At 47.1% G+C, this 59,835-nt stretch overlaps 2 long non-coding RNA genes across 2 annotated transcripts; one reads left to right on the top strand and one right to left on the bottom strand.

Annotated features, from left to right (window-relative positions):
• Positions 1-28,655: 28,655 nt before the first annotated feature.
• LOC125345032 lies at positions 28,656-48,688 on the bottom strand. Its single transcript, XR_007209692.1, has 3 exons — positions 48,675-48,688; positions 44,994-45,020; positions 28,656-28,762 (listed from the first exon to the last, which is right to left on the bottom strand). It is a non-coding gene; the product is annotated as an uncharacterized LOC125345032 (long non-coding RNA).
• LOC125345033 lies at positions 44,305-58,622 on the top strand. The gene is made up of 3 exons (XR_007209693.1): positions 44,305-44,373; positions 48,789-48,795; positions 58,568-58,622. It is a non-coding gene; the product is annotated as an uncharacterized LOC125345033 (long non-coding RNA).
• The last annotated feature ends 1,213 nt before the right edge of the window (positions 58,623-59,835 follow it).

The raw sequence follows: 59,835 nt of genomic DNA, 5'->3' as shown, positions 1-59,835 counted from the left end.
ACAGATACACCGAAGCCTGGGTATAAGATAGTTTAATTTGTAGTGCTGCTAATTAATAATTAGTACAATATCAGTAAGATATTGTAAACTAGGAGTAATTCATATTACTTTGGTATTACCCGATTGAAATAGAATAAGGTCCTAATCTAGGCCTGGTAGATGAGTCTAGGGGAGGGAGTTACTGGGTGGAAGGGTAGAAAGGGTGGAGGGGAAAGGCCAAGGGAGAAAGGATACCAGGAAACAGGCTTAGTATTGGAAGCTGCTTGCATCTGGGTCTTCACATTGCAGCATGAGCCTTGTTCATTCTGCCTGACACACAGCCAAACCTACTCTTTGTTCTTGGCTGACTAGTTATGAACTGTGTGTAGCCATGCACACAGAAAGGACTCAGGACAAGGTACTGCTACTTTGCTCAATAACTACCATGTCACTCAATACCCTTTTACAGATTTAGACCATAAGCTTCACAGAGGCCAAGACTCCTCCTCGGGTCAGGAGCATCCTGGAGAAGAGACGCAAATAGAAGCCCAGGAGAAACCCTCAGGTCTGGCAAAAAGCCGTGTGCCACACGGTATTACCAGAGAGGCCACAGAGCAAGGAGGCCCAGCCACACTGGCTTGCTATTTGGAACATCTCCAGTTGGGTCCAGACTTTTCTCTCCACCTATTTATTGTGCTGAATGGCAGAGATACAGACCTATCTGGAAGGAAGGCGTTGGGTTTCTAAGAACTGCAGTGTATTTGGTGGCAACTAGGTTCATTGCAGCACAACTCGTCATCGCTGAAACATGGAACCAACCTAGATGCCCCTCAGTAGATGAGTGGATCCGGAAATTGTGGTACATATACACAATGGCATTGTATGCCTCCATCAGAAGGAACGACACTACCATTCGTAAGGAAATGGAAGGACTTGGAAAAAATCATTCTAATGGAAGTGACCCAGACCCAAAAAATCATGGACTCTAAGGTCGCCTTCATAGGGAATAGCAAGTACATAATAGGCCAGGCATGATAGAAGACCAAAATACCAGAATAGCTACACCCATAGGGATATATTAGAAGATGCCAAGTGAAATGAACCCCACGTTACGGAAACAAGAGTTATACCACTTTTTTCATTACTCTCAGCATGCCATGTGAACTCGTAGTATCCTTCCTTTTTTTTTCTCTCTTTTTCCTTGTCTGTTTGTTTGACTCAGTGGTTTGTCTAGTTTTGTTTCCCTTGCTGTGGCTGTACCCTTTCAACCACTGTACTACATCCAAGTACCCTGGATATTGTCTATATGGGTAATAAAACGGTGGAAGGGAGAGGCAATTCCAAAATCGAGAAACAAAGAATAAAAGGACAAACCCTTCAACATGCAACACTTAGAAGCCATTTGAGATGTGTGGACTGTGGATCAAAGCCAGCCTGGGAAACCTGTGAGACTCTTATCTCCAAAAAGAAGAGGTAAATCAAAAGAAGAAGTAACAGAAGAGACAAATAAAAAGCCTTAGAAGCAGAGCTGTGGCTCAAGCAGTAAAGCATACGCCTTGAGCAAAAGGCTACAGGTCAGTGCCAAGGCACTGAGTTCAAGCCCCAGTACTGGCAGAAAGTGAGAGATGGGTAGAGGGAGGGAAGGGAGGGAAGAAGGATGGAAGGAAGGAAGAAAGGAAGGAAGGAAGGAACAAAGGATGGAAGGAAGGAAGGAAGGAAGGAAGGAGGGAAGGAAACTGAGCAAATAGAAGCTTGTGAAAAGATCATTTCCCAAACTCCAGGGCCTGCACCCCAGCATGCCCCCGAAGCGCCAAGATCCCAGACACCCGTGTAAGGACCCTGGGGAGAGGGGCTTCCTGTTGCTCCCCACTCTACACGTTGAAGCTTAACGAAACGCCAGGAGCAGCAGAAACATCACATGCACATGATTTCAGCAAAATTTGTTTAAAACACCAATAAATAATCACGAAGGCAACAGAGGGGAGGGGAGGGGACGGGAGGGGAGCTGAGCAGAGCAGAGGAGAGCAGAGAGGAAGGAGTGAGGAGATGAGGTATGTAGACAGCCAGTCACCATTTCTTGGGTGTCCCAACTCGGATCCCCAAGATACCACTGAAGTGGCCCCTACCTGGCTCAGAGCTGGGGCCCTACCTGGCAGGGGAGCTCGGGTAGCTTTGGAGGGTCACAGACACCAAACTGGACAGTGCGTCCACCCCCACGGAGGACAGACACGCCTTGGGTTGACACCTCAATCCCAGCTTTGTTCCAACTCCAGAACTGGCTCAGAAACCTGGAAAAAGGACACCTGCTATTCAGCAAAAGTTGGGGTGCTGGTGGGTCTTCCCTTTCTGGAGTTGGAGCTTGGGCCTCCCTTCAGCCATGGCATGCATGTCTTCCCCAAGTTCAAAGGCACATGAAGTGGGCATGCATGCTCTGGGAGACTACCGCAAAAAGAGACGCACAGGAAAGGGGCTGTTGCTCCAGTCAGAGACACGTGGCCACAATCCTCCATTATATCCAGTTGGGTCCAGACCTTTTCAATCCACCTGTTTATTGCGCTGAATGGCAGAGATACCATCCTATCTGGAAAAAAAGGCGTTGGGCTGATAAGAACTGCAGTGGGTTTGATGGCAACTATGTTCATCATAGCACGAACTGTCATCCCTAAAATATGGAACCAACCTAGATGCCTTTCAGTAGATGAGTGGATCCGGAAAATGTGGTACATATAAAGAATGGATTTGTATGCCTCCATCAAAAGGAACGACTCTGCACCATTTGTAAGGAAATGGAAGCACTTGGAAAAAAATCACACTAAGTGAAGTGACCCCGACCCAAAGAAACTGCTGTGGATGTACCCTTGCTACCAGTGTATTACGTCTGAGTACCCTGGATATTGTCTATGTGGGTAATAAAATGGGGTAAGGGAGAGGGAATACCAAAATTGAGAGACAAGGAACAAAAGGACAAACCATTCTAAATGCAGCACCTAGAAACCATTTGGTGTCAACCAACTGCACAACTCTTGGGGGACAGGGGAGGGGGAGGGGGAAATGAGGGAGAAGTTAACAAGTAGGACAAGAAATATACTCACTGCATTTCCTATGAATCTGTAATCCCTCTGTATCACACTTTGACAATAAAGGGAAACACAAAGAATTGCAGTGGAAGCAAAGTCCTTATACAGACTGCCCTTGCACCTGAGCAAGGCGGCCGGGGGCTCCTAGCGCCCCCTGGTGGTCACCACCATCAGGTACTCTGCCCTGCTGCCTAGGCCTAGAAGAATTCAGCCATGAACTGAGCCAACTCTACCAGCCAGTAGGGTTCAAAAGCAGACTTTAACCTGAATCATAGCTGGGATTTCCCTTGTCTCCATGCCCGGAGGGACAGAGTTCTTATACCCATCACCTAGAACACATGACCCAGTCCTCACTTCTCAAGTTTTGCTGACCACCACCTCACCTCCCAGCGGCTCCTATCCTCACCCAGGATTTCCATCTGTCGCCTGACCAGGCCTCATATCTGCCAGTGGTGTCACCAGGCAGCAGGGGTCCGCAGGGCTCCCGTGCCCTTCCCCCTCAGCCTGTGCAAAGGGGTTACAGAGAAGCTGATTATGGACACAGAGAAATATGTTATACCCTGAGTGTAGGCAGGAGATAGACTGAGCATCCTAGAGGAATGACTTCCGACCCATGCACATTTTTGGTTCAACTCTTTGCCAGGGACTCTGGTGGAGACCCGGGTGCCTCTGAAAGCACAGGACCAGGGTGACCGGGTGGCTGCCTGCTGTCCAGTCTGTTAGGCTCTAGCGGGGAAATCACTGTGGCATGCTGCCACCTGGTGGCAGCTTCATGTTGCAGCTGTGGAAGGTGAACCTGTAGCAAGTCTGGGTCTTGTCTGGGGACATGCGGCAGAGAGGGAGATGTTCACAACAGAGCAAAGCTCGGCCCAGGAGTGGAGACAGGAGCTTCATAGAGAAGTGCTAGAAGAAAGGGAATTCCAGACACCAAGAGACCACGTGGAGTGCTGGGAGCTTCCTGGGGACCTGAACCCCTGAAGAGCCATGGTGTAGGTAAACTCCTAGCATCCTCAGGACATGTGTTTATGTGGGAGTTATGTCATCCTGATTTTTCCCATAAGGAGTTGAGGCTCCAACAGGCCTCATCCACCTCATCAGACCCCTGGATAGCCCGGCTCCGTGATATATGGGGTTCTGCACACATTGCTCCCGGATTGCACACTTTTGCTTCAGGGAGACCTGTTAAGTGGGTTCCAAGGGAACATGGCAGGCTGAGGACACTAACTCGACAGGAAGCCTAAACCCAGCCTCTGCTCACCACCATTCCTTAGCCTTGGAATAAATCCAGCACCCATTTATGCTAAAAGTCCTGGAAAAACTGGGATTCCAGAGAACACTCCTGAATATAATAAAGGCAGTCTATGACAAATCAAAAGCAAGCATAATTCTAAATGGTGAAAAACTGAAGCCATTTCCTTTAAAATTGGGAGCAAGACAGGGATGTCCACTCTCCCCCTTCTCTTCAACATAGTGCTAGAATTCCTAGCCACAGCAATTAGGCAAGAAGAAAATATAAACGGGATCCAAATAGGAAAAGATGAAGTTAAACTTTCTCTCTTCGCAGACGACATGATCCTATACCTAAAGGGCCCCATAGACTCTACTCCCAAGCTACTAGAGCTGATCCAAAACTTTGGCAAAGTTGCAGGATATAAAATAAACCCTCAAAAATCAATGGCATTTCTATATGCTAATGACCCAAACGCCAAGGCTGAAGTCAGGAAAGCAACTCCTGTTGCAATAGCCTCAAAAAACATAAAATACATAGGAATAACCTTAACCAAAGAAGTGAAAGACCTCTATAATGAGAATGTTAAAAACGTGAAAAATGACATTAAGGCAGAACTAAGGAAATGGAAACACCACCCATGCTCCTGGATTGGGAGGATTAATATAATCAAAATAGCAATGATGCCAAAGGGTATCTACAAATTCAATGCAATACCCATTAATATCCCAACACCACTTTTTTTTAAATGAAATAGAGTAAGCAATCCAGAAATTCATATGCAACAATAAAAGATCTGAATAGCAAAACAATTCTAACCAGAAAGAACAGTGCTGGAGGAATTACAATACCAAACTTCAAGTTGTATTATAAAGCTATACTAATAAAAACAGCTTGGCATTGGTACTGGAACAGGCCTGAAGACCAATGGAACAAAATTGAAGACCCAGAAATGAACTCACAGACTATGCCTACTTAATCTTTGATAAAGGAGCTAAAAAAAATAGTCTGGAAGAAAGATAGCCTCTTTAACAAATGGTGCTGCCAGAACTGGTTCAACACCTGCAACAAACTAAAACTAGTTCCTTATATATCACCCTGCACCAAAATCAATTTCAAATGCACCAAAGACCTCGAAATTAAAACACATACCCTGAAAACACTAAAGGAAGGAGTAGGAGAAAGACACGGGCTTCTTAGCACAGGACGGAGCTTCCTCAACAAACACCCACATATGCGACAAATCAAAGAAAGGATGGACAAATGGGACTGCATCAAACGGCAGAGCTTCTGCAGGGCAAAGGACATAACTCGCAAGATAAACAGAAAGCCCACAGATTGGGAAAAGATCTTTACCAGCTATATAATGGACAAATGCTTCATATCTAAAATATATGCAGAACTAGACAAATTACATTCCTCCAAAACAAAACCGCAAAGAACCAATAGCCCTCTCAACAAGTGGGCTAAAGACTTCAAAAGGGACTTCTCTGATGAGGAAATGAGAATGACCAAGAGACATATGAAAAAGTGCTGTACATCACTGGCCATAAAAGAAATGCAAATCAAAACCACATTGAGATTCCATCTCACCCCAGTAAGAACGTCCTATAAACAGAAAACTAACAATAACAAATATTGAAAGGGATGTGGCAAAAAGGGAACCCTACTTCATTTTGGGTGGTAATGTAAACTGGTTCAGCCACTCTGGAAAGCAGTATGGAGATTCCTAGCAAGGCGAAACATAGAGCGCCCCTATGACCCAGCAGCCCCACGTTTGGACATCTACACAAAAGACCACAAACAAGAACACACTAAAGCCACCAGCACAACAATGATCATTGCAGCACAGTTTGTCATAGCTAGAATTTGGAACCAACCCAGAGGCCCCTCAGTAGACGAATGGATCAGGAAAATGTGGTACATATACACAGTGGAATTTTATGCCTCTATCAGAAAGAATGACATTGCCCCATTCTTAAGGAAATGGAAGGACTTGCAATAAAATTATATGAAGTGATGTGAGGCAGACCCAAAGAAACATGGAGTCTATTGTCTACCTCATAGGGAACAATTAGCACAGGTTTAGGCTAGTCACAGCAGAGGCTCACAAGAGCCCAATAGCTATGCCCTTATGAACACATAAGATGATGGTAAGTGAAAAGAACTCCATGTTATGGAAACGACTGTTATATTACTGTTGTCATTATATTCAACATGCAATGTGAAACCGTACCTTCTATTATTGATGATCCTCTTGTAACCCCTTCCTGTGGAGGTTGTACCTGCACTATCTCTGTATCTTATCTGAGTACATTGGAAACCGTGTATACTGGTATGAGAACTAGGAAACTGAAAGGGAATACCAAAATCAAGAGACATAGGGTAAAAAGACAAATGATTACAAATGCAATACTTGCAAAACTGTATAAATCTACTGGTATAAATCTACTTGGTATAAATCTACTGAACAACTCATGGGGAAAAAAGAAAGTGGGAGGGGGAAGGGGGAATGAGAGAGGAGGTAACAAACAGTTCAAGAAATGTATCCAATGCCCAACGTATGAAACTGTAACCTCCCTGTGTATCAGAATGACAATAAAAATTTTAAAAAAAGAAAAACACCATATGTTGGGGTCAGCTGCACCTTTAAGGGGCCACAGCTGACCTCAGCCTGTCCCTCCCCTTCCTGTCTTTAACCGGAAGAGAAGGAAGTCTGACATCACTTAAGGGACAGCTCCTTGGGACCAATCAGGGGCCCCTCTCTTGTGCCCGCCTTTAGGGTATATCTGGGGGGTTCCTCATTTGAATAACCAGAAGCCCTAATGGCTTTCTCCAGGGGCCCATGCGTCCATGTCATTCTTGGCGGCTTTGGGGCACCCTGCGACCACACGCCACCGAGGCTACCCGTGGCCATCGCTCCCTCGTGAGCGATCATGGACCACCCGGGAAGGGGCGGACAAGCCCCTTCCCCCCCCCCCAAGCGAGGGGAAGTCGAGAGAGAGATGAGGCTACCTGTGGCCATCGCTCCCACGTGAGAGCGATAAAGGGCCAACCCGGGAAGGGGCGGACAAGCCCCTTCCCCCCCCCAAGTGAGGGGAAGTCGAGAGAGCCCACAACCATACACGCCGGAACAATAAAATATCTCTGTTTTAATTCACTTTGATTCAGATCATTGTAAATATTCAACAATAAATACACTAGCAGGGTTTGAGAGTGGCAAACTAGCTGAAGTCATTGAAAATACAGCCAGACCCATCGACACTGGGCAGCGAAATAAACATGAGGAGAGAAAGCAAATTTTAAATCACCACAAACCAACCAAAGGAGACGGCAGAGAAAGAAGAGAAACTATTCAATGAACTTTGGCTTTGAAGGGGATTGTGCTGAAGGTGTGTGCCACGCCCACCCTAGCACACACGAAGGTTTAAAGCTCAGCCCTGCTCAGGGCCCTGGGCAGGGGGCAGCCAAGAGTGAGGAATCGTCCTGACCTTTACCCTGGAAAGAAAAGGAGGCATGGGAGCAGGCTGGCCACTTGGTCACAATGTTAAGCAGCCCCATGCATGGCAAGGGGTAACCTAGGCCCCCAAATCAGGGCCCAGGAGGACACAATGACCAGAGCTCTGGAGGGTGGCAGCGGGTCATGGAGAGCACGTAGCCAGCGTCCAGCCCTCCGCAGCTGCTCCCTGGCCCCTGGGCTCCTCCAGAAGAAGCTTTCCCATCCTGTGGACAGGCGACAGAAGGAGCTAGATACCATGCTCCTTGTTTCGGGGGACCTGGATCCAACGTCACCTCCCAGCAGATGAGAGGGTCCCCTCACAGGCAGGGATGCAACGCTTACTGATGCATTTCATTCCGGCCACACAGACTGGCTTTTATGGAGCAGAGCACCCGTTGCTACTGGGATGAGACCCAAGTGGTGCTTGGAAGAGGAGATGATGGCCTAGCTGCCAAAGGACTGTGGAAGGGCTGAGCTGGGTCCGGGGAGAGCCTGAGCCATGAGCCCCTGGGTGATTCAGAAAGAGCCCTGCCCTGCTTTGGATCAAGCGCTTTAATTCATGCTGTCTATCACCACTGGGTCTCAGAACAAGCTGTCGCCCGCCTGGACCCTGTTTCTAGTGTGTGAGATGGACAGTGGGCTTGTGGGCTGGGGGTATCTCACTGGAACATCCTCATGAAGAGGGACAGGAGGCAGCGGCGGACACCACACAAGCAATCCGGGCAGCATGGGCTCAGATGCAGCCACTGCCTACCTTCTGGGATCCATTCCCTCCTCAGTGCAACCAGGCCCCTGCTGCCCTCCCCTCCCAGACTCAGCCCTGCCTGAAGGGCTAGGGACAAGCAGAGCTCTCCAGCCGGAGTCTCGCCATGGAAGACCAGAGGTATGGTCCAGATCAAAGACCTCACCATGATTCGGCAGCTAGGAGTCTTCAGTCTGGGAAGACTGCAAAGCTGAAGCAGGTTTGTATTGGAGCAAACAGAAACCACTGGGCTCTGAATCTTTGAGAATCTAAAAAAAAGCTCTAACAACAGGACTCCGGTTCAGACTCAGGAGGAGCCAACCATGCTGATGAACATGGTCTATGGGCTGAAGCCATGCTGGGCCCCTGACCCAGGCCTCCTCCAAGCCCACCATCCTTCCTTGGGGCCTGCAAGGGGCGAAGTGGCGAAAGCAACCCCATCAATAAGTCCTTTTGCTGTCACTGGAGGTGGTGGCCACTGCCCAGTGCCTACCTCCCCCTCCTCTGGCCCAACCCCGAGGCACCCACCCACAGGAGGAGGCCTGCCTGTGAGGAGACAGACAAACAGAAAGGACGCCACCACCCATGCCTGTAACCGAAGCTATTCAGGAGGCTGAGAGCTGCGGACTGTGGTTCAAAGCCAGCCGGGGTAGTCTGGGAGACTCTTATCTCCAAAAAGAAGAGACAAATCAAAAGAAGAAGACATAGAAGAGACAACTAAAAAGCCAGAAGCAGATCTGTGGCTCAAATAGTAAAGCACTCGCCTTGAGCCAAAGGTTTTAAGATTCAGAAAGAAAATGAGAAGGATTTGAACAGTTTGTCTGAATGGATACTTACAGGTGAGGGGATTTAAAGATACTGAAGGTACTCCATGTCTTAGCCAGGGGATATTTGCTTCGATTGTTACAAAGTACAAGGGTTCCCAATATACTCTTCTGTTTAAATGACATTTCTGTGCTTTTCTTTTTTTTTTTTTTTTTTTATTTATTTATTTATTTTTTTTTTTTTAATTATCAATTGAACATAAATTTTTTTTTTTTTACAAGGTGCTGTGCAAAGAGGGTGCAGTTACATAGTAGGGCATTGTGTACATTTCTTGTGATATCTTACAACCTGTTTTCCCATCCCTTGTCTAGGTCAGGTAGACCCATATGCAGTATACAATGTATCAAGCACATATACAGTGTTCACAGACTTGGTCTCTACTGTCTCTCCATCTCCCTTTGTTAACAGTCATATATCAGGGAGATCATGCCCCTTTGTTTTCTGTGTTCTAGGCTTGTCTCACTCAACATTATTTGTTCGAGTTCTGACCATTTCCCTGCAAATAACAATATTTCACCATTCCTAATCGCTATGTAGTATTCCATTGTGTATAAGTACCATATTTTTTGGATCCATTCATCTGTGGAGGGGCATCTGGGTTGTTTCCAAATTTTGGCTATTGTGAATTGTGCTGCGATAAACATGGAAGTGCAAATGTTCTTTTGATATCTTGGGTTTTGCTGTTTAGGATAGATGCCTAGGAGTGGTATGGCTGGGTCATAGGGTAGGTCTATATTGAGCTTTTTGAGAAACCTCCATACTGTTCTCCAAAGTGGCTGTACTAATTTGCACTCCCACCAACAATGGAGAAGGGTTCCTCTTTCCCCACAGCCCCTCCAGCATTTGTTGTTTCCTGAGTTCAGAGTATAGGCCATTCTAACTGGGGTGAGGTGGTATCTCAGGGTTGTTTTTATTTGCATTTCCTTTACTAGCAGGGATGTTGAGCATTTCCTCATGTGTTTCTTTGCCATTTTTATATCTTCTCTTGTGAAGTCTCTCTTTAGCTCTTTTGCCCATTTCCTAATAGGTTTATTGGGCTTGGAGGGGCTTAGTTTTTTGAGTTCTCTGTAGATGACAGATATCAGGCCTTTGTCTGTTGCTGTGCTGGTAAATATCCTTTCCCATATCGTTGGCTGTCTTTCTATTTTGGTGGCTATGACCTTAGCTGTGCAGAAACTTTTTAATTTGTAGTAGTCCCATTTGTTGAGTCTTTCCCCTATTTGTTGTGCGCCTGGGACTCTATTCAGGAAGTTCCTTCCTGTGCCTATAAGTTCTAGTGTCTTTCCTACTCTGTCCTTCAGTAGTTTCAAGGATTCAGGTCTGATGTTGAGGTCCTTGATCCATTTTGAGTTGATCTTGGTGCATGGTGATAGGCTTGGGTCTACTTTGAGTTTTCTGCATATGGCTGCCCAGTTCTCCCAGCACCAGTAGTTGAAGAGGCTATGTTTATTCCATTGTATGTCTTTAGCTCCTTTGTCGAATATCAGTTGGCTGTAAGAGTGCGGTTTTATTTCTGGGTCTTCAATTCTAATCCACTGGTCTTCCGATCTGTTTTTATACCAATACCATGCTGTTTTTGTTATGATGGCCTTGTAGTAGAGCTTGAAGTCTGGTATGGTGATACCTCCTGCACTATGTTTTTTGCCTAGAATTGCTTTGGCTATTCTAGGTTTTTTGCTGTTCCATATGAACTTATGGATTGGTTTCTCTATTTCAGTGAAGAATGTGGCTGGGATTTTGATAGGTATTGCATTGAATTTGTATAACAATTTGGGCAGTATGGCCATTTTCACTATATTGATTCTGCCTACCCATGAGCATGGGAGGTCTTTCCATCTCCTTGTGTCTTCTTTGATTTCCCTTATTAGATTTTTGTAGTTTTCATTGAATAGGTCCGTCACGTCCTTGGTTAAGTTGATCCCTAGGTACTTTATTCTTTTTTTGGCTACTGTAAATGGAATCGTTTCCATAATTTCCTTTTCTGTTTGTCTATTGCTGGTGTACAGAAAAGCTGCTGACTTTTGTGGATTGATTTTGTATCCTGCTACTTTGCCATATTGGTTTATTAGATGTAGGAGTTTGGGTACTGAGTTTTTTGGGTCCTTGAGATATAAGATCATGTCGTCTGCGAATAGGGATAACTTGATTTCTTCCTTGCCGATGTGGATCCCTTTGATGTCCTCCTCTTGCCTTATTGCTATGGCTAGGGATTCCAGTACTATGTTGAACAGAAGTGGGGAGAGTGGGCATCCTTGTCTTGTTCCTGTGTTTAGGGGGAATGATTTAAGTTTCTCTCCATTTAATATGATATTAGCAGTTGGTCTGTTGTATATGGCTTTTATTGTTTTGAGGAATGTTCCATCTATTCCTGTTCTCTCCAAAGCTTTTAATAGGTATGGATGTTGTATTTTGTCAAAGGCTTTTTGGGCATCGACTGAGATAACAATGTGATTCTTGATTTTAGTTCTGTTTATGTGGTGAATTACATTGATTGATTTACGGATGTTGAACCATCCTTGTGACTGAGGGATGAAGCCTACTTGGTCATGATGTATGATATTCTTGATCACTTTCTGGATCCTGTTAGCTAATATTTTATTGAGGAGCTTTGCATCTGTGTTCATTAGTGATATTGGTCTGTAGTTCTCTTTTTTTGTTGGATCTTTGCCTGGTTTGGGGATGAGTATGATATTAGCTTCGTAGAATGAGTTCGGGATTTTTCCCTCCGTTTCTATTTCGCGGAAGAGTTTGAGGAGTATTGGAATTAGCTCCTCACTAAAGGTTTTGTAGAATTCATTGGTGAATCCATCTGGGCCTGGGCTTTTCTTAGTAGGGAGGTTCTTGATTACCTCCTGTATCTCACCGTAAGTTATTGGTTTATTTAGTTGATTTATTTCTTCTTGGTTCAGTTTGGGCAGTTTGTACTTCTCTAAGAATTGATCCATTTCTGTAAAATTATTGTTTTTTGTTGAGTAGAGGTTTTGGAAATAGCTCCTTATGATTGTTTGAATATCGTGTGTATTTGTTGTAATTTTTCCTGTGGAGTCCCTGATTTTACGTATATGAGTCTCTTCTCTTCTTTTTTTTGTGAGTCTTGCAAGGGGTCTGTCAATTTTGTTTATTTTCTCAAAGAACCAGCTTTTAGTCTTATTTATTTGTTGAATGGTCTTTCTATTTTCAATCAGATTTATCTCTTCTTTAATCTTTGTAATCTCTCCCCTCCTAGTCGTTTTAGATTCTGTCATTTCTTGTTTCTCCAGTTGTTTTAGTTTCATCGTGAGGGTATTCACCTGCTCTGCTTCCATTCTTTTAATGTGGGTACTGAGTGCAATGATCTTGCCCCTCAGTACTGCCTTAGCTGTGTCCCATAGGTTTCTTTGTGATGTGTTTTCTTTGTCATTGTGGCTTATGAATTCGTTGATTTCATCTTTAATTTGATCTGTGGCCCAAGTGTTGGATAGCAGCGTGGGGTTTAGCCTCCAAGAGTGTGTATAGGCTCTGTGGTATCCTTTGTTGTTGAGGGTTACCTTTAATCCACTGTGATCAGATATAATACATGGGATGATGTCAATTCTTTTGTATTTGCTGAGGTTCTTTGTGTGGGCTATGACGTGGTCTATTTTGGAATATGATCCATGGGCTGCTGAAAAGAAGGTGTATTGGGTCTCTGTAGGGTGGAAGGTTCTATATAGGTCTGTTAGATCCATTTGGGCAATGGTGTTATTTAGGTCCTCAGCTCCCTTACTAATCCTCTGGGTGTTGGATCTGTCTCTTGGAGAGAGAGGAGTATTAAAGTCACCCACTATGATTGTGTTTGCATCTATCTTGCTCTGTAATTCTGTGAGAATTTGCTTGACATATGTCGGGCCTCTTTTGTTCGGTGAGTATACATTTATCACCGTGATGTCTTGATTCTGGATTTTTCCTTGTATCAATATGTAGTGTCCTTCTTTGTCTTTTTGAGTGGACTTTAAAGAGAAATCCAGCTTGTCTGAGATCAGGATGGCTACACCTGCCGTTTTGGTGGGTGCATTTGCTTGGTAGATCTTGCTCCATCCTTTCATTCGAAGCCTGTTTTTGTCCCTTGCTGTAAGGTGGGTCTCTTGTAGACAACAGATGTCAACTTTTTGCTTGCGGATCCATTCTGCCAGTCTGCTCCTCTTGATCGGGGAGTTTAAGCCATTTATATTTAAAGAGATCAAGGATAAGGGTGTTTTTTCTCCTTCCTCATGAAGAGGGACAGGAGGCAGCGGCGGACACCACACAAGCAATCCGGGCAGCATGGGCTCAGATGCAGCCACTGCCTACCTTCTGGGATCCATTCCCTCCTCAGTGCAACCAGGCCCCTGCTGCTCTCCCCTCCCAGACTCAGCCCTGCCTGAAGGGCTAGGGACAAGCAGAGCTCTCCAGCCGGAGTCTCGCCATGGAAGACCAGAGGTATGGTCCAGATCAAAGACCTCACCATGATTCGGCAGCTAGGAGTCTTCAGTCTGGGAAGACTGCAAAGCTGAAGCAGGTTTGTATTGGAGCAAACAGAAACCACTGGGCTCTGAATCTTTGAGAATCTAAAAAAAAGCTCTAACAACAGGACTCCGGTTCAGACTCAGGAGGAGCCAACCATGCTGATGAACATGGTCTATGGGCTGAAGCCATGCTGGGCCCCTGACCCAGGCCTCCTCCAAGCCCACCATCCTTCCTTGGGGCCTGCAAGGGGCGAAGTGGCGAAAGCAACCCCATCAATAAGTCCTTTTGCTGTCACTGGAGGTGGTGGCCACTGCCCAGTGCCTACCTCCCCCTCCTCTGGCCCAACCCCGAGGCACCCACCCACAGGAGGAGGCCTGCCTGTGAGGAGACAGACAAACAGAAAGGACGCCACCACCCATGCCTGTAACCGAAGCTATTCAGGAGGCTGAGAGCTGCGGACTGTGGTTCAAAGCCAGCCTGGGTAGTCTGGGAGACTCTTATCTCCAAAAAGAAGAGACAAATCAAAAGAAGAAGACATAGAAGAGACAACTAAAAAGCCAGAAGCAGATCTGTGGCTCAAATAGTAAAGCACTCGCCTTGAGCCAAAGGTTTTAAGATTCAGAAAGAAAATGAGAAGGATTTGAACAGTTTGTCTGAATGGATACTTACAGGTGAGGGGATTTAAAGATACTGAAGGTACTCCATGTCTTAGCCAGGGGATATTTGCTTCGATTGTTACAAAGTACAAGGGTTCCCAATATACTCTTCTGTTTAAATGACATTTCTGTGCTTTTCTGTATATGTTTAAAACAAGAAACAGGAAGATGATGAGTACTATCCGAGTCTTCCTGTCTCCTGATAACTTGTTTCCAGGTCTCTTGAATTCCCTGATTAAAGTGTGCATATAACATTCATCTAAATTAATTCAAAAAGAGAATTTGGTTACTTAAAATGGTATCTTAATAAATATTAAACTGTAATATTTCTGTACATCAGTTTGATAATAAAAATTAAAAAAAATATTAAGTAGCACTATCACTTTCATATATATGATAATAGTACACTAAAGGGAAGTTATTTAAATAAGCATGTCCAGTAGTTTAAAAAAAAAAAAACTACAATAAGAACCCCATAGAGTCTAAGCCCAAGTTACTTGAGCTGATCCAAACCTTTGGCAATGTAGCAGCATACAAAATAAACCCTCAGAAATCAATAGCTTTTCTATAAAACCTGGAAAGAAACTCCTTTTGCAATTGCCTCAAAAAGCTTTTTACTCACATACCTAACAATTTTGCTATGTTGGATAGTGGCATATATGATCAGAGATTCCCTAAACAATGATCCAAACTCAAGAAGTGCCCACACATGACAGGATGGAGGACAATGCAGAACCACATTGGGGAATTACAACCCATCCACCCAGCCTGTGTACTACCACCCCGGAAGGAACAAGCCTGCATTAGAACACACCCTAACAGCAGGGGGTGGGAGGTCAGTGTCTGAGGGCCCACACCTGTGAGCCCAGCCTACAGGAGGCAGAGACAGCAGGTTCCCAAGCTCAAGGCCAAACTGGACCTCCCCTAAGACCCTGTATCTGAAACCCAGCAAGCAAACAAATCTGTTCCCCAGAAGGCCAGCAGGCCCACAACCCCTCAAAGAAACCAGAGAAGGGAAGGAAAGGGAGGAATAATGCACACGCCTGTATAAACATACAGACATGTAAAATATGTGTGCAAACATAAATATTGATTTATATATGTGTATACTTAGATATATGTGCGCATGTGTGTATATATATACATGCATACACGGAGGAGAAATGGTCCCCAGCCCTGGAGTTTGGGGAGTAAATACAAAAGTGTGCCTAGGGCTATGGGGAGAGGAGGAAATGAAGGGCCAGAGAGGGAGGATATGGTCCTCAGGGTTGACACAAAGTGAGGGTTGGTGGAGAGGGCCATGGCACCGAGGCTGGGACCCCAGGTCAAGGGAAGGGTGAGGGCTATCTGGACCCAGGAGGTCGGGACAAGAAGGGCAGAGCAGGCAGAGGGCCGTGGAGTTGGGGGGAGGACCCTGTGGAAGGCCAGGCCTGTGGTCAGAACCCCTGGCAGGACCCGAGGGCACGGAGGGCGTGTGCCGTGGGGAGGGGTTTAGAGGCGGAGCTGTCAGGAGGGGGGTCAGGCAGAGGCCTATATAAGGCGGGAAGCTGGCCGGCCGGATTGCTTTGGAAGGCGACCACGGAAGGAAGCAGACCAAGAGCAGGAAGCGGAGGCCAGCCTCGCAGCAGCGACACACCAACCGACCGATCAACCGACCGACCGACCAGAGGAGGAGTGCCCAGAGCACGGCGAGTGACCTACAGCACCCAGGAAGCCAGGTGAGTGGCCCGCGCATCTCTGAGGACGTGGACGGTGTGGGCATCGGCATACAGTCCCATCCCAGATGAAGCCAATTCCCAGCCCGAAATGGAGCTGAATTGCATAGCCATCTCTGGCCAGGAGGCCGCCCCGCCCAGAAGGGAGGAGCCTCCCCCAGGCAAGCAACTGTCAGCTGGGTAAACCAGGCCAGGGTTGGCCCGCCCTGCCGAGTCCACAGCCTATTCAGAGCCAGGCGTTAAATTTTTTAACCTTTTTTTTTTTTTTTTTTTTTTAATTTTTTGCAATTTGGAAATGTGGTTGGGTTTTAAATGTCCATTTTTACCTCTTTTTTTCTTTTCAAGTTTTTGTGTTTGTGGTTGTTGTTCGATTTTCTGGCGTTTATTTTTAAATGATTTTTCTCTGTTTTGTGCATTTGTCTTCCAGTATTTTTTCTTTATTTCTCTCTTCACATTCTCTTTCTTTAAAAATTACTTTCTTATGAATAAGAACTCCACTCTTTTCTGCTAATTCTCCATTTTCTCTAATTTTAACCTTGTTCTTTCTACTGATTCTACTGTCACCACATTTCCGCATCACTGACACTATACTAAAATTATCAACCTCCCCATACATTTTACTCTATTCTCTTTACTACCTCTAACTTACCCTCCTGACTTACTTCCAGGACCTCCAGATTCCATTGACCCCTGGTTATTGGATAGAAGGTATCCCTGCTCAATCTGAGTGAATCAAAGGGCTTCAAAGACAAAGCCAACCCATCCAAAAAGAACTTAATATAAGATCAAAAATTACTCATAGGGTTGTAACAGTAAATAAGTAACTACTGAATACACGGCTCAGGATTGGTTGTTATATCAAAGTTGTATTCTTTAGGAACACCAAATCTAATTGTATATATGGGTATACAAGGTATCTGTATATAATTGTGAACTTCTACGATATATACAACAGTGCTTGGTAAGGTCTGCTTTGGGTCTTAAACAGTGCTCACATGTGCTTGTAGATTGGCATTCCCAGTCCAAATGGGCAGAAGAAACACAAGAAAGATGGCAAACAATGGAGTCTCATCTCCCACTCAAAACAAACAGGAAGCAGAGCAGTCAATCAAAGACATAGAAGAGAACCCTCAAAATGATCTACAAAGTCTACTGATAAAAATTATAACTGAAAAGTTTGAATCTCTTCATTCATCTATACTAGAGCGTGAGGATTCAAAGCAAAAATTAATGGAGAATTTCATGGCCTCCACAAATAGAAAGATAAATGAACTAAAAGAGTCAAAAGAAAAGATAGTCACCCAGCTAAAAGATTTGAGAGACAGCACTCAAAAAAAAGTTAATGAAGTTAATGAAGTAAAGAAGTCCATGCAGGACCTAAGAGCAAGGACATGGAAATCAGCAGGAAAGACCAGTCAGAAGGAAAAGAGATTCAAAATCAAGTAGCTAGCCTACAGTCCCGACTAACTGAAGCAAAGGATTGAATCTCAGGAGCTGAAGATTCCCTAGAATCTATGGAGAAAGATAAAAAATCAATACAACTCTATTCCAATGAAGAAGGACATGGGAAAACCCAGCCAACATCAGAACACACCCTAACTAGGGGGTCTGGGAGGGAAGGGGAAAAGATCAGTGTTGATGGCCCACACCTGTGGGCTCAGCCTAGGGCAGGCAGAGACAACAGGTTCCCCTGGTCAAGGCCAATCTCACCTTCCCCAGAGACCCTGGCTCTAGCAATTCTTAACTGGCACTGTTTAATCTCAAGGCCAATCTGAACTTCCCCCAGAGACCTTGGCTCTAGCAATTCTTGACTATCACTGTTTAATATCTAGACATTCCACCTTGGTTCAGGGAAATACTGCCAAGTATCCTCTCCATAACAACCTTTGTGAGAGCTCAGTTTCCAATCAATTTTAAGCCATCTATCTATCTATCTATCTATCTATCTATCTATCTATCTATCTATCTATCTATCTATCAATCTATCTCTAGTCACTTGTTCTGATATTTTCAAACTATGCAGGTATTTCTGTTATTAATACCATCATCTCTTTACTTCCTCTGTGATAATTCGAAAAAAACCTCTTGTTTCAAGTCTGCCAACAGTGTTATATTTTCTTCCTTTGGTGTCATTCTCTTCTGAGCCTTCTTTGTACCTTCATGTGTGTCGTATCATGTCTTTTTATCACCCTAGATCTCAGTTCACCTTCGCAATACACGGAGGCATCCCTGAGAAATGCCAAATCTTCTCTTTATCTTATTCTCAATCAGTTTGTCTACCTGTAGGAAAAAGAAAACTGGACATTAACTTGGAATTTCATTTCCACATCATGATAAGAACAATAAATGCCAGGCCTCATCTATGACCTGCACACACACCCCTGCTCTGTACTTTCATTGACCACACGTAGCACACATTGCCATATCTCTCATTCCCTCTGAATGGTGTATTATTCACTACAGTCCATTTGTGGTTCAGTGTAGGTGCACTTCCACTTCCGTCTTTAGTAGTTAAAAGAATGCTGATGGTATTGGTGCTGAAGAAGACCCTCATGGTTTAATAGTTCTCTTTTCCTCCAGTTTTGGGTGTTGATTTAGAATGCATGTTTTTTCACGAGTCAAACTGGGCACTGGTAATTTGTATCCAAGTCAGTAGCTACTTTTAAATGTATACCTTTTTGAGAAGCACTTGGTTTTTAATCATTTGAAAATTCGTGGTACTCATGAGTTACAAGGTAATTAAATTTTATAGTATAATTGTTCGGTTGTAGGTATTTTGACTAACGTATATACATATGTAAGCAACAGAACCTAAGGCCCCGCTTCTATGGCTGTTTTCTGAATACGTTTCCTTATAGTGAATTGGACTGAGTATTTGTTTTGCTGGTGAAAGGTTCCCTCATTTTCTTAACATAGGATGATCTCTATGGGGCAGTTCAAAATATCATGGCTAACCACTGGGTGTCTGTCCCCAGCCACAGGGCAGTGGGAGTGGTCGCTTGGTGATGGTGAGGGCCTTCGTCTGCTCCTCTGTGGCATCCTACTGGGGCCTCCTCTCCTGACTTCTTCCTTGGCTTTGCACCCAGCAGTCTATTCTGGTTGTCTATAGTTATGCAACATGCCTCCCCGAACACTCTGGAACTCAGAGCAACCATTCTAATTGACCCAGGACACAAGCGTGCAACCAAGTAGGTCCTGACACGGTGGCACAGATCTGTTCCACAGGATGTAGGCTGGGGCCACTCAGCTGGGGCTCTTCCAACATGGCGCACTCACAAGGCTGACAAGGTGTGTTGGCCTTGGTTTCTGTCCACATGGGCATCTCCATGGGACTCCTTAAGCTTCCTATGCACCAGGGAGATGGGAACTGGAAGCTTCCAGACTCCTAAGTCCTGGCATTTGTGGCCCAGTTACTGCTACCATTTTGTATTGGCCATTGAGTTGCAGTGTTTGACCAGATTCAAGGAGGGTGGACGCCCTTCACCACGGTGATGTCGACCAGGCTGGGGCAGGCTGTCTTTAATCCTCATCTTGTCTCAGAGGACATGACCAGAGCCAGATTCTTGTGCTTTTGTGGCAGGTCTTGCTCCCTTCCACATGTGTGCTGGACCAAGAAATGTCAGAGACAATAGAGAAGTCTGAGAGTCAGTAGAGGAGCCCTAGATTGTTGAGGCTCGGAGCCAGGTGGTAGTAAGGGGCAACTGCCTTCTTTGTGGTAGCTGTTGGGCTGTTATGTGGCATTATGCAGCATTGTGATAATAGCTGACAGATACACCGAAGCCTGGGTATAAGATAGTTTAATTTGTAGTGCTGCTAATTAATAATTAGTACAATATCAGTAAGATATTGTAAACTAGGAGTAATTCATATTACTTTGGTATTACCCGATTGAAATAGAATAAGGTCCTAATCTAGGCCTGGTAGATGAGTCTAGGGGAGGGAGTTACTGGGTGGAAGGGTAGAAAGGGTGGAGGGGAAAGGCCAAGGGAGAAAGGATACCAGGAAACAGGCTTAGTATTGGAAGCTGCTTGCATCTGGGTCTTCACATTGCAGCATGAGCCTTGTTCATTCTGCCTGACACACAGCCAAACCTACTCTTTGTTCTTGGCTGACTAGTTATGAACTGTGTGTAGCCATGCACACAGAAAGGACTCAGGACAAGGTACTGCTACTTTGCTCAATAACTACCATGTCACTCAATACCCTTTTACAGATTTAGACCATAAGCTTCACAGAGGCCAAGACTCCTCCTCGGGTCAGGAGCATCCTGGAGAAGAGACGCAAATAGAAGCCCAGGAGAAACCCTCAGGTCTGGCAAAAAGCCGTGTGCCACACGGTATTACCAGAGAGGCCACAGAGCAAGGAGGCCCAGCCACACTGGCTTGCTATTTGGAACATCTCCAGTTGGGTCCAGACCTTTTCTCTCCACCTATTTATTGTGCTGAATGGCAGAGATACAGACCTATCTGGAAGGAAGGCGTTGGGTTTCTAAGAACTGCAGTGTATTTGGTGGCAACTAGGTTCATTGCAGCACAACTCGTCATCGCTGAAACATGGAACCAACCTAGATGCCCCTCAGTAGATGAGTGGATCCGGAAATTGTGGTACATATACACAATGGCATTGTATGCCTCCATCAGAAGGAACGACACTACCATTCGTAAGGAAATGGAAAGACTTGGAAAAAATCATTCTAATGGAAGTGACCCAGACCCAAAAAATCATGGACTCTATGGTCGCCTTCATAGGGAATAGCAAGTACATAATAGGCCAGGCATGATAGAAGACCAAAATACCAGAATAGCTACACCCATAGGGATATATTAGAAGATGCCAAGTGAAATGAACCCCACGTTAAGGAAACAAGAGTTATACCACTTTTTCATTACTCTCAGCATGCCATGTGAACTCGTAGTATCCATCCTTTTTTTTTTCTCTCTTTTTCCTTGTCTGTTTGTTTGACTCAGTGGTTTGTCTAGTTCTGTTTCCCTTGCTGTGGCTGTACCCTTTCAACCACTGTACTACATCCAAGTACCCTGGATATTGTCTATATGGGTAATAAAACGGTGGAAGGGAGAGGCAATTCCAAAATCGAGAAACAAAGAATAAAAGGACAAACCCTTCAACATGCAACACTTAGAAGCCATTTGAGATGTGTGGACTGTGGATCAAAGCCAGCCTGGGAAACCTGTGAGACTCTTATCTCCAAAAAGAAGAGGTAAATCAAAAGAAGAAGTAACAGAAGAGACAAATAAAAAGCCTTAGAAGCAGAGCTGTGGCTCAAGCAGTAAAGCATACGCCTTGAGCAAAAGGCTACAGGTCAGTGCCAAGGCACTGAGTTCAAGCCCCAGTACTGGCAGAAAGTGAGAGATGGGTAGAGGGAGGGAAAGGAGGGAAGAAGGATGGAAGGAAGGAAGAAAGGAAGGAAGGAAGGAACAAAGGATGGAAGGAAGGAAGGAAGGAAGGAAGGAAGGAAGGAAGGAAGGAGGGAAGGAAACTGAGCAAATAGAAGCTTGTGAAAAGATCATTTCCCAAACTCCAGGGCCTGCACCCCAGCATGCCCCCGAAGCGCCAAGATCCCAGACACCCGTGTAAGGACCCTGGGGAGAGGGGCTTCCTGTTGCTCCCCACTCTACACGTTGAAGCTTAACGAAACGCCAGGAGCAGCAGAAACATCACATGCACATGATTTCAGCAAAATTTGTTTAAAACACCAATAAATAATCACGAAGGCAACAGAGGGGAGGGGAGGGGACGGGAGGGGAGCTGAGCAGAGCAGAGGAGAGCAGAGAGGAAGGAGTGAGGAGATGAGGTATGTAGACAGCCAGTCACCATTTCTGGGGTGTCCCAACTCGGATCCCCAAGATACCACTGAAGTGGCCCCTACCTGGCTCAGAGCTGGGGCCCTACCTGGCAGGGGAGCTCGGGTAGCTTTGGAGGGTCACAGACACCAAACTGGACAGTGCGTCCACCCCCACGGAGGACAGACACGCCTTGGGTTGACACCTCAATCCCAGTTTTGTTCCAACTCCAGAACTGGCTCAGAAATCTGGAAAAAGGACACCTGCTATTCAGCAAAAGTTGGGGTGCTGGTGGGTCTTCCCTTTCTGGAGTTGGAGCTTGGGCCTCCCTTCAGCCATGGCATGCATGTCTTCCCCAAGTTCAAAGGCACATGAAGTGGGCATGCATGCTCTGGGAGACTACCGCAAAAAGAGACGCACAGGAAAGGGGCTGTTGCTCCAGTCAGAGACACGTGGCCACAATCCTCCATTATATCCAGTTGGGTCCAGACCTTTTCAATCCACCTGTTTATTGCGCTGAATGGCAGAGATACCATCCTATCTGGAAAAAAAGGTGTTGGGCTGGTAAGAACTGCAGTGGGTTTGGTGGCAACTATGTTCATCACAGCACGAACTGTCATCCCTAAAACATGGAACCAACCTAGATGCCTTTCAGTAGATGAGTGGATCCGGAAAATGTGGTACATATAAATAATGGATTTGTATGCCTCCATCAAAAGGAACGACTCTGCACCATTTGTAAGGAAATGGAAGCACTTGGAAAAAAATCACACTAAGTGAAGTGACCCAGACCCAAAGAAACATAAACCCTATGGTGTCCCTCATAGGGAATAGCTAGTACAAGAATAGGCCAGTCATGATAGAAGACCAAAATACCCAAATATCTACACCCATAGGACCATATAAGAAGATGCCAAGTGACATGAACCCCACGTTAGGGACACAAGAGTTATACCACTGTTGTAATTATTCTCAACATGCCATGTCAACTCATACTACTTTTTTTTCCCTGTTTCCTTGTCTGTTTGTTTTACTGAGTGGATTGTCTAGTTTTTTTTTTCTCTTGCTGTGGATGTACCCTTGCTACTAGTGTATTACGTCTGATTACCCTGGATATTGTCTATGTGGGTAATAAAATGGGGTAAGGGAGAGGGAATACCAAAATTGAGAGACAAGGAACAAAAGGACAAACCATTCTAAATGCAGCACCTAGAAACCATTTGGTGTCAACCAACTGCACAACTCTTGGGGGACAGGGGAGGGGGAGGGGGAAATGAGGGAGAAGTTAACAAGTAGGACAAGAAATATACTCACTGCATTTCCTATGAATCTGTAATCCCTCTGTATCACACTTTGACAATAAAGGGAAACACAAAGAATTGCAGTGGAAGCAAAGTCCTTATACAGACTGCCCTTGCACCTGAGCAAGGCGGCCGGGGGCTCCTAGCGCCCCCTGGTGGTCACCACCATCAGGTACTCTGCCCTGCTGCCTAGGCCTAGAAGAATTCAGCCATGAACTGAGCCAACTCTACCAGCCAGTAGGGTTCAAAAGCAGACTTTAACCTGAATCATAGCTGGGATTTCCCTTGTCTCCATGCCCGGAGGGACAGAGTTCTTATACCCATCACCTAGAACACATGACCCAGTCCTCACTTCTCAAGTTTTGCTGACCACCAACTCACCTCCCAGCGGCTCCTATCCTCACCCAGGATTTCCATCTGTCGCCTGACCAGGCCTCATATCTGCCAGTGGTGTCACCAGGCAGCAGGGGTCCGCAGGGCTCCCGTGCCCTTCCCCCTCGGCCTGAGCAAAGGGGTTACAGAGAAGCTGATTATGGACACAGAGAAATATGTTATACCCTGAGTGTAGGCAGGAGATAGACTGAGCATCCTAGAGGAATGACTTCCGACCCATGCACATTTTTGGTTCAACTCTTTGCCAGGGACTCTGGTGGAGACCCGGGTGCCTCTGAAAGCACAGGACCAGGGTGACCGGGTGGCTGCCTGCTGTCCAGTCTGTTAGGCTCTAGCGGGGAAATCACTGTGGCATGCTGCCACCTGGTGGCAGCTTCATGTTGCAGCTGTGGAAGGTGAACCTGTAGCAAGTCTGGGTCTTGTCTGGGGACATGCGGCAGAGAGGGAGATGTTCACAACAGAGCAAAGCTCGGCCCAGGAGTGGAGACAGGAGCTTCATAGAGAAGTGCTAGAAGAAAGGGAATTCCAGACACCAAGAGACCACGTGGAGTGCTGGGAGCTTCCTGGGGACCTGAACCCCTGAAGAGCCATGGTGTAGGTAAACTCCTAGCATCCTCAGGACATGTGTTTATGTGGGAGTTATGTCATCCTGATTTTTCCCATAAGGAGTTGAGGCTCCAACAGGCCTCATCCACCTCATCAGACCCCTGGATAGCCCGGCTCCGTGATATATGGGGTTCTGCACACATTGCTCCCGGATTGCACACTTTTGCTTCAGGGAGACCTGTTAAGTGGGTTCCAAGGGAACATGGCAGGCTGAGGACACTAACTCGACAGGAAGCCTAAACCCAGCCTCTGCTCACCACCATTCCTTAGCCTTGGAATAAATCCAGCACCCATTTATGCTAAAAGTCCTGGAAAAACTGGGATTCCAGAGAACACTCCTGAATATAATAAAGGCAGTCTATGACAAATCAAAAGCAAGCATAATTCTAAATGGTGAAAAACTGAAGCCATTTCCTTTAAAATTGGGAGCAAGACAGGGATGTCCACTCTCCCCCTTCTCTTCAACATAGTGCTAGAATTCCTAGCCACAGCAATTAGGCAAGAAGAAAATATAAACGGGATCCAAATAGGAAAAGATGAAGTTAAACTTTCTCTCTTCGCAGACGACATGATCCTATACCTAAAGGGCCCCATATACTCTACTCCCAAGCTACTAGAGCTGATCCAAAACTTTGGCAAAGTTGCAGGATATAAAATAAACCCTCAAAAATCAATGGCATTTCTATATGCTAATGACCCAAACGCCAAGGCTGAAGTCAGGAAAGCAACTCCTGTTGCAATAGCCTCAAAAAACATAAAATACATAGGAATAACCTTAACCAAAGAAGTGAAAGACCTCTATAATGAGAATGTTAAAAACGTGAAAAATGACATTAAGGCAGAACTAAGGAAATGGAAACACCACCCATGCTCCTGGATTGGGAGGATTAATATAATCAAAATAGCAATGATGCCAAAGGGTATCTACAAATTCAATGCAATACCCATTAATATCCCAACACCACTTTTTTAAAAATGAAATAGAGTAAGCAATCCAGAAATTCATATGCAACAATAAAAGATCTGAATAGCAAAACAATTCTAACCAGAAAGAACAGTGCTGGAGGAATTACAATACCAAACTTCAAGTTGTATTATAAAGCTATACTAATAAAAACAGCTTGGCATTGGTACTGGAACAGGCCTGAAGACCAATGGAACAAAATTGAAGACCCAGAAATGAACTCACAGACTATGCCTACTTAATCTTTGATAAAGGAGCTAAAAAAAATAGTCTGGAAGAAAGATAGCCTCTTTAACAAATGGTGCTGCCAGAACTGGTTCAACACCTGCAACAAACTAAAACTAGATCCTTATATATCACCCTGCACCAAAATCAATTTCAAATGCACCAAAGACCTCGAAATTAAAACACATACCCTGAAAACACTAAAGGAAGGAGTAGGAGAAAGACACGGGCTTCTTAGCACAGGACGGAGCTTCCTCAACAAACACCCACATATGCGACAAATCAAAGAAAGGATGGACAAATGGGACTGCATCAAACGGCAGAGCTTCTGCAGGGCAAAGGACATAACTCGCAAGATAAACAGAAAGCCCACAGATTGGGAAAAGATCTTTACCAGCTATATAATGGACAAATGATTCATATCTAAAATATATGCAGAACTAGACAAATTACATTCCTCCAAAACAAAACCGCAAAGAACCAATAGCCCTCTCAACAAGTGGGCTAAAGACTTCAAAAGGGACTTCTCTGATGAGGAAATGAGAATGACCAAGAGACATATGAAAAAGTGCTGTACATCACTGGCCATAAAAGAAATGCAAATCAAAACCACATTGAGATTCCATCTCACCCCAGTAAGAACGTCCTATAAACAGAAAACTAACAATAACAAATATTGAAAGGGATGTGGCAAAAAGGGAACCCTACTTCATTTTGGGTGGTAATGTAAACTGGTTCAGCCACTCTGGAAAGCAGTATGGAGATTCCTAGCAAGGCGAAACATAGAGCGCCCCTATGACCCAGCAGCCCCACGTTTGGACATCTACACAAAAGACCACAAACAAGAACACACTAAAGCCACCAGCACAACAATGATCATTGCAGCACAGTTTGTCATAGCTAGAATTTGGAACCAACCCAGAGGCCCCTCAGTAGACGAATGGATCAGGAAAATGTGGTACATATACACAGTGGAATTTTATGCCTCTATCAGAAAGAATGACATTGCCCCATTCTTAAGGAAATGGAAGGACTTGCAATAAAATTATATGAAGTGATGTGAGGCAGACCCAAAGAAACATGGAGTCTATTGTCTACCTCATAGGGAACAATTAGCACAGGTTTAGGCTAGTCACAGCAGAGGCTCACAAGAGCCCAATAGCTATGCCCTTATGAACACATAAGATGATGGTAAGTGAAAAGAACTCCATGTTATGGAAACGACTGTTATATTACTGTTGTCATTATATTCAACATGCAATGTGAAACCGTACCTTCTATTATTGATGATCCTCTTGTAACCCCTTCCTGTGGAGGTTGTACCTGCACTATCTCTGTATCTTATCTGAGTACATTGGAAACCGTGTATACTGGTATGAGAACTAGGAAACTGAAAGGGAATACCAAAATCAAGAGACATAGGGTAAAAAGACAAATGATTACAAATGCAATACTTGCAAAACTGTATAAATCTACTGGTATAAATCTACTTGGTATAAATCTACTGAACAACTCATGGGGAAAAAAGAAAGTGGGAGGGGGAAGGGGGAATGAGAGAGGAGGTAACAAACAGTTCAAGAAATGTATCCAATGCCCAACGTATGAAACTGTAACCTCCCTGTGTATCAGAATGACAATAAAAATTTTAAAAAAAGAAAAACACCATATGTTGGGGTCAGCTGCACCTTTAAGGGGCCACAGCTGACCTCAGCCTGTCCCTCCCCTTCCTGTCTTTAACCGGAAGAGAAGGAAGTCTGACATCACTTAAGGGACAGCTCCTTGGGACCAATCAGGGGCCCCTCTCTTGTGCCCGCCTTTAGGGTATATCTGGGGGGTTCCTCATTTGAATAACCAGAAGCCCTAATGGCTTTCTCCAGGGGCCCATGCGTCCATGTCATTCTTGGCGGCTTTGGGGCACCCTGCGACCACACGCCACCGAGGCTACCCGTGGCCATCGCTCCCTCGTGAGCGATCATGGACCACCCGGGAAGGGGCGGACAAGCCCCTTCCCCCCCCCCCAAGCGAGGGGAAGTCGAGAGAGAGATGAGGCTACCTGTGGCCATCGCTCCCACGTGAGAGCGATAAAGGGCCAACCCGGGAAGGGGCGGACAAGCCCCTTCCCCCCCCCAAGTGAGGGGAAGTCGAGAGAGCCCACAACCATACACGCCGGAACAATAAAATATCTCTGTTTTAATTCACTTTGATTCAGATCATTGTAAATATTCAACAATAAATACACTAGCAGGGTTTGAGAGTGGCAAACTAGCTGAAGTCATTGAAAATACAGCCAGACCCATCGACACTGGGCAGCGAAATAAACATGAGGAGAGAAAGCAAATTTTAAATCACCACAAACCAACCAAAGGAGACGGCAGAGAAAGAAGAGAAACTATTCAATGAACTTTGGCTTTGAAGGGGATTGTGCTGAAGGTGTGTGCCACGCCCACCCTAGCACACACGAAGGTTTAAAGCTCAGCCCTGCTCAGGGCCCTGGGCAGGGGGCAGCCAAGAGTGAGGAATCGTCCTGACCTTTACCCTGGAAAGAAAAGGAGGCATGGGAGCAGGCTGGCCACTTGGTCACAATGTTAAGCAGCCCCATGCATGGCAAGGGGTAACCTAGGCCCCCAAATCAGGGCCCAGGAGGACACAATGACCAGAGCTCTGGAGGGTGGCAGCGGGTCATGGAGAGCACGTAGCCAGCGTCCAGCCCTCCGCAGCTGCTCCCTGGCCCCTGGGCTCCTCCAGAAGAAGCTTTCCCATCCTGTGGACAGGCGACAGAAGGAGCTAGATACCATGCTCCTTGTTTCGGGGGACCTGGATCCAACGTCACCTCCCAGCAGATGAGAGGGTCCCCTCACAGGCAGGGATGCAACGCTTACTGATGCATTTCATTCCGGCCACACAGACTGGCTTTTATGGAGCAGAGCACCCGTTGCTACTGGGATGAGACCCAAGTGGTGCTTGGAAGAGGAGATGATGGCCTAGCTGCCAAAGGACTGTGGAAGGGCTGAGCTGGGTCCGGGGAGAGCCTGAGCCATGAGCCCCTGGGTGATTCAGAAAGAGCCCTGCCCTGCTTTGGATCAAGCGCTTTAATTCATGCTGTCTATCACCACTGGGTCTCAGAACAAGCTGTCGCCCGCCTGGACCCTGTTTCTACTGTGTGAGATGGACAGTGGGCTTGTGGGCTGGGGGTATCTCACTGGAACATCCTCATGAAGAGGGACAGGAGGCAGCGGCGGACACCACACAAGCAATCCGGGCAGCATGGGCTCAGATGCAGCCACTGCCTACCTTCTGGGATCCATTCCCTCCTCAGTGCAACCAGGCCCCTGCTGCCCTCCCCTCCCAGACTCAGCCCTGCCTGAAGGGCTAGGGACAAGCAGAGCTCTCCAGCCGGAGTCTCGCCATGGAAGACCAGAGGTATGGTCCAGATCAAAGACCTCACCATGATTCGGCAGCTAGGAGTCTTCAGTCTGGGAAGACTGCAAAGCTGAAGCAGGTTTGTATTGGAGCAAACAGAAACCACTGGGCTCTGAATCTTTGAGAATCTAAAAAAAAGCTCTAACAACAGGACTCCGGTTCAGACTCAGGAGGAGCCAACCATGCTGATGAACATGGTCTATGGGCTGAAGCCATGCTGGGCCCCTGACCCAGGCCTCCTCCAAGCCCACCATCCTTCCTTGGGGCCTGCAAGGGGCGAAGTGGCGAAAGCAACCCCATCAATAAGTCCTTTTGCTGTCACTGGAGGTGGTGGCCACTGCCCAGTGCCTACCTCCCCCTCCTCTGGCCCAACCCCGAGGCACCCACCCACAGGAGGAGGCCTGCCTGTGAGGAGACAGACAAACAGAAAGGACGCCACCACCCATGCCTGTAACCGAAGCTATTCAGGAGGCTGAGAGCTGCGGACTGTGGTTCAAAGCCAGCCTGGGTAGTCTGGGAGACTCTTATCTCCAAAAAGAAGAGACAAATCAAAAGAAGAAGACATAGAAGAGACAACTAAAAAGCCAGAAGCAGATCTGTGGCTCAAATAGTAAAGCACTCGCCTTGAGCCAAAGGTTTTAAGATTCAGAAAGAAAATGAGAAGGATTTGAACAGTTTGTCTGAATGGATACTTACAGGTGAGGGGATTTAAAGATACTGAAGGTACTCCATGTCTTAGCCAGGGGATATTTGCTTCGATTGTTACAAAGTACAAGGGTTCCCAATATACTCTTCTGTTTAAATGACATTTCTGTGCTTTTCTGTATATGTTTAAAACAAGAAACAGGAAGATGATGAGTACTATCCGAGTCTTCCTGTCTCCTGATAACTTGTTTCCAGGTCTCTTGAATTCCCTGATTAAAGTGTGCATATAACATTCATCTAAATTAATTCAAAAAGAGAATTTGGTTACTTAAAATGGTATCTTAATAAATATTAAACTGTAATATTTCTGTACATCAGTTTGATAATAAAAATTAAAAAAAATATTAAGTAGCACTATCACTTTCATATATATGATAATAGTACACTAAAGGGAAGTTATTTAAATAAGCATGTCCGGTAGTTTAAAAAAAAAAAAAAAACTACAAGAAGAACCCCATAGAGTCTAAGCCCAAGTTACTTGAGCTGATCCAAACCTTTGGCAATGTAGCAGCATACAAAATAAACCCTCAGAAATCAATAGCTTTTCTATAAAACCTGGAAAGAAACTCCTTTTGCAATTGCCTCAAAAAGCTTTTTACTCACATACCTAACAATTTTGCTATGTTGGATAGTGGCATATATGATCAGAGATTCCCTAAACAATGATCCAAACTCAAGAAGTGCCCACACATGACAGGATGGAGGACAATGCAGAACCACATTGGGGAATTACAACCCATCCACCCAGCCTGTGTACTACCACCCCGGAAGGAACAAGCCTGCATTAGAACACACCCTAACAGCAGGGGGTGGGAGGTCAGTGTCTGAGGGCCCACACCTGTGAGCCCAGCCTACAGGAGGCAGAGACAGCAGGTTCCCAAGCTCAAGGCCAAACTGGACCTCCCCTAAGACCCTGTATCTGAAACCCAGCAAGCAAACAAATCTGTTCCCCAGAAGGCCAGCAGGCCCACAACCCCTCAAAGAAACCAGAGAAGGGAAGGAAAGGGAGGAATAATGCACACGCCTGTATAAACATACAGACATGTAAAATATGTGTGCAAACATAAATATTGATTTATATATGTGTATACTTAGATATATGTGCGCATGTGTGTATATATATACATGCATACACGGAGGAGAAATGGTCCCCAGCCCTGGAGTTTGGGGAGTAAATACAAAAGTGTGCCTAGGGCTATGGGGAGAGGAGGAAATGAAGGGCCAGAGAGGGAGGATATGGTCCTCAGGGTTGACACAAAGTGAGGGTTGGTGGAGAGGGCCATGGCACCGAGGCTGGGACCCCAGGTCAAGGGAAGGGTGAGGGCTATCTGGACCCAGGAGGTCGGGACAAGAAGGGCAGAGCAGGCAGAGGGCCGTGGAGTTGGGGGGAGGACCCTGTGGAAGGCCAGGCCTGTGGTCAGAACCCCTGGCAGGACCCGAGGGCACGGAGGGCGTGTGCCGTGGGGAGGGGTTTAGAGGCGGAGCTGTCAGGAGGGGGGGTCAGGCAGAGGCCTATATAAGGCGGGAAGCTGGCCGGCCGGATTGCTTTGGAAGGCGACCACGGAAGGAAGCAGACCAAGAGCAGGAAGCGGAGGCCAGCCTCGCAGCAGCGACACACCAACCGACCGATCAACCGACCGACCGACCAGAGGAGGAGTGCCCAGAGCACGGCGAGTGACCTACAGCACCCAGGAAGCCAGGTGAGTGGCCCGCGCATCTCTGAGGACGTGGACGGTGTGGGCATCGGCATGGGCGCGACCGAGTGGGCGTGCGGGGCCGTGCGGCAGCTCCAGCAGCGCCTGGGCTCCAGCACGGACGCGGACGAGCTCCGCCGCTCCTTGAGGCTGCTCTCCCGCCTGCCCATGACGCCGGAGATCCTGGCGGCCACGGGTGTCAGGGGGACGCTGGAGGCCTTGAGCAAGCACCAGCAGGTGGGCAGTGTGGCCAAGGAGCTGGCCGAGCGCTGGGAGATCTTGGCTGTGCCGAGCCACCCGTCAGAGGCTCGTAGCCAGGTCGCGGAGCAGGCTGTGGTTCCCGAGCCCACGGAGGAGGATCCGGGGCAGGGGGAGAGGAACGGGGCGCAGGAGCGCGAGATGTGGAAGGCATCCACCGCGGATCAGTGCTGTCCCAGCGGGGCGAGGGAACTGCAGGCGGGAAGCCAGGTGAGCGGCCCGGGCCTGTGTGCAGACCTGGACCTGGGTGGCGTCGGGACGCAGACGGCGGACTGGGTGTGGGGGGCCGGGGAGCAGCTCCAGGAGCGCCTGGCCTCCAGCACCGAAGGGGACGCACTGCGCAAGATCCTGAGGCTGCTGTCCGTCCTGCCCATCACGGCGGAGATCCTGGCCGCCACGGGACTCAGAAGGACAGTGAAGGCGTACAGAGCACACCCGCAGGTGGGCAGTTTGGCCAAGGAGATGGCGAAGCGCTGGAAGACCTTGGCTCTCCTGGGTGGAAACCCAGCGCTCGAGGCAGAGCTGATGGGCCGGGGCCCGGAGCGGGATGGGGCCCCAGCGCCCACCCAGGAAGTTCTGGAATCACGGGAACGGAAGCAGAAGCGGAAGAGGTGGAGCTTGGCAGGTGCGGATCCTTCTTCTCAGAGCAGGGCCGAGGAGCCTCTGGGCCCAGGATACCAGGCGGCGGAGGGGGCTTGGGGAGCCGCCAGGCAGCTCCAGGAGCGCCTGGCCCGTAGCAGGGACGCGGAGGAGATCCGGAAGACCCTGAGGCTGCTCTCTGTCCTGCCCTTCATGCCGGAGATCCTGGAGGCCACAGGAGTGAGGAGCACGGTTCAGGGGCTTAGGGAGCACCAGTTGGTGGGCAGCTTGGCCAAGGAGCTGGACCTGCGCTGGGAGACCGTGGCTCTGCTGGGCCGCCACCCAGGGCTGGTGCCAGTGCTCCTGGGGCAGGTCCCCAAGCGGGATGGCGCTTGGGAGCCCAGGCAGGATGGCCCTAGAGAGGGAGAGAGGGAGGCAGAAAAGGAGAGGAAGAGGAAGGATGAGGGGGACGGGGAAAGAGAGGAGGAGAAGGAAGGAGAAGAGGAAGAGGATGAGCCGGATCATTTCTCTCACTGCGGGACTCATGAGCCATTGGATCGAGGAACCCAGGTGAGTGGTCCCTGCATCTCTCCACACGTGTTCCAGTGTGGCATCATCACACAGGTGGACGAGTGGGTGTGGGGGGCCGTGGGGCAGCTCCAGGAGCGCCTGGCCTCCAGCACTGAAGAGGAGGAACTCTTTAAGTCCTTGATGCTGCTGTCCGTCCTGCCCATCACGGCGGAGATCCTCGCCGCCACGGGAGTCAGAAGGACAGTGAAGGCGTTCAGAGCACACCCGCAGGTGGGCAGTTTGGCCAAAGAGATGGCAAAGCGCTGGAAGAGCTTGGCTCTCCTGGGTGGAAACTCAGCACTCTGGACAGAGCTGATGGGCCAGGACCAGGAGCGGGATGGCGCTCCAGCACCCACTGAGGAAGTTCAGGAACCCAGGGAAAGGAAGCAGAAGCGGAAGAGGTGGAGCTTGGCAGGTGCGGATCCTTCCTCTCAGAGCGGGGCCAAGGAGCCGTGTGGCCCCGGAACCCGGGTTGTGGAGGGGGCTTGGGCAGCCGCCAGGCAGCTCCAGGAGCACCTGGCCCGCAGCGGGGACACGGAGGAGATCCGGAAGACCCTGAGGCTGCTCTCCATCCTACCCTTCATGCCGGAGATCCTGGAGACCACGGGAGTGAGGAGCACGGTTCAGGGGCTTAGGGAGCACCAGCGGGTGGGCAGCTTGGCCAAGGAGCTGGACCTGCGCTGGGAGACCGTGGCTCTGCTGGGCCGCCACCCAGGGCTCGTGCCAGCCCTCCTGGGGCAGGACCCCGAGCGGGATGGCGCTCGGGAGCCCAGGCAGGATGGCCCCATGCAGTCGGAGTGGGCTGAGTGGGAAGAGCTGATGAAGGAGGCAGGTGTGGTTCTGGAATCCCCGGAGAGGGTCCCGACGAGTAGCGAGGTCAAGGGAGACCAGGCAGGCAAGCTGGTTCTTGTTCAAGCTCCTGATCCCGCCCGAGAGGAGCCAACGGTGCCGCCCGAGGGCGACCCTCCGGATTTCCCCGGGGGGCCAGTCGAGTCAGGTGTGCTGCACAGACAGGGGCGGATTTCCCTTTTTCCACTCCCTCCGCATGGGGACTCTGTGCCCTGGGGAGAGCCGAGAGGGGAAGGAGAAGATGAGGAGGAAGAGCAAGGTGAAGAGGAGGAGGAAGAGGAAGGGGCAGCCTTCCCTTTCCACAGAGTGGCCCTGAGGACCCCGGTGTACTCGGGACCCAGGCCCCTCCCGCTTCTTCCCTCCACTGCCCAGGAGGTCTGCGCGCTTCCCCCGCACAGTTCCCTCGGTGGTGCCCGGACACCCCGCGTTCTGTTCGAGCTCGTGCCCGAGCCTCTTCCCGCAGCTCAGCACCCCAGTCCCGGGAACGGTCACAGCAGGACCGTGGCACCCGGCGGCACAGACAGGCTGTGGCAAGTCCGCTGCAGAAAGGAGTTTAAGGAGGCCACCCCGGCCCCGGGCGAGTCCTGGCAGGAGCTTTTCGTGCGGCTGCGCCAGGAGCGGGAGCAGCGTCTGCAGGCCGTGAGCGCCAGGATCCGGGCTGCCCAGGCCCAGGAGAGCAGGGGCCGCCGGACACAGATGCTCCTGCACCCGCTTCCCCAGAAGCGCCCTCGCCGCGGTGCCCAACCCCGGGCTTGCAGCGCAGGGCCAGCCCCGCACCAAGGAGGCGCCCAGCAAGGAAACCCAGCTGGAGGAGGATTAGAACAGGGTGCCTTGGGGGCCGGGGCTGCGGGTGCGGGCGGAGCTGCTGGAGGTGGGGAAGGAAGGTTTCATCCCCAAAGCCAGGCAGCAGCCTGCGCCCCCTCCGGCCCCACAACGGCGGCCCTCAGGCCCGTGGTCAGCACCGGAAAGCCCCCTGCTAAGAGAACTGCCCGGCTCATGGCCAACACCCTCCGCGATTACCTGAGATGCAAGAGCAGGTTCCCGGGGCGGTGACCCCGGAGGCCTGCAGCACCGGTGGGCTGTCCCAGGGACCCTGCCTGCCGGCTCTCCAGGGCCTCTCGGGGACACGGGCTCACAGTGAGTCCCCTCTAACCTTCCCCCCGGGGGCCTAACAACGCATGAGTGCCCCTCCATACTGAGCTCCACTTGGATGGCATTTACAATGCTATCTCCATTACTAAATGCACTACTCTGATGAAGGGGCATTTTTCTCTTCAATAACAATCTACAGACTTGGATGTTAGATAAATTGTCAGGCAGGGCTGCAGAAGGGTAAATATACAGGAATATGTGCGTACATAAATATAAGTACACATATGTTTATGACTATAAACACACACACATATATGGTTACACACACACACACACACACACACACACACACATATTTCATGTATTTATCTGGAGAAAACACAGAGCACTGCCATCAGCTGAACTGGTGCATCGGAGATCAGCGACTCCCTAAACAATGACCCAAGCCGGTATGTGCCAACTCTTCTCCAGTGAAGAAGGACATGGGAAAGAACCAGCCTGCACCGTAATACACCCTATCTGGGGGGAGGGGCCACAGAAGGGGGAGGAGGAGATCATTGTTGATGGGCCACACCTGTGGGCTCAACCTCCTCAAGAAAGAGACACCAGGTTCTTTGGCTCAAGCCTCATCCGACCTACCCGCGGATACCCTGGCTCAAGCAATTCTTCACTGGGGCTGTTTAATATCTAGACCTTCCACCTTGGTTCAGGGATATTCTGCCATGTAGCCTCTCCAGAGCAACCTTTCTGAGAGCTCACTTTCCACTCAATTGTAAGCCCTTCATCTACCCAACTCTACTCACTGTTTTGATAACTTTTCTAGTTTTGGTTTCTTAAGACATTTCCACACGTGCTACTTCTTATTTCTTTCCCTTGCCTTCTCTTATGAATTTAATGGCTTACTAGGCTGATATTTTCACACTGTGCAGGTATTTCTGTTATTAATATCATCATCGCTTTATTAGTTCTGTGATAATTCCCCAAATAGTCTTGTCTCAAGTCTGCCAAAAGTGTTATATTTTCTTCCTTTGCTGTCAGTCTTCTGAGCCTTCTTTGTACCTTCATGTGTTTAGTATTATGTCTTTGCATCACCCTAGATCTCAGTTCACCTTCGGAATACCTTTGGAATTTCCCCGAGAAATGCCAAATCTTCTCTTCATCTTATTCTCAATCAGTTTGTCTACCTGTAGGAAAAAGAAATCTGGACATTACCTTGGAATTTCATTTCCACATTCATGATAAAAACAATAAATACCAGGCCTCATCTATGACCTGCATACACACCCTATTGTGTACTTGCAGGGAGTACACGTAGCACACAATGCTGTTTCTCTCATCCCCTCTAAATGGTGTATTATTCACTGCAGTCCATTTGTGGTTCAGTGTAGGTGCACTTCCGCTTCTGTCTGGAGTAGATAAAAGAATGATGATGGTATTGAAGCTGAAGAAAACACTGGTGGGATAATAGTTCTCTTTTCCTCCTGTTTTGGGTGTTGCTTTAGAATGCATGTTTTTTCATGACCACATGTCGACAGTAGTCTTATAGGAACGTAAATACTTAGCTTTTGAGCTATTGTATTCCCCTGAGAGGTCAATTTTTGACCTTTATATGTTGAGTAATTGTTTGGTTTTAGTTACATGCTGTTGGGTCGCTGCCCCAATCCTGTGGGGAACACTATTTGACAAGCAGTTTTTGGTTTCACAGACTTGGTCTCTACTGTCTCTCCGTCTCCCTTTGTTAACAGTCATATATCAGGGAGATCATGCCCCTTTGTTTTCTGTGTTCTAGGCTTGTCTCGCTCAACATTATTTGTTCCAGTTCTGACCATTTCCATGCGAATAACAATATTTCACCATTCCTAATCGCTATGTAGTATTCCATTGTGTGTAAGTACCATATTTTTTGGATCCATTCATCTGTGGAGGGGCATCTGGGTTGTTTCCATATTTTGGCTATTGTGAATTGTGCCACGATAAACATGGAAGTACAAATGTCTTTTTGATATCTTGGGGTTTGCTGTTTAGGATAGATGCCTAGGGGTGGTATGTCTGGGTCATAGAGTAGGTCTATATTGAGCTTTTTGAGAAACCTCCATACTGTTCTCCAAAGTGGTTGTACTAATCTGCACTCCCACCAACAATGGAGAAGGGTTCCTCTTTCCCCACACCCCCTCCAGCATTTGTTGTTGCTTGAGTTCAGAGTATAGGCCATTCTAATTAGGGTGAGGTGGTATCTCAGGGTTGTTTTTCTTTGCATTTCCTTTACTAGCAGGGATGTTGAGCATTTCCTCATGTGTTTCTTTGCCATTTTTATAGCTTCTCTTGTGAGGTCTCTCTTTACCTCCTTTGCCCATTTCCTAATAGGTTTATTGGGCTTGGAGGGGCTTAGATTTTGAGTTCTCTGTAGATGACAGATATCAGGCCTTTGTCTGTTGCTCTGCTGGTAAATATCGTTTCCCATATCGTTGGTTGTCTTTCTATTTCGGTGGCTATTTCCTTATCTGTGCAGAAACTTTTTCATTTGTAGTAGTTCCATTTGTCAAGTCTTTCCCCTATTGGTTGTGCCCCTGGGACTCTATTCAGGAAGTTCCTTCCTGTGCCTATAAGTTCTAGCGTCTTTCCTACTCTGTCCTTCATTAGTTTCAAGGATTCAGGTCTGATATTGAGGTCGTTGATCCATTTTGAGTTGATCTTGGTGCATGGTGATAGGCTTGAGTCTACTTTGAGTTTTCTGCATATGGCTGCCCAGTTCTCCCAGCACCAGTAGTTGAAGAGGTGATGTTTATTCCATTGTATGTCCTTAGCTCCTTTGTCGAATATCAGCTGACTGTAAGAGTGTGGTTTTATTTCTGGATCTTCAATTCTAATCCATTGGTCTTCCGATCTGTTTTTATACCAATACCATGCTGTTTTTGTTATGATGGCCTTGTAGTAGAGCTTGAAGTGTGGTATTGTGATACCTCCTGCCCTGCTTTTTTTTGCCTAGAATTGCTTTGGCTATTCTAGGTTTTTTGCTGTTCCATATGAACTTATGGGTTGCTTTCTCTATTTCAGTGAAGAATGTAGCTGGGATCTTGATGGGGATTGCATTGAATTTGTATAACACTTTGGGCAATATGGCCATTTTCACTATATTGATTCTGCCTTCCATGAGCATAGGAGGTCTTTCCATCTCCTTGTGTCTTCTTTGATTTCCTTTATTAGATTTTTATAGTTTTCATTAAATAGGTCTGTCACATCCTTGGTTAAGTTGATCCCTAGGTACTTTATTCTTTTTTTGACTATTGTAAATAGAAATGTTTCCATAATTTCCTTTTCTGTTTGTATATTGCTGGTGTACAGAAAAGCTGCTGACTTTTGTGGATTGATTTTGTATCCTGTTATTTGCCAAATTGGTTTAATAGGTGAAGGAGTTTGGGGACTGAGTTTTTTGGGTCCTTCAGATAGAAGATCATGTCGTCTGCGAATAGGGATAACTTGATTTCTTCCTTGCCGATGTGGATCCGTTTGATGTCCTCCTCTTGCATTATTGCTATGGCTAGGGATTCCAGCACTATGTTGAAAAGAAGTGTGCATCCTTGTCTTGTTCCTGAGTTTAGGGGGAATGATTTAAGTTTCTCTCCATTTAATATGATATTAGCAGTTGGTCTGTTGTATATGGCTTTTATTGTTTTGAGGAATGTTCCATCTATTCCTGTTCTCTCCAAAGCTTTTAATAGGTATGGATGTTGTATTTTTTCAAAGGCTTTTTGGGCATCGACTAAGATAACAATGTAATTCTTAATTTTAGATCTGTTTTTGTGGTGAATTACGTTGATTGATTTACGGATGTTGACCCATCCTTGTGACTGTGGGATGAAGCCTATTCGGTCATGATGTATGATTTTCGTGATCAGTTTCTGGATCCTGTTAGCTAATATTTTATTGAGGAACTTTGCGTCTGTGTTCATTAGTGATATTGGTCTGTACTTGTCTTTTTTTGTTGGGTCTTTGCCTGGTTTGGGAATGAGTATGATATTAGCTTCGTAGAATGAGTTTGGGATTTCTCCCTCTGTTTCGATTTCACGGAAGACTTTGAGGAGTATTGGTATTAGCTCCTCACTAAAGGTTTTGAAGAATTCGTTGGTGAATCCATCTGGGCCTGGGCTTTTCTTTGCTGGGAGGTTCTTGATTACCTCCTGTATCTCACTGTAAGTTATTGGTTTATTTAGTTGATTTATTTCTTCTTGGTTCAGTTTGGGCAGTTTGTACTTCTCTAAGAATTAATCCATGTCTGTAAAATTATTGTTTTTTGCTGAGTAGAGCTTTTGGAAATAGCTCCTTATGATTGTTTGAATATCGTGTGTACTTGTTGTAATTTTTCCGGTGGAGTCTTTGATTTTACGTATATGAGTCTCTTCTTGTTTTTGTAAGTGTTGTGGGGGTCTGTCAATTTTGTTTATTTTTTCAAAGAACCAGCTTTTAGTCTTATTTGTTGAATGGTCTTTCTATATTCAATCAGATTTATCTCTTCTTTAATCTTTGTGATCTCTCCCCTCCTAGTCGTTTAGATTCTGTCATTTCATGTTTCTCCAGTTGTTTTAGTTTCATCGTGAGGTTATTCACCTGCTCTGCTTCCATTCTTTTAATGTGAGTGCTGAGGGCAATGATCTTGCCCCTCAGTACTGCCTTAGCTGTGTCCCATAGGTTTCTTTGTGATGTGTTTTCATTGTCATTGTGGCTTATGAATTCGTTGATTTCATCTTTAATTTGGTCTGTGGCCCAAGTGTTGGATAGCAGTGTGGGTATAGCCTCCAAGAGTGTGTATAGCCTCTGTGGTATCCTTTGTTGTTGAGGGTTACCTTTAATCCACTGTGATCAGATATAATACATGGGATGACGTCTATACTTTTGTATTTGCTGAGGTCCTTTGTGTGGGCTATGACGTGGTCTATTTTGGAATATGATCCATGGCCTCCTGAAAAGAAGGTGTATTGGGTCTCTGTAGGGTGGAAGATTCTGTATTGGTCTGTCACATCCATTTGGGATATGGTGTTACTTAGGTCCTCAGTTTCCATGCTAATCCTCTGGGTGTTGGATCTGTCTTGGAGAGAGTGGGGTATTAAGGTCACCCACTATGATTGTGTTTGCGTCTATCTTGTTCTGTAATTCTGTGAGAATTTGCTTGACATATGTCGGGCCTCTTTTGTTCGGTGAGTATACATTTATCACCGTGATGTCTTGATTCTGGATTTTTCCTTGTATTAATATGTAGTGTCCTTCTTTGTCTTTTTGACTTGATTTTAATGAAAAGTCCAGCTTGTCTGAGATCAGAATGGCTACACCTGCCGGTTTGGTAGGTGCGTTTGCTTGGTAGATCTTGCTCCATGCTTTCATTCGGAACCTGTTTTTTTCTCTTGCTGTAAGGTGGGTCTCTTGTAGGCAGCGATGTCAACTTTTTGTTTGGGGATCCATCCTGTCAGTCTGCTCCTCTCTATAGGAGAGTTTAAACCATTTATATTTAAAGAGATCAAGGATAAGGGTGTTCTTTCTCCTTCAATTTTCTTGTTGGGCTGTTTTTTCCTCTTTTTTTCTTTTTCTTGTCTTTAGTGAGCTGTTGTTTCTATTGGACTTTGACTATTGTATTTTCTTTCTGTTTCTGACTGTGTGTCTTGTACGATCTCTGTTGGGTGGGGCTCCCCTCTTAGAATTCGCTGTAGTGCTGGTTTTTTATTCACAGACTCCTTTAGCTCCTCTTTGGTGTGAAAAGATCTGGTTTTCCCTTCACATGTGAACTCCAATTTCGCTGGATATTTGATCCGAGGTTGCATATTTTTAGCCTGAAGTACTTGGATGGTGATTTTCCACTCACTTCGTACGTGGTAAGTTTGTGTGGATAGTTCAGCTGTTATTCGAATCCTCTTCCCATTGTAGAATTTGCTCAATAAGTACCATGTCACTCAATACCATTTTACAGATTTAGACCATAAGCTTCAGGGAGGCCAAGACTCCTCCTTGGGTCAGGAGCATCCTGGAGACGAGATGCAAATAGAAGCCCAGGAGAAACCCTCACGTCTGGCAAAAAGCCGTGTGCCACACGGTATTACCAGAGAGGCCAGAGAGCAAGGTGGCCCACCACACTGGCTTGCTATTTGGAACTTCTCCAGTTGGGTCCACAACTTTTCTCTCCACGTGTTTATTGTGCTGAATGGCAGAGATACAGACTTATCTGGATAGAAGGCGTTGGGCTTGTAAGAACTGCAGTGGATTTGGTGGCAAGTATGGTCATCACAGCACAACTCGTCATCGCTAAAACATGGAATCAACCTAGATGCCACTCAGTAGACGAGTGGATCCGGAAAATCTGGTACATATACATAATGGAATTCCATGCCTCTATCAGAAGGAATGACACTGCACCGTTTGTAAGGAAATGGGAGCACTTGGAAAAAATCATTCTAAATTAAGTGACCCAGACCCAAAGAAACATAAATCCTATGGTGTCCCTCATGGGGATTGGCTAGTACAGGAATAGGCCTGTCATGATTGAAGACCAGAATACCCAATATCTATACCCATAGGACCACATAAGACAATAGGAAGTGAAATGAACCCCACGCTATGGAAAGAAGAGTTTTACCTCTGCTGAAATTAGTCTCAAAACGCCATGTGAACTCGTAATACACTTTTTTTCTCTTTTTCCTTGTCTGTTTGTTTGACTGAGTGGCTTATCTAGTTTTGTTTCTCTTGCAGTCCCTTCCTGAGGCTGTACCCTCGCGACAACTGTACTACATACGAGTACCCTGGATAATGTGTGATATGCGTATTAGACCAGCGGAAGGTAGAGGGAATACCAAACTCAAGAGACCAAGAAGAAAAGGAAAACCATTCAAAATGCAACACTTAGAAACCATTTGGTGTAAACCAACTGCACAACTCTTGGGGGACAGGGAGAGGGAGAGGGGGAGGGGCAAATTAGGGAGGAGGTAACAAGTAGAACAAGAAATGTACTATCTGCCTATCCTATGAATCTGTTACCCCTCTGTATCACGCTTTGACAATAAAGATTAAAAAAAGAAATGCAATGTTGGCAAAGTCCTTTTATATACTGGTCTCGCACCTGAGCGTGTGGGGGTGGGGTTCCTAGCACCCCCTGGTGGTCACCATCACCAGGTACTCTGCACAGCTGCTTAGGCTTACAAGACTTCAGCCCTGAACTGAGCAGGCTCTACCAGCCAGTAGGGCTCAAGTGCAGACTTATCCTGAAGCATAGCTAGGAGTTCCCTTGTGTCCGTGCCCTGATGGACAGAGTTTTATACCCGTCACCTAGAACACAGGACCCAGTCCTCACTTCTCAAGTCTTGCCCACCTCACCTCCCAGCGGCTCCTATCCTGACCCAGGATTTCCATCTGTCACCTGACCAGGCCCCATGTCTGCCAGTGGTATCACCAGGCAGCAGGGGTCCTCACGGCTCCTGTCTCCTTCATCCTTGGCATGAGCAAAGGGGTTATGGAGAAGCTGATGATGGACACAGAGAAATCTGTTTATACCCTGAGTGTATGCAGGGGACAGACTGAGCATCCTAGAGGAATGACTTCCAACCCGGGCACTTTCCTGGTTCAACTCTTTGCCAGGGACTCTGGTGGAGACTCAGGTGCCACTGGAATCACAGGACCAGGGTGACCGGGTGGCCGCCTGCTGGCCAGTCTGGGATGCACTGGTGGGGAACGGACTGTGGCGTGCTGCCACCTCGTGGCGGCTTTTCGTTGCATCTGTGGAAGTTGAACCTGTAGCAAGTCTGGGTCTGGTCTGGGGGACATGCGGCTGAGAGGGAGATGTTCACAACAGAGCCAAGCTCAGCCCAGGAGTGGAGACAGGAGCTTCATAGACAAGTGCTAGAATAAAGGTTATTCTAGACACCAAGAGACCACGTGGAGTGCTGCTGGCTTCCTAGGCCTCTGCAGAGCCATGGCCTAGGCAAATTTCTAAAATCCTCAGGACACGGGTTCATGTGGGAGTTATGTCCACCTGACTCTTCCCATAAGGAGGTGAGGCTCTGACAGGCTTCAGCCAGCTCATCAGGTCCCTGCATAGCCTGGCTCTGTAATATATGGGGTTCTGCACACATTGCTCCCGTATTGCACACTGTTGCTGCAGGGAGATCCGATAAGCGGGTTCCAAGGGAACATGGCAGGCTGCCCACATTAACTCGACATGAAGCCAAAATCCCCCCTCTGCTCACCACCATTCCCTAGACTTGAGAATTCAAGTTCCTGCCCAAGGAGGTGGTGTGCAAAGTATAAAGCGCCACACACACTGCGAACATCTTGCACCAACGTTATCTTGGACATCGGTTTTGATTTGTGCCGATATTGGTGTTAGACCTCAGGACCTGGGTTCCATTCCTTGGCTTTTTCGCTCAAGGTTGGTGGTCTACCATTCTTGAGACACCACTCCATGTCTGTCTTCTTAGTGGTTAAGTGGAGATAGGGCCTCAAGGACTCTCCTTCCCAGGCCAATTTCAAGCGGAGACCCTCAGAGCTCAGCCATCTGAGAAGCAAGGATTACCTATATGAGCCACAGGTGCCTCGCCTTTTTTTATTTTTTATTTTTCAGTCAGTGATTCATGCCAACTTTGAAGCTGACGTGTGTCCTTCGCTGGTTACAGCAACCTGTGAGGAGTGGACTCTACCTCTGTACAACATGCTGTCTGGCCAACACAATGCTCAGGGCAGCGGAGCATCCTGAGGCTTTTGCTGGTGATTTCACCCTGCTCTGCCATGCATTGTGGTTCTCATTTGACCTGAAAGGCAGACAGTCCAGGAGACTGGCCTGTCTGCTCCTCCTGAGTCACCCGTGAGCACTTCATGGGGAGGGAGGGCGGAACCCTCACCCAGAGACTCCGGAGAGACGGAATCTCCAGCCATTTTGAGACCAAAAAATCGGCTGACTCCAAACATCCAGGGTAGAGCGAACCACCACTAGGGCCCCCGTCTAGAAAAACAACAACCACACCGGAAAAATAAAATAGCCCTGGTTTAATTCACTTTGATTTAGATCATTGTAAAATTCAACAATAAATAAGACATCAGGGGGCTCAGAGTGGCAAACTAGCTAAAGTCATTCAAAATACACCCAGCCCCTTCGACACTCGGCGGCAAAATAAACATGGGCAGAGAAAGCAAATTTTAATCACCACCAACCAACCAAAGGAGATGGCAGAGAAAGAAGAGAAATTGTTTAAATAACGTTGGCTTTGAAGGGGATTGTGATGAAGGTGTGCGCCACGCCCACCCTAGCACACACTATGGTTTAAAGCTCAGCCCTGGGCTGGGGATATAGCCTAGTGGCAAGAGTACCTGCCTCGGATACACGAGGCCCTAGGTTCAATTCCCCAGCACCACATATACAGAAAACGGCCAGAAGCGGCGCTGTGGCTCAGGTGGCGGAGTGCTAGCCTTGAGCGGGAAGAAGCCAGGGACAGTGCTCAGGCCCTGAGTCCAAGGCCCAGGACTGGCCAAAAAAACAAACAAACAAACAAACAGAAAAGCTCAGCCATGCTCAGGGCACTGGTCAGGGGGAGCCAAGAGTGAGGAATCATTGTGACCTTTACCCTGGAAGGGAAAGGAGGCTTGGGAGCAGACTGGCCGCTTGGTCACAGGATTAGGTGGCCCCATGCATCGCAAGGGGTCACCTAGGCCCCCAAATCAGAGGCCCAGGATGGAAACAATGACCTCCAGAGCTCTGGATGGTAGCACCTGGTCCCGGAGAGCATGTAGCCCGTGTCCAGACCGCCGCAGCAGCTCCCTGGCCCCTGGGCTCTCCAGGAGGAAGCTTTCCTGTCGTATGGCCAGGCAATGGAAGGCAATACTTCCCATGCTCCTTGTTTTGGGGGAACTGGATCCAACGTCACCTCCCAGCAGATGACAGCGTCCACTCTGAGCCAGGGTTGCAATGCTTACTGATGCATTTCATTCCAGCAACATAGACTGGCTTTTATGCAGCAGAGCACCCATTTCTAAAGTGATGAGACCCAGGTGGTGCTGGGGAGAGGAGATGATGGCCTAGCTGCCAGAGGACTGAGGACGGGCTGAGCTGGGTCTGAAGCGAGCCTGAGCCACGAGCCCTTGGGTGATTCAGACAGAGCCAACCCCTGCCTTGCTTTGGATCAAGCACTTTGATTCATGCTGTCTGTCACCACTGGCTCTCAGAATAAGCAGTCACCCGCCTGGACCGTGTTTCTAGCACGTGAGATGGACAGTGGTCTTGTGGGATGGGGGCATCTCACTGGAACATCCTCGTGAGGAGGGACAGGAGGCAGCGGCGGACACCACACAAGCAATCCGGCAGCACGGGCTCAGATGCAGCCACCGCCTCCCCTCTGGGATCCATTCTCTCCTCGGTGCAACCCGGCCCCTGCCTCCCGTCCTGCCCAGTCTTGGCCCTGGCAGAAGGGCTCGGGGTGTGCAGAGCTCCCCAGCGGGCTCTGGCTGGGGAAGTCCAGTGGTATGGTCCAGATCAAAGACCTCACCATGATTCGGCAACTAGGATTCTTCAATCTGGGAAGTCTGCAAATCTGAAGCAGGTTTGTATTGGAGCAAACAGAAACCACTGGGCTCTGAATCTTTGAGAATCTAAAAAAAACTCTAACAACAGTGCTCTGGTTCAGACCAGGAGGAGACAACGACCCTGGTGAACATGGTCTATGGCCTAAAGCCACGGGTGGCCCCTGACCCATGCCTTCTCCAAGCCTGCCATCCTTCCCTTGGACCTGCAGGGGAGGAAGTGGCGAAAGCAACCCCAAAAACGTGCTTCTGCTGTCAGTGGAGGTGGTGGCCACTGCCCAGTGCCTACCTCCCCTCCTCCAGCCCAGCCCAGAGGCCCCCAGCCCACAGGAGGAGGCCTGCCTGTGGGGAGACAGAAAAACAGAAAGGACGCTGCAACTCATGCTTGTAATGGAAGCTACTCAGGAGGGTGAGATCAGCGGACTGTGCCAGCCTGGGAAGTCTGTGAGACTCTTCTCTCCAAAAAAGAAGAGACAAGTAGAAAGAAGAAGAAATAGGACAGACAAATAAAAATCCCGAAGCAGAGCTGTGGCTCAAGTACTAAAGCACTCGCCTTGGGCAAAGGCTACTGGTCAATGCCTAGGCCCTGAATTTAAGCCTCAGTAGTAGCCGAATGTGAGAGATGGGTAGAGGGAGGAAAGGAAGGGAAGAAGAAAAGAAGGAAGGAAGGAATGAAGGAAGGAAGGAAGGAAGGAAGGAAGGAAGGAAGGAAGGAAGGAGGAAGGAAGGAAGGAAGGAAGGAAGTGGTTGGACGAAGGAAAAAGGAAGGAAGGAAGAAAGGAAGGAAGGAAGGAAGGAAGGAAGGAAGGAAGGAAGGAAGGAAGGAAGGAGGAAGGATACTGAGAAGCACAAGCTTGTGAAAAGATCATTTCCCAAACTCCAGGGCCTGCACCCCAGCATGCCCCACAAGCTCCAAGTCCCCAGACATCTGTGTAAGGACCCTGGGGAGAGAGGCTTCCTCTTTGCTCCCCACTCCACACATTAAAGCTTAATGAAACGCCAGTAGCAGCAGAACCATCGCACGCACATGATTTCAGCTGAATTTGTTTAAAATACCAATAAATAATCAGGAAGGCACCAGAGGGGAGGGGAGCAGAGCAGACAGGAAGGAATGAGGAGATGTAGTGAGGTATGTAGACAGCCAGTCACCATTTCCTGGTTGTTCCCACTCTGACCCCAGTATACCATGAGGTGGCCCCTACCTGGCCTAGAGCTAGGGCCCTAGCAGGCACGGGTGCTTGTGTAGCTTTGAAGGGTCACACACAGCAAACTCAACACCAAACAGGGGCCTTCTCAGAAGATGGCGTAGGAGCAGCAGAGCCCTCCGACATCGCAATTTTACCACTCCAGAGACATTTTCAGTGTTAGAAGACAGCCCAGTAAGTAATAACATTGCAGGGATTCTGGTCAGGACGAAAACATCGACTTTGCTGGCCTGAAAACACAGATTTGAACTCCATGCCACATTCTGCTGCCATGCCAGTGCTGGTGCCTGCACAGTGCCCCACACCGTCCGCACCTAAAGCACACAGCAGCGACCAGGAGGAATGCATCCAGCTGGCAGCAGCAAATCACAGGCTGAGCATGGACAGCCTGAAATGCAGAGGAAGCGTGAGTAACACACAAAAGACATTCTAACACGTGCCCAAGAGCAGCTTCTGGAAGACAGCCCTTCCCCCACTGCCAGAACAAAGCGTCATATTTGACACTGGCATAGGGTCAGACCAGACTGGAACTAAAGCAGGCCTGGGGAAAGCGAGGACAAAGGGGCCATCTTTGAAAAGGGCAAGAGGGACTGACCAGTGAGAGCCAGCTCCGCCCAGGAGAATGAACCCTGCCCAGACCAGGGCTCACACACTCAGGTGAACTCAGCCAGATGTGCCCTGCCCTCCAGAATTCCTAAATTAAAACCAAAAGCGGGGAGCAGCTGCTGTCACAATGAACAACCAAATGGGAAAACAAATGTTTCCCGAGACAGAAAAACAGTCCCATCCCAGATGAAGCCAATTCCCAGCCCGAAATGGAGCTGAATTGCATAGCCATCTCTGGCCAGGAGGCCGCCCCGCCCAGAAGGGAGGAGCCTCCCCCAGGCAAGCAACTGTCAGCTGGGTAAACCAGGCCAGGGTTGGCCCGCCCTGCTGAGTCCACAGCCTATTCAGAGCCAGGCGTTAAATTTTTTAACCTTTTTTTTTTTTTTTTTAATTTTTTGCAATTTGGAAATGTGGTTGGGTTTTAACTTTCCATTTTTACCTCTTTTTTTCTTTTCAAGTTTTTGTGTTTGTGGTTGTTGTTCGATTTTCTGGCGTTTATTTTTAAATGATTTTTCTCTGTTTTGTGCATTTGTCTTCCAGTATTTTTTCTTTATTTCTCTCTTCACATTCTCTTTCTTTAAAAATTACTTTCTTATGAATAACACCTCCACTCTTTTCTGCTAATTCTCCATTTTCTCTAATTTTAACCTTGTTCTTTCTACTGATTCTACTGTCACCACATTTCCGCGTCACTGACACTAAACTAAAATTATCAACCTCCCCATACATTTTACTCTATTCTCTTTACTACCTCTAACTTACCCTCCTGACTTACTTCCAGGACCTCCAGATTCCATTGACCCCTGGTTATTGGATAGAAGGTATCCCTGCTCAATCTGAGTGAATCAAAGGGCTTCAAAGACAAAGCCAACCCATCCAAAAAGAACTTAATATAAGATCAAAAATTACTCATAGGGTTGTAACAGTAAATAAGTAACTACTGAATACACGGCTCAGGATTGGTTGTTATATCAAAGTTGTATTCTTTAGGAACACCAAATCTAATTGTATATATGGGTATACAAGGTATCTGTATATAATTGTGAACTTCTACGATATATACAACAGTGCTTGGTAAGGTCTGCTTTGGGTCTTAAACAGTGCTCACATGTGCTTGTAGATTGGCATTCCCAGTCCAAATGGGCAGAAGAAACACAAGAAAGATGGCAAACAATGGAGTCTCATCTCCCACTCAAAACAAACAGGAAGCAGAGCAGTCAATCAAAGACATAGAAGAGAACCCTCAAAATGATCTACAAAGTCTACTGATAAAAATTATAACTGAAAAGTTTGAATCTCTTCATTCATCTATACTAGAGCGTGAGGATTCAAAGCAAAAATTAATGGAGAATTTCATGGCCTCCACAAATAGAAAGATAAATGAACTAAAAGAGTCAAAAGAAAAGATAGTCACCCAGCTAAAAGATTTGAGAGACAGCACTCAAAAAAAAGTTAATGAAGTTAATGAAGTAAAGAAGTCCATGCAGGACCTAAGAGCAAGGACATGGAAATCAGCAGGAAAGACCAGTCAGAAGGAAAAGAGATTCAAAATCAAGTAGCTAGCCTACAGTCCCGACTAACTGAAGCAAAGGATTGAATCTCAGGAGCTGAAGATTCCCTAGAATCTATGGAGAAAGATAAAAAATCAATACAACTCTATTCCAATGAAGAAGGACATGGGAAAACCCAGCCAACATCAGAACACACCCTAACTAGGGGGTCTGGGAGGGAAGGGGAAAAGATCAGTGTTGATGGCCCACACCTGTGGGCTCAGCCTAGGGCAGGCAGAGACAACAGGTTCCCCTGGTCAAGGCCAATCTCACCTTCCCCAGAGACCCTGGCTCTAGCAATTCTTAACTGGCACTGTTTAATCTCAAGGCCAATCTGAACTTCCCCCAGAGACCTTGGCTCTAGCAATTCTTGACTATCACTGTTTAATATCTAGACCTTCCACCTTGGTTCAGGGAAATACTGCCAAGTATCCTCTCCATAACAACCTTTGTGAGAGCTCAGTTTCCAATCAATTTTAAGCCATCTATCTATCTATCTATCTATCTATCTATCTATCTATCTATCTAATCTATCTCTAGTCACTTGTTCTGATATTTTCAAACTATGCAGGTATTTCTGTTATTAATACCATCATCTCTTTACTTCCTCTGTGATAATTCGAAAAAAACCTCTTGTTTCAAGTCTGCCAACAGTGTTATATTTTCTTCCTTTGGTGTCATTCTCTTCTGAGCCTTCTTTGTACCTTCATGTGTGTCGTATCATGTCTTTTTATCACCCTAGATCTCAGTTCACCTTCGCAATACACGGAGGCATCCCTGAGAAATGCCAAATCTTCTCTTTATCTTATTCTCAATCAGTTTGTCTACCTGTAGAAAAAAGAAAACTGGACATTAACTTGGAATTTCATTTCCACATCATGATAAGAACAATAAATGCCAGGCCTCATCTATGACCTGCACACACACCCCTGCTCTGTACTTTCATTGACCACACGTAGCACACATTGCCATATCTCTCATTCCCTCTGAATGGTGTATTATTCACTACAGTCCTTTTGTGGTTCAGTGTAGGTGCACTTCCACTTCCGTCTTTAGTAGTTAAAAGAATGCTGATGGTATTGGTGCTGAAGAAGACCCTCATGGGATAATAGTTCTCTTTTCCTCCAGTTTTGGGTGTTGATTTAGAATGCATGTTTTTTCAAGAGTCAAACTGGGCACTGGTAATTTGTATCCAAGTCAGTAGCTACTTTTAAATGTATACCTTTTTGAGAAGCACTTGGTTTTTAATCATTTGAAAATTCGTGGTACTCATGAGTTACAAGGTAATTAAATTTTATAGTATAATTGTTCGGTTGTAGGTATTTTGACTAACGTATATACATATGTAAGCAACAGAACCTAAGGCCCCGCTTCTATGGCTGTTTTCTGAATACGTTTCCTTATAGTGAATTGGACTGAGTATTTGTTTTGCTGGTGAAAGGTTCCCTCATTTTCTTAACATAGGATGATCTCTATGGGGCAGTTCAAAATATCATGGCTAACCACTGGGTGTCTGTCCCCAGCCACAGGGCAGTGGGAGTGGTCGCTTGGTGATGGTGAGGGCCTTCGTCTGCTCCTCTGTGGCATCCTACTGGGGCCTCCTCTCCTGACTTCTTCCTTGGCTTTGCACCCAGCAGTCTATTCTGGTTGTCTATAGTTATGCAACATGCCTCCCCGAACACTCTGGAACTCAGAGCAACCATTCTAATTGACCCAGGACACAAGCGTGCAACCAAGTAGGTCCTGACACGGTGGCACAGATCTGTTCCACAGGATGTAGGCTGGGGCCACTCAGCTGGGGCTCTTCCAACATGGCGCACTCACAAGGCTGACAAGGTGTGTTGGCCTTGGTTTCTGTCCACATGGGCATCTCCATGGGACTCCTTAAGCTTCCTATGCACCAGGGAGATGGGAACTGGAAGCTTCCAGACTCCTAAGTCCTGGCATTTGTGGCCCAGTTACTGCTACCATTTTGTATTGGCCATTGAGTTCCAGTGTTTGACCAGATTCAAGGAGGGTGGACGCCCTTCACCACGGTGATGTCGACCAGGCTGGGGCAGGCTGTCTTTAATCCTCATCTTGTCTCAGAGGACATGACCAGAGCCAGATTCTTGTGCTTTTGTGGCAGGTCTTGCTCCCTTCCACATGTGTGCTGGACCAAGAAATGTCAGAGACAATAGAGAAGTCTGAGAGTCAGTAGAGGAGCCCTAGATTGTTGAGGCTCGGAGCCAGGTGGTAGTAAGGGGCAACTGCCTTCTTTGTGGTAGCTGTTGGGCTGTTATGTGGCATTATGCAGCATTGTGATAATAGCTGACAGATACACCGAAGCCTGGGTAGAAGATAGTTTAATTTGTAGTGCTGCTAATTAATAATTAGTACAATATCAGTAAGATATTGTAAACTAGGAGTAATTCATATTACTTTGGTATTACCCGATTGAAATAGAATAAGGTCCTAATCTAGGCCTGGTAGATGAGTCTAGGGGAGGGAGTTACTGGGTGGAAGGGTAGAAAGGGTGGAGGGGAAAGGCCAAGGGAGAAAGGATACCAGGAAACAGGCTTAGTATTGGAAGCTGCTTGCATCTGGGTCTTCACATTGCAGCATGAGCCTTGTTCATTCTGCCTGACACACAGCCAAACCTACTCTTTGTTCTTGGCTGACTAGTTATGAACTGTGTGTAGCCATGCACACAGAAAGGACTCAGGACAAGGTACTGCTACTTTGCTCAATAACTACCATGTCACTCAATACCCTTTTACAGATTTAGACCATAAGCTTCACAGAGGCCAAGACTCCTCCTCGGGTCAGGAGCATCCTGGAGAAGAGACGCAAATAGAAGCCCAGGAGAAACCCTCAGGTCTGGCAAAAAGCCGTGTGCCACACGGTATTACCAGAGAGGCCACAGAGCAAGGAGGCCCAGCCACACTGGCTTGCTATTTGGAACATCTCCAGTTGGGTCCAGACCTTTTCTCTCCACCTATTTATTGTGCTGAATGGCAGAGATACAGACCTATCTGGAAGGAAGGCGTTGGGTTTCTAAGAACTGCAGTGTATTTGGTGGCAACTAGGTTCATTGCAGCACAACTCGTCATCGCTGAAACATGGAACCAACCTAGATGCCCCTCAGTAGATGAGTGGATCCGGAAATTGTGGTACATATACACAATGGCATTGTATGCCTCCATCAGAAGGAACGACACTACCATTCGTAAGGAAATGGAAGGACTTGGAAAAAATCATTCTAATGGAAGTGACCCAGACCCAAAAAATCATGGACTCTATGGTCGCCTTCATAGGGAATAGCAAGTACATAATAGGCCAGGCATGATAGAAGACCAAAATACCAGAATAGCTACACCCATAGGGATATATTAGAAGATGCCAAGTGAAATGAACCCCACGTTACGGAAACAAGAGTTATACCACTTTTTTCATTACTCTCAGCATGCCATGTGAACTCGTAGTATCCTTCCTTTTTTTTTCTCTCTTTTTCCTTGTCTGTTTGTTTGACTCAGTGGTTTGTCTAGTTTTGTTTCCCTTGCTGTGGCTGTACCCTTTCAACCACTGTACTACATCCAAGTACCCTGGATATTGTCTATATGGGTAATAAAACGGTGGAAGGGAGAGGCAATTCCAAAATCGAGAAACAAAGAATAAAAGGACAAACCCTTCAACATGCAACACTTAGAAGCCATTTGAGATGTGTGGACTGTGGATCAAAGCCAGCCTGGGAAACCTGTGAGACTCTTATCTCCAAAAAGAAGAGGTAAATCAAAAGAAGAAGTAACAGAAGAGACAAATAAAAAGCCTTAGAAGCAGAGCTGTGGCTCAAGCAGTAAAGCATACGCCTTGAGCAAAAGGCTACAGGTCAGTGCCAAGGCACTGAGTTCAAGCCCCAGTACTGGCAGAAAGTGAGAGATGGGTAGAGGGAGGGAAGGGAGGGAAGAAGGATGGAAGGAAGGAAGAAAGGAAGGAAGGAAGGAACAAAGGATGGAAGGAAGGAAGGAAGGAAGGAAGGAAGGAAGGAAGGAAGGAAGGAAGGAAGGACTGAGCAAATAGAAGCTTGTGAAAAGATCATTTCCCAAACTCCAGGGCCTGCACCCCAGCATGCCCCCGAAGCGCCAAGATCCCAGACACCCGTGTAAGGACCCTGGGGAGAGGGGCTTCCTGTTGCTCCCCACTCTACACGTTGAAGCTTAACGAAACGCCAGGAGCAGCAGAAACATCACATGCACATGATTTCAGCAAAATTTGTTTAAAACACCAATAAATAATCACGAAGGCAACAGAGGGGAGGGGAGGGGACGGGAGGGGAGCTGAGCAGAGCAGAGGAGAGCAGAGAGGAAGGAGTGAGGAGATGAGGTATGTAGACAGCCAGTCACCATTTCTTGGGTGTCCCAACTCGGATCCCCAAGATACCACTGAAGTGGCCCCTACCTGGCTCAGAGCTGGGGCCCTACCTGGCAGGGGAGCTCGGGTAGCTTTGGAGGGTCACAGACACCAAACTGGACAGTGCGTCCACCCCCACGGAGGACAGACACGCCTTGGGTTGACACCTCAATCCCAGCTTTGTTCCAACTCCAAAACTGGCTCAGAAATCTGGAAAAAGGACACCTGCTATTCAGCAAAAGTTGGGGTGCTGGTGGGTCTTCCCTTTCTGGAGTTGGAGCTTGGGCCTCCCTTCAGCCATGGCATGCATGTCTTCCCCAAGTTCAAAGGCACATGAAGTGGGCATGCATGCTCTGGGAGACTACCGCAAAAAGAGACGCACAGGAAAGGGGCTGTTGCTCCAGTCAGAGACACGTGGCCACAATCCTCCATTATATCCAGTTGGGTCCAGACCTTTTCAATCCACCTGTTTATTGCGCTGAATGGCAGAGATACCATCCTATCTGGAGAAAAAGGCGTTGGGCTGGTAAGAACTGCAGTGGGTTTGGTGGCAACTATGTTCATCATAGCACGAACTGTCATCCCTAAAACATGGAACCAACCTAGATGCCTTTCAGGAGATGAGTGGATCCGGAAAATGTGGTACATATAAAGAATGGAATTTATGCCTCCATCAAAAAGAACGACTCTGCACCATTTGTAAGGAAATGGAAGCAATTGGAAAAAAATCACACTAAGTGAAGTGACCCAGACCCAAAGAAACATAAACCCTATGGTGTCCCTCATAGGGAATAGCTAGTACAAGAATAGGCCAGTCATGATAGAAGACCAAAATACCCCAATATCTACACCCATAGGACCATATAAGAAGATGCCAAGTGACATGAACCCCACGTTAGGGACACAAGAGTTATACCACTGTTGTAATTATTCTCAACATGCCATGTCAACTCATACTACTTTTTTTTCCCTGTTTCCTTGTCTGTTTGTTTTACTGAGTGGATTGTCTAGTTTTTTTTTTCTCTTGCTGTGGATGTACCCTTGCTACCAGTGTATTACGTCTGAGTACCCTGGATATTGTCTATGTGGGTAATAAAATGGGGTAAGGGAGAGGGAATACCAAAATTGAGAGACAAGGAACAAAAGGACAAACCATTCTAAATGCAGCACCTAGAAACCATTTGGTGTCAACCAACTGCACAACTCTTGGGGGACAGGGGAGGGGGAGGGGGAAATGAGGGAGAAGTTAACAAGTAGGACAAGAAATATACTCACTGCATTTCCTATGAATCTGTAATCCCTCTGTATCACACTTTGACAATAAAGGGAAACACAAAGAATTGCAGTGGAAGCAAAGTCCTTATACAGACTGCCCTTGCACCTGAGCAAGGCGGCCGGGGGCTCCTAGCGCCCCCTGGTGGTCACCACCATCAGGTACTCTGCCCTGCTGCCTAGGCCTAGAAGAATTCAGCCATGAACTGAGCCAACTCTACCAGCCAGTAGGGTTCAAAAGCAGACTTTAACCTGAATCATAGCTGGGATTTCCCTTGTCTCCATGCCCGGAGGGACAGAGTTCTTATACCCATCACCTAGAACACATGACCCAGTCCTCACTTCTCAAGTTTTGCTGACCACCACCTCACCTCCCAGCGGCTCCTATCCTCACCCAGGATTTCCATCTGTCGCCTGACCAGGCCTCATATCTGCCAGTGGTGTCACCAGGCAGCAGGGGTCCGCAGGGCTCCCGTGCCCTTCCTCCTCGGCCTGAGCAAAGGGGTTACAGAGAAGCTGATTATGGACACAGAGAAATATGTTATACCCTGAGTGTAGGCAGGAGATAGACTGAGCATCCTAGAGGAATGACTTCCGACCCATGCACATTTTTGGTTCAACTCTTTGCCAGGGACTCTGGTGGAGACCCGGGTGCCTCTGAAAGCACAGGACCAGGGTGACCGGGTGGCTGCCTGCTGTCCAGTCTGTTAGGCTCTAGCGGGGAAATCACTGTGGCATGCTGCCACCTGGTGGCAGCTTCATGTTGCAGCTGTGGAAGGTGAACCTGTAGCAAGTCTGGGTCTTGTCTGGGGACATGCGGCAGAGAGGGAGATGTTCACAACAGAGCAAAGCTCGGCCCAGGAGTGGAGACAGGAGCTTCATAGAGAAGTGCTAGAAGAAAGGGAATTCCAGACACCAAGAGACCACGTGGAGTGCTGGGAGCTTCCTGGGGACCTGAACCCCTGAAGAGCCATGGTGTAGGTAAACTCCTAGCATCCTCAAGACATGTGTTTATGTGGGAGTTATGTCATCCTGATTTTTCCCATAAGGAGTTGAGGCTCCAACAGGCCTCATCCACCTCATCAGACCCCTGGATAGCCCGGCTCCGTGATATATGGGGTTCTGCACACATTGCTCCCGGATTGCACACTTTTGCTTCAGGGAGACCTGTTAAGTGGGTTCCAAGGGAACATGGCAGGCTGAGGACACTAACTCGACAGGAAGCCTAAACCCAGCCTCTGCTCACCACCATTCCTTAGCCTTGGAATAAATCCAGCACCCATTTATGCTAAAAGTCCTGGAAAAACTGGGATTCCAGAGAACACTCCTGAATATAATAAAGGCAGTCTATGACAAATCAAAAGCAAGCATAATTCTAAATGGTGAAAAACTGAAGCCATTTCCTTTAAAATTGGGAGCAAGACAGGGATGTCCACTCTCCCCCTTCTCTTCAACATAGTGCTAGAATTCCTAGCCACAGCAATTAGGCAAGAAGAAAATATAAACGGGATCCAAATAGGAAAAGATGAAGTTAAACTTTCTCTCTTCGCAGACGACATGATCCTATACCTAAAGGGCCCCATAGACTCTACTCCCAAGCTACTAGAGCTGATCCAAAACTTTGGCAAAGTTGCAGGATATAAAATAAACCCTCAAAAATCAATGGCATTTCTATATGCTAATGACCCAAACGCCAAGGCTGAAGTCAGGAAAGCAACTCCTGTTGCAATAGCCTCAAAAAACATAAAATACATAGGAATAACCTTAACCAAAGAAGTGAAAGACCTCTATAATGAGAATGTTAAAAACGTGAAAAATGACATTAAGGCAGAACTAAGGAAATGGAAACACCACCCATGCTCCTGGATTGGGAGGATTAATATAATCAAAATAGCAATGATGCCAAAGGGTATCTACAAATTCAATGCAATACCCATTAATATCCCAACACCACTTTTTTTTAAATGAAATAGAGTAAGCAATCCAGAAATTCATATGCAACAATAAAAGATCTGAATAGCAAAACAATTCTAACCAGAAAGAACAGTGCTGGAGGAATTACAATACCAAACTTCAAGTTGTATTATAAAGCTATACTAATAAAAACAGCTTGGCATTGGTACTGGAACAGGCCTGAAGACCAATGGAACAAAATTGAAGACCCAGAAATGAACTCACAGTCTATGCCTACGTAATCTTTGATAAAGGAGCTAAAAAAAATAGTCTGGAAGAAAGATAGCCTCTTTAACAAATGGTGCTGCCAGAACTGGTTCAACACCTGCAACAAACTAAAACTAGATCCTTATATATCACCCTGCACCAAAATCAATTTCAAATGCACCAAAGACCTCGAAATTAAAACACATACCCTGAAAACACTAAAGGAAGGAGTAGGAGAAAGACACGGGCTTCTTAGCACAGGACGGAGCTTCCTCAACAAACACCCACATATGCGACAAATCAAAGAAAGGATGGACAAATGGGACTGCATCAAACGGCAGAGCTTCTGCAGGGCAAAGGACATAACTCGCAAGATAAACAGAAAGCCCACAGATTGGGAAAAGATCTTTACCACCTATATAATGGACAAATGCTTCATATCTAAAATATATGCAGAACTAGACAAATTACATTCCTCCAAAACAAAACCGCAAAGAACCAATAGCCCTCTCAACAAGTGGGCTAAAGACTTCAAAAGGGACTTCTCTGATGAGGAAATGAGAATGACCAAGAGACATATGAAAAAGTGCTTTACATCACTGGCCATAAAAGAAATGCAAATCAAAACCACATTGAGATTCCATCTCACCCCAGTAAGAACGTCCTATAAACAGAAAACTAACAATAACAAATATTGAAAGGGATGTGGCAAAAAGGGAACCCTACTTCATTTTGGGTGGTAATGTAAACTGGTTCAGCCACTCTGGAAAGCAGTATGGAGATTCCTAGCAAGGCGAAACATAGAGCGCCCCTATGACCCAGCAGCCCCACGTTTGGACATCTACACAAAAGACCACAAACAAGAACACACTAAAGCCACCAGCACAACAATGATCATTGCAGCACAGTTTGTCATAGCTAGAATTTGGAACCAACCCAGAGGCCCCTCAGTAGACGAATGGATCAGGAAAATGTGGTACATATACACAGTGGAATTTTATGCCTCTATCAGAAAGAATGACATTGCCCCATTCTTAAGGAAATGGAAGGACTTGCAATAAAATTATATGAAGTGATGTGAGGCAGACCCAAAGAAACATGGAGTCTATTGTCTACCTCATAGGGAACAATTAGCACAGGTTTAGGCTAGTCACAGCAGAGGCTCACAAGAGCCCAATAGCTATGCCCTTATGAACACATAAGATGATGGTAAGTGAAAAGAACTCCATGTTATGGAAACGACTGTTATATTACTGTTGTCATTATATTCAACATGCAATGTGAAACCGTACCTTCTATTATTGATGATCCTCTTGTAACCCCTTCCTGTGGAGGTTGTACCTGCACTATCTCTGTATCTTATCTGAGTACATTGGAAACCGTGTATACTGGTATGAGAACTAGGAAACTGAAAGGGAATACCAAAATCAAGAGACATAGGGTAAAAAGACAAATGATTACAAATGCAATACTTGCAAAACTGTATAAATCTACTGGTATAAATCTACTTGGTATAAATCTACTGAACAACTCATGGGGAAAAAAGAAAGTGGGAGGGGGAAGGGGGAATGAGAGAGGAGGTAACAAACAGTTCAAGAAATGTATCCAATGCCCAACGTATGAAACTGTAACCTCCCTGTGTATCAGAATGACAATAAAAATTTTAAAAAAAGAAAAACACCATACACGCCGGAACAATAAAATATCTCTGTTTTAATTCACTTTGATTCAGATCATTGTAAATATTCAACAATAAATACACTAGCAGGGTTTGAGAGTGGCAAACTAGCTGAAGTCATTGAAAATACAGCCAGACCCATCGACACTCGGCAGCGAAATAAACATGAGGAGAGAAAGCAAATTTTAAATCACCACAAACCAACCAAAGGAGACGGCAGAGAAAGAAGAGAAACTATTCAATGAACTTTGGCTTTGAAGGGGATTGTGCTGAAGGTGTGTGCCACGCCCACCCTAGCACACACGAAGGTTTAAAGCTCAGCCCTGCTCAGGGCCCTGGGCAGGGGGCAGCCAAGAGTGAGGAATCGTCCTGACCTTTACCCTGGAAAGAAAAGGAGGCTTGGGAGCAGGCTGGCCACTTGGTCACAATGTTAAGCAGCCCCATGCATGGCAAGGGGTAACCTAGGCCCCCAAATCAGGGCCCAGGAGGACACAATGACCAGAGCTCTGGAGGGTGGCAGCGGGTCATGGAGAGCACGTAGCCAGCGTCCAGCCCTCCGCAGCTGCTCCCTGGCCCCTGGGCTCCTCCAGAAGAAGCTTTCCCATCCTGTGGACAGGCGACAGAAGGAGCTAGATACCATGCTCCTTGTTTCGGGGGACCTGGATCCAACGTCACCTCCCAGCAGATGAGAGGGTCCCCTCACAGGCAGGGATGCAACGCTTACTGATGCATTTCATTCCGGCCACACAGACTGGCTTTTATGGAGCAGAGCACCCGTTGCTACTGGGATGAGACCCAAGTGGTGCTTGGAAGAGGAGATGATGGCCTAGCTGCCAAAGGACTGTGGAAGGGCTGAGCTGGGTCCGGGGAGAGCCTGAGCCATGAGCCCCTGGGTGATTCAGAAAGAGCCCTGCCCTGCTTTGGATCAAGCGCTTTAATTCATGCTGTCTATCACCACTGGGTCTCAGAACAAGCTGTCGCCCGCCTGGACCCTGTTTCTACTGTGTGAGATGGACAGTGGGCTTGTGGGCTGGGGGTATCTCACTGGAACATCCTCATGAAGAGGGACAGGAGGCAGCGGCGGACACCACACAAGCAATCCGGGCAGCATGGGCTCAGATGCAGCCACTGCCTACCTTCTGGGATCCATTCCCTCCTCAGTGCAACCAGGCCCCTGCTGCCCTCCCCTCCCAGACTCAGCCCTGCCTGAAGGGCTAGGGACAAGCAGAGCTCTCCAGCCGGAGTCTCGCCATGGAAGACCAGAGGTATGGTCCAGATCAAAGACCTCACCATGATTCGGCAGCTAGGAGTCTTCAGTCTGGGAAGACTGCAAAGCTGAAGCAGGTTTGTATTGGAGCAAACAGAAACCACTGGGCTCTGAATCTTTGAGAATCTAAAAAAAAGCTCTAACAACAGGACTCCGGTTCAGACTCAGGAGGAGCCAACCATGCTGATGAACATGGTCTATGGGCTGAAGCCATGCTGGGCCCCTGACCCAGGCCTCCTCCAAGCCCACCATCCTTCCTTGGGGCCTGCAAGGGGCGAAGTGGCGAAAGCAACCCCATCAATAAGTCCTTTTGCTGTCACTGGAGGTGGTGGCCACTGCCCAGTGCCTACCTCCCCCTCCTCTGGCCCAACCCCGAGGCACCCACCCACAGGAGGAGGCCTGCCTGTGAGGAGACAGACAAACAGAAAGGACGCCACCACCCATGCCTGTAACCGAAGCTATTCAGGAGGCTGAGAGCTGCGGACTGTGGTTCAAAGCCAGCCTGGGTAGTCTGGGAGACT

The sequence above is a fragment of the Perognathus longimembris genome, unplaced genomic scaffold (assembly GCF_023159225.1).
Source record: "Perognathus longimembris pacificus isolate PPM17 unplaced genomic scaffold, ASM2315922v1 HiC_scaffold_5230, whole genome shotgun sequence".
Taxonomy (NCBI): Eukaryota; Metazoa; Chordata; class Mammalia; order Rodentia; family Heteromyidae; genus Perognathus; species Perognathus longimembris.
Note: the sequence above shows the minus strand (reverse complement) of the source record. Positions and strands in the feature narration are given on the sequence as shown.